Below are 72089 nucleotides of genomic sequence, written 5' to 3' on the forward strand. Positions count from 1 at the left end.
TTACCAGAGTGTGAGGAGTGGCCTAATACATAGAACCTTTTGCTCCCCCTGGTGGCCGGAGTGTGAAGTGTAGTGTGTGACTGGTCAGGTGAACTCTTTTAGTGCCATCAGACGTACCATCACTCCCCTTTGTGGCAGAGCGACAATACTGCAACGACCAGGACTCTGGGGCGCTGCACTGGCGTAAGCAATTACCCTCTCTTTGCCTTTCTGGACCTGGGACAATACGGCTCCCAGTCCCATGTAGCTGGCATCCGTATACAGCACAAACGGTTGGTCATATTCAGGGTAGGCCAGTACCTCTTCTCCCATCAGCGCCAACTTCAAACAAGTGAAGGATCCCTCCAGTCCGTCGTTCCTATCAAATGGGGTATTCTTACCCTTGGTTTTCTTGGATTGGCCCACTAACAGGTCTTGCAATGGGGCGGCTTTCTTGGTGAAGTCCTTGATGAATCTTCTGTAGTAGCCTACCAACCCAAGGAACTGTCGGACTTCATGGAGGTTGCTGGGCTTCGGCCAGTCTCTGATCATAGTGACCTTGTCAGGGTCTGGGGCCACTCATTCAGCACTCACCACATGGCCCAGGTATTGCACTTTGGGCTTTAATAGATGACATTTGGACGGTTTTACCTTTAGGCCAAAGTTGGACAGAGCTTCGAACACCTCTGCCAGGTGCTTCAGGTGGTCCTCATAGGTTTTGGAGAAGACGATGACATCATCCAAGTACAGCAGGATGGTTTCGAAATTCTTGTGTCCAAGACAGCACTCCATCATCCTCTGGAACGTTCCTGGGGCGTTGCACAGTCCGAATGGCATGTAGTTGAATTCACAGAGACCCATCAGTGTGGTGAAGGCCGTCTTTTCCTTGTCCGCCTCTGCTACGGGAACCTGCCAGTACCCACTGGTGAGATCCAAGGTAGAGAAGTAGTTAGCAGATTTTAAAGCAGCCAAGGACTCTTCTATTCTGGGCAGTGGGTATGCATCTTTATGTGTAATGCGGTTTATCTGCCTATAATCAACACACATCCTCATCGTGCCATCCTTCTTCCTGACGAGGACTAATGGAGCTGCCCAGGGGCTACAACTGTCTCTAACTACTGCAGCCTCCTTCATCTCTCGCAACATGTCTTTGGCACACTGATAATGAGCTGGGGGTACAGGACGGTATCTCTCTTTAATGGGTGGATGATTTCCCGTGGGGATATGATGTTGAATCCCTTTTACCTGTCCAAAATCTAGGGGGTGCTTGCTGAATACCTACTCATGAACCACCCTGTAAGCCCCTTGTTTTTGGTGCGTTGGGGTAGAGTCAGTGCCCACGTGTAATTTCTGACACCAATCTTCCGTTTGTCCTGCAGAGCCATTGTCCTCCGCCTGGTTGGACAGGACAAAGGGTTCTGTTGCCTGTATCACATTATTATCAACAGCAAACAATTTGGCAAGTGTGGCATATTTGGTTAGGTGGACCTCTTCCTCTCCACAGTTAAGGACACGTACTGGCACCCTCCCTTTGCGGACTTCAACCACCCCTTTGGCTGTTAGGAGGGTGGGCCTACTATCTGAATACACAGGTTCTACAAGGGCTTGATAGTCTTTACATCTGAGGCCTATTGCTGCCCGACACCATATTAACATTTCGCTCCTGGGGGGTATTGCAATGGGGATTGAATCACTCACAGTGACACAGCCAATTTCTCCACCAGTCAGTTCTACCTGCTGTCTCTGCATCAGAGCTCGGATTTCTTTCTGCAGGGCACATTGTTCACTGTAACCAGCTGTTTCTGCCACCTGCTGTAACAAGACAATAACCTCTGCAAGACAATTTTCTATGACATTAGTACCAATGGTCATCATGGGGTTACATTCACATCGGTCAATATCAACAATCACAATTCCTTGGGTCTTCAATTCTACACGCCCCACTTTAATGGTGACCTCTTTGTACCCTACTTGTGGCAATGGCTGACCTTTACTGGCTACCATGGTGAAATCATCTTCAGGGCCATGAGTAATGTCGGTGTCCTCCCAATAACGTTTCTAAAGGATGTAAGGCATAGTTGTCACCTGAGAACCGGTGTCCAACAAAGCGTTCATGGGGATACCGTTGATCACAATGGGGAGAACAGGTCGTCCTCCAATGTACTTGGCTCTCCAGTTTTGCGGGCCTGGTCGTCCTACTCCTGGGGGTTGGCCCTCTGCCCCAGGGGTTGCTCGTTTAAATGACAGTACCTTGCAATGTGGCCTGCCTGGTTGCAGCGGCGGCAGATGGGTCGTACGTCCTGATGAAAGCGATCGTCGTCTCTGCCTCTGGTCAGCGGGATCCTCCTCTGTCGTCGCCAGGGAACATCCTCCGGCCTGGATCTTCTCCTTGGGGGCCGCCTGTAGGCACTGCACGGTCCGAGATAAGGCAGCAACGCTCTTGGTCAGCTCCTGCATCTGGAGGCGTAGTCCTGCAGGGGAATCGTCTTCCAGGATCTGGGCATCGGCCTCGGCAGAAACTTGAGGATCTGGCGCCACCTCCTGGTGGTACGTGAGGGCTTGACGCCTAGGAAGTACTGCACGGGTTGGCTGTCACTCCTGTAGCACTTGGATGGCCTTGTCTTTAAATTGCGCAAAGGTCAGGTCAGGATTCTGCATGGCCAGGAGGTGCAGTTGGGCCCTTTGGTGATTGCACAAGAGCCCCTCGATGAACCGCTCCTTTAAGAGTTTATCCTCATCTTGCATGCTGTTTGGATCATCCTGCTTGATTGCCCGCAGTGCCTCCTGGAGATTAAGGGCATAGTCCCGTAAGCTATCCTGCGGCCTCTGCTTGCACCCATAGAACGTCAATTTAATTTCTGTAGCGGTGCGGGTGTCAAAGGTGGTTTTAAGCTTTGCAAAGACCTGCTGCACAGTTCTTTTATCCGCAGTGGGCCAGGACTTCACTTCTCTCAGAGCCGCTCCAAACATTTGGCCCGTTACCATGTAAACTTTCTGAGGCTCTGTCAGGGGATAAAACTCAAGCAGGCTGCAGATCCCTTCTTTAAAGTCAGTTAATGTAGGCAATTCTCCAGAGTATCGCGGGAGCCAGGCTGCTCCAGGTATGTATGGCATGGAGAAGGGCATTATGGCCGCTGTAGTCGTGGTAGTGTCCGGCTGGCTGATGGAAGCGGCAAGCTCTGTGGGACCCGGCGGCGGTACAAGGCCTGCGGCTGCACCTATTGCGGGGCCTGGAGGCGCTTCTAAGTCTGCGGCTGTGACCGCTGCTACCTCCCTTCCCGGATCGGACATGGCCGCTCCTCCCCTCTGCTAACCTGGTGGAAGTCGGGGCTCCTCTCCGGAATCGGCACTTTGCAGCGTCTCTTCTGGCGGCTCTGTTGCACGGCGTCTCTACTTCCGGCTTTCCAGGCAGCAGCACAGCACCCGTCTTCTTGCTTCGCGCTCTTTTCGGCTGGCTCTGCCCACGAAGGTATGGCTCCTCCCCTCGCGCTCCACACGGCGCGGCAATGGCAGATTTTGGCAGCAAATCGCAACACACAGTCTTTAAGCAAATCACAAATACAGTTCTGGCACAGTTCTTAGGTGCACATGACCCGATTTTCAGGCTTAAGTAGATCCTGTTCGTGACGCCAAAATGGATCGCCCCCAGAGTAGGGAAATTGGGTACTCGGCACCGGGTCCTGCGGTTCAGGGGATTGTTGTGAAATTGGATTTTGGGCTCCCCCGGTGGCCACTGGTGGAATTGAACTTGTGTGCATCATCCCCTCTGTTCACCTGTTCCCATCAGGATGTGGGAGTCGCTATTTAACCTTGCTCCTCTGTCACTTCCATGCCGGTCAACATTGTAATCAGAAGCCTTTCTGTGCATGTTCCTGCTACCAGACAACTTCCAGCTAAGTCGGACTTTTGTCCTTGTTTGTTTTTTGCATTTTGTTCCAGTTCACAGCTGCAGTTTCGTTTCTGTGTCTGGAAAGCTCTTGTGATCTGAAATTGCCACTCTGATGTTATGAGTTAATACTAGAGTCTTAAAGTAATTTCAGGATGGTGTATTGATAGGGTTTTCAGCTGACCATGAAAGTACCCTTTCTGTCTTCCTGCTATCTAGTAAGCGGACCTCGATTTTGCTAAACCTATTTTCATACTACGTTTGTCATTTTCATCTTAAATCACCGCCAATATATGTGGGGGCCTCTGTCTGCCTTTCGGGGAAATTTCTCTAGAGGTGAGCCAGGACTATATTTTCCTCTGCCAGGATTAGTTAGTCCTCCGGCCGGCGCTGGGCGTCTAGGGATAAAACGCAGGCTACGCTACCCGGCTACTGTTAGTTGTGCGGCAGGTTTAGTTCATGGTCAGTTTAAGTTTCCATCCTTCCAAGAGCTAGTTCCTATGTATGCTGGGCTATGTTCTCTTGCCATTGAGAACCATAACAGTTTGACCGGCCCACAAAGGGTTAAATTAATTGGCAGAGAAAGGAGAGAAAAAAGAAGTCTGCTGAAAATTTTTTTTTTTTTTTTTCCTTCAGTTCTGAGTGTGCTTTCAATTGAATCACTTGCAAGTCTGCCTATATTGCAGCCTTCCTCTCTCTCTCTCCTTCTAATCCTGGAATGGCTCTGTGTTCACCTGTTTAAAATGGATATTCAGAGTTTAGCTGCAGGTTTGAATAATCTCACCACGAAAGTTCAAAATTTACAAGATTTTGTTGTTCATGTTCCTATATCTGAACCTAGAATTCCTTTGCCTGAATTTTTCTCGGGGAATAGATCTTGCTTTCAAAATTTCAAAAATAATTGCAAGTTGTTTTTGTCCCTGAAATCTCGCTCTGCTGGAGATCCTGCTCAGCAGGTCAGGATTGTGATTTCCTTGCTCCGGGGCGACCCTCAAGATTGGGCTTTTGCATTGGCTCCAGGGGATCCTGCGTTGCTCAATGTGGATGCGTTTTTTCTGGCCTTGGGGTTGCTTTATGAGGAACCTCATTTAGAGCTTCAGGCGGAAAAAGCCTTGATGTACCTATCTCAGGGGCAAGATGAAGTTGAAATATACTGCCAAAAATTCCGTAAATGGTCTGTGCTTACTCAGTGGAATGAGTGCGCCCTGGCGGCGAATTTCAGAGAGGGTCTCTCTGATGCCGTTAAGGATGTTATGGTGGGGTTCCCTGTGCCTGCGGGTCTGAATGAGTCCATGACAATGGCTATCCAGATCGATAGACGTCTGCGGGAGCACAAACCTGTGCACCATTTGGCGGTGTCTACTGAGAAGACGCCAGAGAATATGCAATGTGATAGAATTCTGTCCAGAAGCGAACGGCAGAATTTTAGACGAAAAAATGGGTTGTGCTTTTATTGTGGTGATTCAACTCATGTTATATCAGCATGCTCTAAGCGTACTAAGAAGCTTGATAAGTCAGTTTCAATTGGCACTTTTCAGTCTAAGTTTATTCTATCTGTGACCCTGATTTGTTCTTTATCATCTATTACCGCGGATGCCTATGTCGACTCTGGCGCCGCTTTGAGTCTTATGGATTGGTCCTTTGCCAAACGCTGTGGGTATGATTTAGAGCCTCTTGAAACTCCTATACCTCTGAAGGGGATTGACTCCACCCCATTGGCTAGTAATAAACCACAATACTGGACACAAGTAACTATGCGAATTAATCCGGATCATCAGGAGATTATTCGCTTTCTTGTGCTGTATAATCTACATGATGTGTTGGTGCTTGGATTGCCATGGCTGCAATCTCATAACCCAGTCCTCGACTGGAACGCTATGTCTGTGTTAAGCTGGGGATGTAAGGGGATGCATGGGGACGTACCTTTGGTTTCCATTTCGTCATCTATTCCCTCTGAGATTCCTGAATTCTTGTCTGACTATCGTGACGTTTTTGAAGAACCTAAGCTTGGTTCATTACCTCCGCACCGGGAGTGCGATTGTGCCATAGATTTGATTCCGGGTAGTAAATACCCTAAGGGTCGTTTGTTTAATCTGTCTGTGCCTGAACATGCTGCTATGCGAGAATATATAAAGGAGTCCTTGGAAAAGGGACATATTCGTCCTTCGTCATCTCCCTTAGGAGCCGGTTTTTTCTTTGTGTCTAAGAAAGATGGCTCTTTGAGGCCGTGTATTGATTATCGGCTTTTGAATAAAATCACGGTTAAATATCAATATCCGTTGCCACTGCTGACTGATTTGTTTGCTCGCATAAAGGGGGCCAAGTGGTTCTCTAAGATAGATCTCCGTGGGGCGTATAATTTGGTGCGAATTAAGCAGGGGGATGAGTGGAAAACCGCATTTAATACGCCCGAGGGCCACTTTGAGTGTTTGGTGATGCCTTTTGGCCTTTCAAATGCCCCTTCAGTCTTTCAGTCCTTTATGCATGACATTTTCCGTGATTATTTGGATAAATTTATGATCGTGTATCTGGATGATATTCTGATTTTTTCGGATGACTGGGACTCTCATGTCCAGCAGGTCAGGAGGGTTTTTCAGGTTTTGCGGTCTAATTCCTTGTGTGTAAAGGGTTCTAAGTGCGTTTTTGGGGTTCAAAATATTTCCTTCTTGGGATACATTTTTTCCCCCTCTTCCATCGAGATGGATCCTGTCAAGGTTCGGGCTATTTGTGATTGGACGCAACCCTCTTATCTTAAGAGTCTTCAGAAATTTTTGGGCTTTGCTAACTTTTATCGTCGATTTATTGCTGGTTTTTCTGATGTTGTTAAACCATTGACTGATTTGAATAAGAAGGGTGCTGATGTTGCTGATTGGTCCCCTGCTGCTGTGGAGGCCTTTCGGGAGCTTAAGCGCCGCTTTTCTTCCGCCCCTGTGTTGCGTCAGCCTGATGTTGCTCTTCCTTTTCAGGTTGAGGTCGACGCTTCTGAAATCGGAGCTGGGGCGGTTTTGTCGCAAAGAAGTTCCGACTGCTCCGTGATGAAACCTTGTGCTTTTTTTTCTCGTAAATTTTCGCCCGCCGAGCGGAATTATGATATTGGGAATCGGGAGCTTTTGGCCATGAAGTGGGCTTTTGAGGAGTGGCGTCATTGGCTTGAGGGGGCTAGACATCAGGTGGTGGTATTGACCGACCACAAAAATTTAATTTATCTTGAGTCCGCCAGACGCCTGAATCCTAGACAGGCGCGCTGGTCGTTGTTTTTCTCTCGGTTTAATTTTGTGGTGTCATACCTACCGGGTTCTAAGAATGTTAAGGCGGATGCCCTTTCTAGGAGTTTTGAGCCTGACTCCCCTGGTAATTCTGAACCTACAGGTATCCTTAAGGATGGAGTGATATTGTCTGCCGTTTCTCCAGACCTGCGGCGGGCCTTGCAGGATTTTCAGGCGGATAGACCTGATCGTTGCCCACCTGGTAGACTGTTTGTTCCTGATGATTGGACCAGTAAAGTCATTTCTGAGGTTCATTCTTCTGCGTTGGCAGGTCATCCTGGAATCTTTGGTACCAGGGATTTGGTGGCAAGGTCCTTCTGGTGGCCTTCCCTGTCACGAGATGTACGAGGCTTTGTGCAGTCTTGTGACGTTTGTGCTCGGGCCAAGCCTTGTTGTTCTCGGGCTAGTGGATTGTTGTTGCCCTTGCCTATCCCGAAGAGGCCTTGGACATCCCGAAGAGGCCTTGGACGCACATCTCGATGGATTTTATTTCGGATCTTCCTGTTTCTCAGAAGATGTCTGTCATCTGGGTGGTGTGTGACCGTTTCTCTAAGATGGTCCATTTGGTTCCCCTGCCTAAGTTGCCTTCTTCTTCCGAGTTGGTTCCTCTGTTTTTTCAAAATGTGGTTCGTTTGCATGGTATTCCGGAGAATATCGTTTCTGACAGAGGAACCCAATTCGTGTCTAGATTTTGGCGGGCATTCTGTGCTAGGATGGGCATAGATTTGTCTTTCTCGTCTGCTTTCCATCCTCAGACTAATGGCCAGACCGAGCGGACGAATCAGACTTTGGAGACATATTTGAGGTGTTTTGTGTCTGCAGATCAGGATGATTGGGTTGCTTTTTTGCCTTTAGCGGAGTTTGCCCTCAATAATCGGGCCAGCTCTGCCACCTTGGTGTCTCCTTTTTTCTGTAATTCGGGGTTTCATCCTCGATTTTCCTCCGGTCAGGTGGAATCTTCGGATTGTCCTGGAGTGGATGCTGTGGTGGAGAGGTTGCATCAGATTTGGGGGCAGGTGGTGGACAATTTGAAGTTGTCCCAGGAGAAGACTCAGCTTTTTGCCAACCGCCGGCGTCGGGTTGGTCCTCGGCTTTGTGTCGGGGACTTGGTGTGGTTGTCTTCTCGTTTTGTCCCTATGAGGGTTTCTTCTCCTAAGTTTAAGCCTCGGTTCATCGGCCCGTACAAGATATTGGAGATTCTTAACCCTGTGTCCTTCCGTTTGGACCTCCCTGCATCTTTTTCTATTCATAATGTTTTTCATCGGTCATTGTTGCGCAGGTATGAGGTACCGGTTGTGCCTTCCGTTGAGCCTCCTGCTCCGGTGTTGGTTGAGGGCGAGTTGGAGTACGTTGTGGAAAAAATCTTGGAATCCCGTGTTTCCAGACGGAAACTCCAGTATCTGGTCAAATGGAAGGGATACGGTCAGGAGGATAATTCTTGGGTGACTGCCTCTGATGTTCATGCCTCCGATCTGGTCCGTGCCTTTCATAGGGCTCATCCTGATCGCCCTGGTGGTTCTGGTGAGGGTTCGGTGCCCCCTCCTTGAGGGGGGGGTACTGTTGTGAAATTGGATTTTGGGCTCCCCCGGTGGCCACTGGTGGAATTGAACTTGTGTGCATCATCCCCTCTGTTCACCTGTTCCCATCAGGATGTGGGAGTCGCTATTTAACCTTGCTCCTCTGTCACTTCCATGCCGGTCAACATTGTAATCAGAAGCCTTTCTGTGCATGTTCCTGCTACCAGACAACTTCCAGCTAAGTCGGACTTTTGTCCTTGTTTGTTTTTTGCATTTTGTTCCAGTTCACAGCTGCAGTTTCGTTTCTGTGTCTGGAAAGCTCTTGTGATCTGAAATTGCCACTCTGATGTTATGAGTTAATACTAGAGTCTTAAAGTAATTTCAGGATGGTGTATTGATAGGGTTTTCAGCTGACCATGAAAGTACCCTTTCTGTCTTCCTGCTATCTAGTAAGCGGACCTCGATTTTGCTAAACCTATTTTCATACTACATTTGTCATTTTCATCTTAAATCACCGCCAATATATGTGGGGGCCTCTGTCTGCCTTTCGGGGAAATTTCTCTAGAGGTGAGCCAGGACTATATTTTCCTCTGCCAGGATTAGTTAGTCCTCCGGCCGGCGCTGGGCGTCTAGGGATAAAACGCAGGCTACGCTACCCGGCTACTGTTAGTTGTGCGGCAGGTTTAGTTCATGGTCAGTTTAAGTTTCCATCCTTCCAAGAGCTAGTTCCTATGTATGCTGGGCTATGTTCTCTTGCCATTGAGAACCATAACAGGGGATGTTACGGTGGCTGACCCGGTCCGTGGTCCTCAGGGGTGTCCAGTAAAAGAGTTTATATATGGGCAAGGTGCAGTAAAGAACGAGGAGACAGGTTTGCAGTCTTTTACCTTGTTTTCTGAAGACTTCAGATGGTATCCTCAGCCCGGAGCGCCAGATGACAGGGCAGGCAGAGTCCGGTCGGTCTGAAGGCAATTCCAGAGTCCCCTTATCCAGGTGGAAATCAGTAGCCTTCCTTCTAGCGCCTGTGTGTTGTAGTGCCTCCCTGCTGAGCTTCCCGGTAAGGTCTTCACAACTCTTGTAGATGTTCTGGATGTTATTTCTTCCTCTCTGTCCCCCAGATGGTACGGATAGGACAAACCCGTATGACTGATGGCCTGAGGCTTGTTTATAGGGACCCTAGAGACGCCCCGACCCCCACAAGTTGCCACCGTGTCTTCTTAGGCATTAAGGTCAGGCAGCCAACTTGGAATTGACTGTCCTGCCGGTCTCTGGAGCAAGGCTTAGAGACAGTTGCTCCCTCGGTGTTCCTGGCTACCGGCTTCTGCGCGTCAGAAAGGAGCAGCTTGTTCCTGGCTGATCTCCTTCTGGTAATTCTCTCCTGTGCTCTGCTTTCCTGCACACTCTCTGCAGTATGTTCACCTTTTAGTGTCTTTTCTGTTGTGAATTCTGCTCTTGGGTTCCCTCCGGTGGTTGTTGGTGGTAATACAGTTATCCCTGGGTTGCAATCCTGAGCAGGTGTCCCTGCTGATTCCAGCTCTCTCTGGGTAGTTAGGTTTGCAGGATCTATTAGCCCTTGCCAGTTGTCCATTGTTCTTGGAGGTTTTACATCTCTGTCTGGTTCCTCCTGCCCTGCTGCCAAATCAGCCAAGATAAGTCTCTGGGTTTTGTTTCTGCAACACACATGCTGTGTGCTTTACTATTCAGTACTATTCATTGTTTTTTCTTGTCCAGCTTAGACTGTGTTTGGATTTTTTCAGTCAAGTTGGATTCTCAGGAGATGCAGATATACATTCCATGTCTTTAGTTAGATGGTGGAATTTTTGTATTATCTGCTGTGGATATTTTTAGGGTTTTAATACTGACCGCTTAGTATTCTATCCTATCCTTTTCTATTTAGCTAGAGTGGCCTCTTTTGCTAAATCCTTTCTGCCTGCGTGTGTCTTTCCTCTAAAACTCACAGTCAATATTTGTCGGGGGCTACCTATCCTTTGGGGTTCTGCTCTGAGGCAAGATAGAATTCCCATTTCCATCTATAGGGGTATTTAGTTCTCTGGCTGTGTCGAGGTGTCTAGGATGTGTTAGGTACACCCCACGGCTACTTCTAGTTGCGGTGTCAGTTTAGGGTTTGCGGTCAGTACAGGTTCCACCTACTCCAGAGAAAGTCTCTTGCGGCTCCAAGGTCACCGGATCATAACAGTACAACTGGCCAATAATGAGTTAAATGCATCTCAGAAGAAGGGAAGAAAGGTGTTGAGCCATTTTTTTGTTCTGTAGTCTGTTTTGTCTTTCCTTCCCTCTTTTTTTCTGGGTGGCTGAGGAGTCTTGTGCTAGCATGGATGTTCAGGGATTAGCTTCTCGTGTAGACCAGCTTGCTGCTAGGGTACAGGATATTTCTGATTATATTGTTCAGACTCCAGTTTTAGAGCCTAAGATTCCTACTCCTGATTTGTTTTTTGGGGACAGGTCCAAATTTTTGTGTTTTAAAAACAACTGTAAACTGTTTTTTGCTCTAAAACCTCGATCCTCTGGTGATTCCATTCAGCAGGTTAAAATTGTCATCTCCCTGCTGCATGGCGATCCTCAGGATTGGGCATTTTCCCTGGAATCTGGGAATCCGGCCTTGCTTAATGTAGACGCCTTTTTTCAGGCTTTAGGATTATTATGTGATGAACCAAATTCTGTGGATCAAGCGGAGAAGACCTTGTTGGCCCTGTTTCAGGGTCAAGAAGCGGCAGAATTGTATTGTCAGAAATTGAGAAAATGGTCTGTTGTTGTGAAATTGGATTTTGGGCTCCCCCGGTGGCCACTGGTGGAATTGAACTGGTGTGCATCATCCCCTCTGTTCACCTGTTTCCATCAGGATGTGGGAGTCGCTATTTAACCTTGCACCTCTGTCACTTCCATGCCGGTCAACATTGTAATCAGAAGCCTTTCTGTGCATGTTCCTGCTGCTAGACAACTCCCAGCTAAGTTGGACTTTAGTCCTCGTTTGTTTTTGCATTTTGTTCCAGTTCACAGCTGTAGTTTCGTTTCTGTGTCTGGAAAGCTCTTGTGATCTGAAATTGCCACTCTGATGTTATGAGTTAATACTAGAGTCTTAAAGTAATTTCAGGATGGTATTTTGATAGGGTTTTCAGCTGACCATGAAAGTGCCCTTTCTGTCTTCCTGCTATCTAGTAAGCGGACCTCAATTTTGCTAAACCTATTTTCATACTACGTTTGTCATTTCATCTAAAATCACCGCCAATATATGTGGGGGCCTCTGTCTGCCTATCGGGGAAATTTCTCTAGAGGTGAGCCAGGACTATATTTTCCTCTGCCAGGATTAGTTAGTCCTCCGGCCGGCGCTGGGCGTCTAGGGATAAAAAACGTAGGCAACGCTACCCGGCTACTGTTAGTTGTGCGGCAGGTTTAGTTCATGGTCAGTTTAGTTTCCATCCTTCCAAGAGCTAGTACTTATGTTTGCTGGGCTATGTTCTCTTGCCATTGAGAACCATAACAGTTTGACCGGCCCAAAAAGGGTTAAATTAATTGACAGAGAAAGGAGAGAAAAGAGAAGTCTGCTGAAGATTTTTTTTTTTTTTTCCCTTCCCTTCAGTTCTGAGTGTGCTTGTAATTGAATCTCTTGCAAGTCTGCCTATATTGCAGCCTTTCTCTCTCTCTCCTTCTAATCCTGGAATGGCTCTGTGTTCACCTGTTTAAAATGGATATTCAGAGTTTAGCTGCAGGTTTGAATAATCTCACCACGAAAGTTCAAAATTTACAAGATTTTGTTGTTCATGTTCCTATATCTGAACCTAGAATTCCTTTGCCTGAATTTTTCTCGGGGAATAGATCTTGCTTTCAAAATTTCAAAAATAATTGCAAGTTGTTTTTGTCCCTGAAATCTCGCTCTGCTGGAGATCCTGCTCAGCAGGTCAGGATTGTGATTTCCTTGCTCCGGGGCGACCCTCAGGATTGGGCTTTTGCATTGGCTCCAGGGGATCCTGCGTTGCTCAATGTGGATGCGTTTTTTCTGGCCTTGGGGTTGCTTTATGAGGAACCTCAGTTAGAGCTTCAGGCGGAAAAGGCCTTGATGTCCCTATCTCAGGGGCAAGACGAAGCTGAAATATACTGCCAGAAATTCCGTAAATGGGCTGTGCTTACTCAGTGGAATGAGTGCGCCCTGGCGGCGAATTTCAGAGAGGGTCTCTCTGATGCCATTAAGGATGTTATGGTGGGGTTCCCTGTGCCTGCGGGTCTGAATGAGTCCATGACAATGGCTATCCAGATCGATAGGCGTCTGCGGGAGCGCAAACCTGTGCACCATTTGGCGGTGTCTTCTGAGAAGACGCCAGAGAATATGCAATGTGATAGAATTCTGTCCAGAAGTGAACGGCAGAATTTAAGACGAAAAAATGGGTTGTGCTTCTATTGCGGTGATTCAACTCATGTTATATCAGCATGCTCTAAGCGTACTAAGAAGCTTGATAGGTCTGTTTCAATTGGCACTTTACAGTCTAAGTTTATTCTATCTGTAACCCTGATTTGTTCTTTATCATCTATTACCGCGGATGCCTATGTCGACTCTGGCGCCGCTTTGAGTCTTATGGATTGGTCCTTTGCCAAACGCTGTGGGTATGATTTGGAGCTTCTTGAAACTCCTATACCCCTGAAGGGGATTGACTCCACCCCATTGGCTAGTAATAAACCACAATACTGGACACAAGTAACTATGCGGATAAATCCGGATCATCAGGAAATTATTCGCTTTCTTGTGCTGTATAACCTACATGATGTGTTGGTGCTTGGATTGCCATGGCTGCAATCTCATAACCCAGTCCTTGACTGGAAAGCTATGTCTGTGTTAAGCTGGGGTTGTAAGGGGACGCATGGGGACGTACCTGTGGTTTCCATTTCATCATCTATTCCCTCTGAGATTCCTGAATTATTGACTGAATATCGTGACGTTTTTGAAGAACCTAAGCTTGGTTCATTACCTCCGCACCGGGAGTGCGATTGTGCCATAGATTTGATTCCGGGTAGTAAATACCCTAAGGGTCGTTTATTTAATCTGTCTGTGCCTGAACATGCTGCTATGCGAGAATATATAAAGGAGTCCTTGGAAAAGGGACATATTCGTCCTTCGTCATCTCCCTTAGGAGCCGGTTTTTTCTTTGTGGCTAAGAAAGATGGCTCTTTGAGACCGTGTATTGATTATCGGCTTTTGAATAAAATCACGGTTAAATATCAATATCCGTTGCCACTGCTGACTGATTTGTTTGCTCGCATAGAAGGGGCCAAGTGGTTCTCTAAGATAGATCTCCGTGGGGCGTATAATTTGGTGCGAATTAAGCAGGGGGATGAGTGGAAGACCGCATTTAATACGCCCGAGGGCCACTTTGAGTATTTGGTGATGCCTTTTGGTCTTTCAAATGCCCCTTCAGTCTTTCAGTCCTTTATGCATTACATTTTCCGTGATTATTTGGATAAATTTTTGATTGTGTATCTGGATGATATTTTGATTTTTTCGGATGACTGGGACTCTCATGTCCAGCAGGTCAGGAGGGTTTTTCAGGTTTTGCGGTCTAATTCCTTGTGTGTGAAGGGTTCTAAGTGCGTTTTTGGGGTTCAAAAGATTTCCTTTTTGGGATATATTTTTTCCCCCTCTTCCATCGAGATGGATCCTGTCAAGGTTCAGGCTATTTGTGATTGGACGCAACCCTCTTCTCTTAAGAGTCTTCAGAAATTTTTGGGCTTTGCTAACTTTTATCGTCGATTTATTGCTGGTTTTTCTGATGTTGTTAAACCATTGACTGATCTGACTAAGAAGGGTGCTGATGTTGCTGATTGGTCCCCTGCTGCTGTGGAGGCCTTTCGGGAGCTTAAGCGCCGCTTTTCTTCCGCCCCTGTGTTGCGTCAGCCTGATGTTGCTCTTCCTTTTCAGGTTGAGGTCGACGCTTCTGAAATCGGAGCTGGGGCAGTTTTGTCGCAGAGAAGTTCCGATTGTTCCGTGATGAGACCTTGTGCCTTTTTCTCGCGTAAATTTTCGCCCGCCGAGCGGAATTATGATGTTGGGAATCGGGAGCTTTTGGCCATGAAGTGGGCTTTTGAGGAGTGGCGTCATTGGCTTGAGGGGGCTAGACATCAGGTGGTGGTATTGACCGACCACAAAAATCTAATTTATCTTGAGTCCGCCAGACGCCTGAATCCTAGACAGGCGCGCTGGTCGTTGTTTTTCTCTCGGTTTAATTTTGTGGTGTCCTACCTGCCGGGTTCTAAGAATGTTAAGGCGGATGCCCTTTCTAGGAGTTTTGAGCCTGACTCCCCTGGTAACTCTGAACCTACAGGTATCCTTAAGGATGGAGTGATATTGTCTGCCGTTTCTCCAGACCTGCGGCGGGCCTTGCAGGAGTTTCAGGCGGATAGACCTGATCGTTGCCCACCTGGTAGACTGTTTGTTCCTGATGATTGGACCAGTAAAGTCATTTCTGAGGTTCATTCTTCTGCGTTGACAGGTCATCCTGGAATCTTTGGTACCAGGGATTTGGTGGCAAGGTCCTTCTGGTGGCCTTCCCTGTCTCGAGATGTGCGAGGCTTTGTGCAGTCTTGTGACGTTTGTGCTCGGGCCAAGCCTTGTTGTTCTCGGGCTAGTGGATTGTTGTTGCCCTTGCCTATCCCGAAGAGGCCCTGGACGCACATCTCGATGGATTTTATTTCGGATCTTCCTGTTTCTCAGAAGATGTCTGTCATCTGGGTGGTGTGTGACCGTTTCTCTAAGATGGTCCATTTGGTTCCCCTGCCTAAGTTGCCTTCTTCTTCCGAGTTGGTTCCTCTGTTTTTTCAAAATGTGGTCCGTTTGCATGGTATTCCGGAGAATATCGTTTCTGACAGAGGAACCCAATTCGTGTCTAGATTTTGGCGAGCATTCTGTGCTAGGATGGGCATAGATTTGTCTTTCTCATCTGCTTTCCATCCTCAGACTAATGGCCAGACCGAGCGGATGAATCAGACCTTGGAGACATATTTGAGGTGTTTTGTGTCTGCAGATCAGGATGATTGGGTTGCTTTTTTGCCTTTAGCGGAGTTTGCCCTCAATAATCGGGCCAGCTCTGCCACCTTGGTGTCTCCTTTTTTCAGTAATTCGGGGTTTCATCCTCGATTTTCTTCTGGTCAGGTGGAATCTTCGGATTGTCCTGGAGTGGATGCTGTGGTGGAGAGGTTGCATCAGATTTGGGGGCAGGTAGTGGACAATTTGAAGTTGTCCCAGGAGAAGACTCAGCTTTTTGCCAACCGCCGGCGTCGGGTTGGTCCTCGGCTTTGTGTTGGGGACTTGGTGTGGTTGTCTTCTCGTTTTGTCCCTATGAGGGTTTCTTCTCCTAAGTTTAAGCCTCGGTTCATCGGCCCGTACAAGATATTGGAGATTCTTAACCCTGTGTCCTTCCGTTTGGACCTCCCTGCATCTTTTTCTATTCATAATGTTTTTCATCGGTCATTGTTGCGCAGGTATGAGGTACCGGTTGTGCCTTCCGTTGAGCCTCCTGCTCCGGTGTTGGTTGAGGGCGAGTTGGAGTACGTTGTGGAAAAAATCTTGGACTCCCGTGTTTCCAGACGGAAACTCCAGTATCTGGTCAAATGGAAGGGATACGGTCAGGAGGATAATTCTTGGGTGACTGCCTCTGATGTTCATGCCTCCGATCTGGTCCGTGCCTTTCATAGGGCTCATCCTGATCGCCCTGGTGGTTCTGGTGAGGGTTCGGTGCCCCCTCCTTGAGGGGGGGGTACTGTTGTGAAATTGGATTTTGGGCTCCCCCGGTGGCCACTGGTGGAATTGAACTGGTGTGCATCATCCCCTCTGTTCACCTGTTTCCATCAGGATGTGGGAGTCGCTATTTAACCTTGCTCCTCTGTCACTTCCATGCCGGTCAACATTGTAATCAGAAGCCTTTCTGTGCATGTTCCTGCTGCTAGACAACTCCCAGCTAAGTTGGACTTTAGTCCTCGTTTGTTTTTGCATTTTGTTCCAGTTCACAGCTGTAGTTTCGTTTCTGTGTCTGGAAAGCTCTTGTGATCTGAAATTGCCACTCTGATGTTATGAGTTAATACTAGAGTCTTAAAGTAATTTCAGGATGGTATTTTGATAGGGTTTTCAGCTGACCATGAAAGTGCCCTTTCTGTCTTCCTGCTATCTAGTAAGCGGACCTCAATTTTGCTAAACCTATTTTCATACTACGTTTGTCATTTCATCTAAAATCACCGCCAATATATGTGGGGGCCTCTGTCTGCCTATCGGGGAAATTTCTCTAGAGGTGAGCCAGGACTATATTTTCCTCTGCCAGGATTAGTTAGTCCTCCGGCCGGCGCTGGGCGTCTAGGGATAAAAAACGTAGGCAACGCTACCCGGCTACTGTTAGTTGTGCGGCAGGTTTAGTTCATGGTCAGTTTAGTTTCCATCCTTCCAAGAGCTAGTACTTACGTTTGCTGGGCTATGTTCTCTTGCCATTGAGAACCATAACAGTCTGTGTTGACTAAATGGAATGATGATGCTTTGGCGGCAATTTTCAGAAAGGGTCTTTCTGAATCCGTTAAAGATGTTATGGTGGGGTTTCCCACGCCTTTCGGTCTGAGTGATTCTATGTCTATGGCCATTCAGGTTGATCGGCGCTTGCGGGAGCGCAGAACTGTGCGCGCTGTGGCGTTGTCCTCAGAGCAGATGCCTGAGTCAATGCAGTGTGATAGGATTCTGCCTAGAACAGAACAACAAGGATTCAGACATCAGAATAGGTTGTGTTTTTATTGTGGCGATGCTTCTCATGTCATTTCAGTCTGCCCTAAGCGTACAAAGAGGATCGCTAGTTCATTTACCATCAGTACTGTACAACCTAAATTTCTGTTATCTGTGACCTTGATTTGCTCATTGTTATCATTTTCTGTCATGGCGTTTGTGGATTCAGGCGCCGCCTTGAACTTAATGGACTTTGAGTTTGCCAGGCGTTGTGGTTTCCCCTTGCAGTCTTTGCAGAACCCTATTCCTTTAAGGGGCATTGATGCTACACCTTTGGCTAAAAATAAGCCCCAGTTTTGGACACAGGTGACCATGTGCATGGCGCCAGCCCATCAGGAAGATTGTCATTTTCTGGTGTTGCATAATTTGCATGATGCTATTGTGCTGGGTTTTCCGTGGTTGCAGGTACATAATCCTGTGTTGGATTGGAAGTCTATGTCTGTGACTAGCTGGGGTTGTCAGGGGGTTCATAATGACGTTCCTTTGATGTCAATCTCCTCTTCCTCCTCTTCTGAAGTTCCAGAGTTTTTGTCTGATTTTCAGGATGTATTCGATGAGCCCAAGTCCAGTTCCCTTCCACCGCATAGGGACTGTGATTGTGCGATTGACTTGATTCCAGACTGTAAGTTTCCTAAGGGCCGACTTTTCAACCTGTCTGTGCCTGAACATACCGCCATGCGGAATTATGTTAAGGAGTCTTTGGAGAAAGGGCATATTCGGCCATCTTCTTCACCGTTGGGAGCGGGATTTTTTTTTGTTGCTAAGAAGGATGACTCCTTGAGACCCTGTATTGATTATCGCCTCTTGAATAAGATCACGATCAAGTTTCAATACCCTTTACCTCTGCTTTCCGATTTGTTTGCTAGGATTAAGGGGGCTAGTTGTTTTACGAAGATTGACCTTCGGGGGGCATATAATCTTGTTCGTATTAAGCAGGGTGATGAATGGAAAACTGCGTTTAATACGCCCGAAGGCCATTTTGAATACCTTGTGATGCCATTCGGGCTCTCTAATGCTCCATCTGTTTTTCAGTCCTTCATGCACGATATCTTCCGGACTTATCTTGATAAATTCATGATTGTATATTTAGATGACATTTTAATTTTTTCCGATGATTGGGAGTCTCATGTGGAACAGGTCAGGATGGTATTTCAGATCCTTCGTGATAATGCTTTGTTTGTGAAGGGGTCTAAGTGTCTCTTTGGAGTGCAGAAGGTTTCTTTTTTGGGCTTCATTTTTTCTCCCTCATCTATGGAGATGGATCCGGTTAAGGTTCAGGCCATTCATGATTGGATTCAACCCACATCCGTGAAGAGCCTTCAGAAATTTTTGGGCTTTGCTAATTTTTATCGCCGTTTCATTGCTAACTTCTCCAGTGTGGTTAAACCCTTGACCGATTTGACGAAGAAAGGCGCTGATGTGACGAATTGGTCCTCTGCGGCTGTCTCTGCCTTTCAGGAGCTTAAACGCCGATTTACTTCTGCCCCGGTGTTGCGTCAACTGGATGTTTCTCTTCCGTTTCAGGTTGAGGTTGACGCTTCTGAGATTGGGGCAGGGGCCGTTTTGTCTCAGAGGGATCCTGTTGGTTCCTTGATGAAACCGTGTGCCTTCTTTTCTCGTAAGTTTTCGCCTCCTGAACGCAATTATGATGTCGGCAATTGGGAGTTGTTGAGTATGAAGTGGGCGTTTGAGGAGTGGCGACATTGGCTTGAGGGAGCTAAGCACCATATTGTGGTCTTGACCGATCATAAAAATCTGATTTACCTCGAGTCTGCCAGACGGCTGAATCCTAGACAGGCTCGATGGTCCTTGTTTTTTTCCCGTTTTGATTTTGTGGTCTCGTATCTTCCGGGTTCTAAGAATATTAAGGCTGATGCCCTCTCTAGGAGTTTTTTGCCTGATTCTCCTGAGGTCCTTGAACCGGTCAGCATTCTGAAAGAAGGGGTGGTCCTTTCTGCCATTTCCCCTGATTTACGACGGGTTCTTCAGGAATTTCAGGCTGACAAACCTGACCGCTGTCCAGTGGGGAAACTGTTTGTTCCTGATAGATGGACTAGTAGAGTGATTTCTGAGGTTCATTGTTCTGTGTTGGCTGGCCATCCTGGTATTTTTGGTACCAGAGATTTGGTTGGTAGGTCCTTTTGGTGGCCTTCTTTGTCACGTGATGTGCATTCTTTTGTGCAGTCCTGTGGGACTTGCGCGCTGGCCAAGCCTTGTTGTTCCCGTGCTAGTGGGTTGCTTTTGCCTTTGCCGGTCCCTGAGAGGCCCTGGACGCATATTTCTATGGAATTTATTTCTGATCTTCCGGTTTCCCAGAGGATGTTGGTTATCTGGGTTGTTTGTGACCGGTTCTCTAAGATGGTTCATTTGGTGCCTTTGCCTAAATTGCCTTCCTCTTCTGATTTGGTTCCGTTGTTTTTTCAGCATGTGGTTCGTTTGCATGGTATTCCGGAGAATATTGTGTCCGACAGAGGTTCCCAGTTTGTTTCTAGGTTTTGGCGGGCCTTCTGTGCTAGGCTGGGCATTGATTTGTCTTTTTCTTCTGCATTTCATCCTCAGACAAATGGCCAGACCGAGCGAACTAATCAGACTTTGGAAACTTATTTGAGATGCTTTGTGTCTGCTGATCAGGATGATTGGGTGGCTTTCTTGCCATTGGCCGAGTTTGCCCTTAATAATCGGGCTAGTTCGGCTACCTTGGTTTCGCCCTTCTTTTCTAATTTTGGTTTTCATCCTCGTTTTTCTTCGGGGCAGGTTGAGCCTTCTGACTGTCCTGGTGTGGATTCTGTGGTTGACAGGTTGCAGCAGATTTGGGCTCATGTGGTGGACAATTCGGTGTTGTCTCAGGAGGAGGCTCAACGTTTTGCTAACCGTCGTCGGTGTGTTGGTTCCCGGCTTTGGGTTGGGGATCTGGTCTGGTTGTCTTCCCGTCATGTTCCTATGAAGGTTTCTTCCCCTAAGTTTAAGCCTCGGTTTATTGGTCCTTATAGGATTTCTGAGATTATTTGTTATGATCCTTAGTGGATGAGGATCACAAAATACTCCAGCTAAGTAACAAAACATAGGACAAGCTCTAGGGAGGTGGTAAACTGGACTGACCGCAAATCTGAACCTATCCAACACACTAGAGGTAGCCGGTGAACGTGACTAAAATCCTAGACGTCTCGAGCCAGCCTGAGGAACTAACTACCCCTAGAGAGAAAGAAAGACCTCACTTGCCTCCAGAGAAATAATCCCCAAAGATATAGAAGCCCCCAACAAATAATAACGGTGAGGTAAGAGGAAGGCACATACACAGGGGTGAAAGCAGATTCAGCAAATGAGGCCCACTAATACTAGATAGCAGAAAATAGAAAAGGGGTCTGTGCGGTCAGTAAAAAACCCTTACAAAATATCCACACTGAGATTTAAAGAACCCCCGCACCAACTAACGGTGTGGGGGGAGAAACTCAGTCCCCTAGAGCAACCAGCAAGCGAGGAAATCACATTTTAGCAAGCTGGACAAGAAACATGATAAATGCTGATAATCAAAAAATAAACAAACAAAAACTTAGCTTGTCTTGGAGAGACTGGGAGCAAGGTAGTCACAAGGAATCTGAAGAGCACTGAATACATTGAGAGCAGGCAAGGAACTGAGTATCCAGGTGAGCTAAATAGGAAACCAACCAAGGATAACGAACCAGCTGATGCTGCCAACCTGCAGAAAGACAACACTACACAGTACCGCTTGTGACCACTAGAGGGAGGCCAAAAATATAGTTCACAACAGTACCCCCCCCTTGAGGAGGGGTCACCGAACCCTCATCAAGACCCCCAGGGCGATCAGGATGAGCCGCGTGGAAGGCACGAACCAAATCGGCCGCATGAACATCAGAGGCGACAACCCAGGAATTATCCTCCTGACCATAGCCCTTCCACTTAACCAAATACTGAAGCCTCCGTCTAGAGATACGAGAATCCAAAATCTTCTCCACCACGTACTCCAATTTGCCCTCGACAAGCACCGGAGCAGGAGGCTCAACAGAAGGAACGACAGGTACCACATACCTCCGCAACAAAGACCTATGGAACACATTATGAATGGCAAACGATGCTGGGAGATCCAAACGAAAAGACACCGGGTTAAGGATTTCCAACATCTTATAAGGACCGATGAAGCGAGGCTTGAATTTAGGAGAGGAGACCTTCATAGGAACATACTGAGAAGACAGCCACACCAAATCCCCAACACGAAGTCGGGGACCCACACCGCGGCGGCGGTTGGCAAAGCGCTGAGCCTTCTCCTGTGACAACCTCAAATTGTCCACCACATGGTTCCAAATCTGCTGCAACCTATCCACCACAGAATCCACCCCAGGACAGTCAGAAGGCTCAACCTGACCCGAGGAAAAACGAGGATGGAAACCAGAATTGCAGAAAAAAGGCGAAACCAAAGTAACAGAACTAGCCCGATTATTAAGGGCAAACTCGGCCAATGGCAAAAAAGTCACCCAATCATCCTGATCAGCAGAAACAAAACATCTCAACGTTTCCAACGTCTGATTAGTTCGCTCGGTTTGGCCATTAGTCTGAGGATGGAAGGCCGACGAAAAAGACAAATCAATGCCCATCTTAGCACAAAAAGTCCGCCAAAACCTGGACACAAACTGGGATCCTCTATCAGACACAATATTTTCAGGAATGCCGTGCAAGCGAACCACATTCTGAAAAAACAGAGGAACCAAATCGGAGGAAGAAGGCAACTTAGGCAAGGGCACCAAATGGACCATCTTGGAAAAACGATCACACACCACCCAGATGACAGACATTTTCTGAGATACTGGAAGATCCGAAATAAAATCCATGGAAATGTGTGTCCAAGGCCTTTTCGGAATAGGCAAAGGCAAAAGCAAACCGCTGGCACGAGAACAGCAAGGCTTAGCCCGAGCACAAATCCCACAAGACTGCACAAAGGAACGCACATCCCGTGACAAGGAAGGCCACCAGAAGGACCTAGCCACCAAATCTCTGGTACCAAAAATCCCAGGATGACCCGCCAACACCGAAGAATGAACCTCGGAAATAACTCTGCTGGTCCATCTATCCGGGACAAACAGTCTCTCTGGTGGACAACGGTCAGGTCTATCCGCCTGAAATTTCTGCAGCACTCGTCGCAAATCTGGGGAAATGGTAGACAAAATCACTCCCTCTCTGAGAATACCAGCCAGCCGGCTCAGAAACTCCCGGAGAGTCAGGCACAAAACTCCTAGAAAGTGCATCAGCTTTCACGTTCTTCGAACCAGGCAGGTATGAGACCACGAAGTTGAAACGGGAGAAAAACAACGACCAACGAGCCTGTCTAGGATTCAGGAGCTTGGCAGATTCAAGGTAAATCAGATTTTTGTGATCAGTCAAGACCACTACACGATGTTTAGCTCCTTCGAGCCAATGTCGCCACTCCTCAAATGCCCACTTCATAGCCAACAACTCCCGATTACCAACATCATAATTCCGCTCGGCAGGCGAAAACTTTCTTGAAAAGAAAGCACATGGCTTCATCACAGAGCCATCAGAGCTTCTCTGCGACAAAACAGCCCCTGCTCCAATCTCAGAAGCATCAACCTCGACCTGGAAGGGGAGAGAGACATCTGACTGACATAAGACTGGAGCTGAAGAAAACCGGTGCTTCAGCTCCCGAAAGGCCTCCACGGCCGCAGGAGACCAATTAGTCAAATCAGAACCCTTCTTGGTCAAATCCGTCAAAGGTTTAACCACGCTAGAAAAATTAGCGATGAAACGACGGTAAAAATTAGCAAAACCCAAGAACTTCTGAAGACTCTTAACAGACGTGGGCTGAGTCCAGTCATGAATAGCCTGGACCTTGACTGGGTCCATCTCCACAGTAGAAGGAGAAAAAATAAAACCCAAAAAGGAGACCTTCTGTACTCCGAAGAGGCATTTTGAGCCCTTCACAAATAAAGCATTAGCACGCAGGACTTGAAACACCATCCTGACCTGCTTCACATGGGACTCCCAATCATCAGAAAAGACCAAAATGTCATCCAGATAAACAATCATAAATTTATCCAGATATTCTCGGAAGATGTCATGCATGAAGGACTGAAACACAGAAGGAGCATTAGAGAGTCCAAAAGGCATCACCAAGTACTCAAAATGGCCTTCAGGCGTATTAAATGCTGTTTTCCATTCATCTCCCTGCTTAATGCGCACAAGGTTATACGCACCACGGAGATCAATCTTGGTGAACCAACTGGCACCCTTAATCCGAGCAAACAAATCAGACAATAGTGGTAAAGGATACTGAAATTTGACTGTGATTTTATTCAGAAGACGATAATCTATACAAGGTCTCAAAGAACCGTCCTTCTTGGCCACAAAAAAAAATCCTGCACCAAGAGGGGAAGAGGATGGGCGAATATGTCCCTTCTCCAAAGACTCCTTTATATAACTCCGCATCGCGGCATGCTCTGGTATAGACAGATTAAAAAGTCGTCCCTTAGGGAATTTACTACCAGGAATTAAATTTATAGCACAGTCACAATCCCTATGAGGGGGCAGGGCACTGGACCTGGGCTCATCAAATACATCCTGGTAGTCAGACAAAAACTCAGGGACCTCAGAAGGAGTGGAAGAAGCAATAGACACCAACGGAGCATCGCCATGAATTCCCTGACAACCCCAACTTGACACAGACATAGCTTTCCAATCTAAAACTGGATTATGAGCCTGCAGCCATGGCAGACCCAAAACGACAACATCATGCAAATTATGCAGAACAAGAAAGCGAATCACCTCCTGATGTACGTGAGTCATGCACATGGTCATTTGCGTCCAATACTGAGGCTTATTCTCAGCCAATGGCGTAGCATCAATTCCCCTCAGAGGAATAGGAAATTCCAAAGGCTCCAGGACAAAACCACAGCGCCTGGCAAACGACAAATCCATCAGATTCAGGGCAGCACCCGAATCCACAAAAGCCATAACCGGGTAGGACGACAAAGAACAAATCAAAGTAACAGACAAAATAAATTTAGGCTGCATAGTACCAATGGTGACAGGTTTAGCGATTTTTTTTAAGCGTTTAAAGCATGCTGAGATAACATGAGTAGAATCACCACAGTAAAAGCACAACCCATTTTGACGTCTATGACTTTGTCGCTCAATTCTGGTCAGAGCTCGGTCACATTGCATAGACTCAGGTCTCTGTTCAGAAAATACCGCCAAAGGATGAGCAGATTTGCGCTCCCGCAAACGCTGATCAACCTGAATGGCTAAAGCCATAGAATCACTCAGACTTGTAGGGGTGGGAAACCCCACCATAACATTCTTAACGGCCTCAGAAAGACCTTCTCTGAAATTTGCAGCCAGGGCACACTCATTCCATTGAGTAAGCACCGACCATTTCCGAAATTTTTGACAATACACCTCTGCTTCATGCTGACCTTGAGAGATAGCCAGCAACGCTTTTTCTGCCTGATTCTCAAGATTAGGCTCCTCATAAAGCAGTCCAAGAGCCAGAAAAAATGCATCTACATTAAGCAATGCAGGATCTCCTGGCGCCAGAGAGAAAGCCCAATCTTGAGGGTCGCCACGCAACAAGGAGATAACAATTTTAACTTGCTGAGCGGAATCACCAGAGGAACGAGGTCTCAGAGATAGAAATAACTTACAATTATTCTTAAAATTTAGAAACCTAGATCTATCTCCAGACAACTCAGGAATGGGTATCTTTGGTTCTGACATAGGGCTATGAATAACAAACTCCTGAATACTTTGCACCCGTGCAGCAAGATGATCCACACTAGAAGCCAGAGGCTGAACATTCATGTCTGCAGCTGAGCTCAAAACCACCCAGAGTTCAAGGGGATGAAAGAAGCTAAACAGACTGCAGCAAAGGAAAAGTGGGAGGAAAAAAAAAAAAAATGTACTCAGGTCTTCTTTTTATCCCACTTCTGCGATCCATTAAACACTTTTTGGCCTGCTCTACTGTTATGATCCTTAGTGGATGAGGATCACAAAATACTCCAGCTAAGTAACAAAACATAGGACAAGCTCTAGGGAGGTGGTAAACTGGACTGACCGCAAATCTGAACCAATTCAACACACTAGAGGTAGCCGGTGAACGTGACTAAAATCCTAGACGTCTCGAGCCAGCCTGAGGAACTAACTACCCCTAGAGAGAAAGAAAGACCTCACTTGCCTCCAGAGAAATAATCCCCAAAGATATAGAAGCCCCCAACAAATAATAACGGTGAGGTAAGAGGAAGGCACATACACAGGGGTGAAAGCAGATTCAGCAAATGAGGCCCACTAATACTAGATAGCAGAAAATAGAAAAGGGGTCTGTGCGGTCAGTAAAAAACCCTTACAAAATATCCACACTGAGATTTCAAGAACCCCCGCACCAACTAACGGTGTGGGGGGAGAAACTCAGTCCCCTAGAGCAACCAGCAAGCAAGGAAATCACATTTTTGCAAGCTGGACAAGAAACATGATAAATGCTGATAATCAAAAAATAAACAAACAAAAACTTAGCTTGTCTTGGAGAGACTGGGAGCAAGGTAGTCACAAGGAATCTGAAGAGCACTGAATACATTGAGAGCAGGCAAGGAACTGAGTATCCAGGTGAGCTAAATAGGAAACCAACCAAGGATAACGAACCAGCTGATGCTGCCAACCTGCAGAAAGACAACACTACACAGTACCGCTTGTGACCACTAGAGGGAGCCCAAAAATAGAGTTCACAACAATTATTAATCCGGTGTCTTTTCGATTGGCCCTTCCGGCCTCTTTTGCTATCCATAATGTCTTCCATAGATCTTTATTGCGGAAATATGTGGTGCCCGTGGTTCCCTCTGTTGATCCTCCGGCCCCTTTGTTGGTTGATGGGGAGTTGGAGTATGTGGTTGAGAAGATTTTGGATTCTCGCTTTTCGAGGCGGAAGCTTCAGTACCTTGTCAAATGGAAGGGTTATGGCCAGGAGGATAATTCTTGGGTTTTTGCCTCTGATGTCCATGCTGCTGATCTGGTCCGTGCCTTTCATCTGGCTCGTCCTGATCGGCCTGGGGGCTCTGGTGAGGGTTCGGTGACCCCTCCTCAAGGGGGGGGTACTGTTGTGAATTCTGCTCTTGGGTTCCCTCCGGTGGTTGTTGGTGGTAATACAGTTGTCCCTGGGTTGCAATCCTGAGCAGGTGTCCCTGCTGATTGCAGCTCTCTCTGGGTAGTTAGGTTTGCAGGATCCATTAGCTCTTGCCAGTTGTCCATTGTTCTTGGAGGTTTTACATCTCTGTCTGGTTCCTCCTGCCCTGCTGCCAAATCAGCCAAGATAAGTCTCTGGGTTTTGTTTCTGCAACACACATGCTGTGTGCTTTACTATTCAGCACTATTCATTGTTTTTTCTTGTCCAGCTTAGACTGTGTTTGGATTTTTTCAGTCAAGTTGGATTCTAAGGAGATGCAGATATACATTTCATGTCTTTAGTTAGATGGTGGAATTTTTGTATTATCTGCTGTGGATATTTTTAGGGTTTTAATACTGACCGCTTAGTATTCTATCCTATCCTTTTCTATTTAGCTAGAGTGGCCTCTTTTGCTAAATCCTGTTTTCTGCCTGCGTGTGTCTTTCCTCTAATACTCACAGTCAATATTTGTCGGGGGCTACCTATCCTTTGGGGTTCTGCTCTGAGGCAAGATAGAATTCCCATTTCCATCTATAGGGGTATTTAGTTCTCCGGCTGTGTCGAGGTGTCTAGGATGTGTTAGGTACACCCCACGGCTACTTCTAGTTGCGGTGTCAGTTTAGGGTTTGCAGTCAGTACAGGTTCCACCTACTCCAGAGAAAGTCTCATGCGGCTCCAAGGTCACCGGATCATAACACTTTTCCCAGGAGCTGCAGCACTTCATGCCTCCTCTCCTTCTGTCTGCCTGACAGGAACTGAACTCCTTTTTCCTCCAGATCAGGATGTTAAATAGGGGAGTTCACCCTAAACAGGCTTAGAGCTCCCCCTTCTGGTCTGGATTGTGAACATGTTGCATGTGTGTGATACCTGAATGTGGTTGTCTTTCATTGCCTTCAGACATGACATCACTTCTCCCTTGAAAGGATAATGACATCACTGCGACGACCAGGACACTGGGGCGCCGCACTAGCATGGCAGTGGCTAAGCGATGACTACAGTGGAGCATTACAGTGGCTCGTAATGCCTACAGTGAAGCATGGCAGTGGCTTGGTGATGACTACAGTGAGGCATGGTGGGGGTTCGGTGATGCATACACTGAAGCATGGCAGATGGAAGTGGATCGGGGATGACTACAGTGAAGCATGGTGGGGGCTCAGTGATGACTACAGTGAAGCATGGTGGTGTCTTGGTGATAACAACAGTGAAGCATGATGATGGCTCAGTGATGCCTACAATAAAGCATAGCAAGAGTTCAGTGATGCCTGCAGGGAAGTATGATGGAAGTTTGATGATACCTACAGTGAAATATGGAAGTGACTCAGTGATGTCTACTGAGAAGCATGATGGCGGCTCAGTGATGCTCTGGGGCAGCTTTTCTTCCTCTGGTGCTAGAAATCAGCATCATGTGGAGGGCAAGATGGATTCAAAATGGTATTAGTTAATTTTAGAAGAAAATGTGATTTTTTTTTGTGATGAGCTGATGTCACGGGTGTGTCAGATGCTACAGACAGTCGCTCTGCATCTGGCTGCAGAAGCTCTCAGCATTTGGCATTGCAAACGCCTTCTTAATCCTTCTGTCTTTTAGACCTAGTGGCAACCTCCCTCCGGCTCTAATTGACACTTTTGGACCTCTGTGTTTATAGACTCCCACTCTGCTTCTGAGTCAGGGAGAGTTTGGGCTTCCTTTCCCTCTTCCCCTTATGTTGCACTTAGTTTTCCCACAGTGTGCGTGACATCTGAAGCCCGGGTGTCCCTGGACCTTCCAATAGGACAACGATCTCCAGCATCGTAGAGTCCACCAATGATTCAGAAGTCTTGGATGACTCTGGACTGCTCATCACAGTCACTTGACCTAATCTCAATAGAAAATCTTTTCTGCCATGTGAAAAAGGTGGTTGCAGCATCAAATCCAAGGATTTTAGTGACCAGGAGGCCATTTCTCAAGAAAACTGGGCTGATATTCCTCAGGAAGCTGGTGTCTAATGATGCGTCACATCTGCAGCAGGTTATAACAGCCAGATAGGCTCTAAGTACTAAGGACGCGGCGCTGGTCATGAAGGGGTGAACCATTCTGAGACCGGAGACGTTGCTCTTCTCTTTATTGCAGAACGCACTGGTAGTAGAGATCTCACCCAGCCATTACAGATCTGCACCTTGTCATGACCCTGACTCCGGATAGTCATCGGCGCCATTTTATCTGATGCTTGTGAGCTTGAGATACGGATTGGAGAATAGGAGCTGAAGCCGTTCTATCTGCTTCGAGGAAAATATGCTTGAAATAGGCCCTCGTTGGAGAATAGGTGTACTTAAAACTCACTTCTGTAGATGCACCAAAAATGATAAATCACCGTTCAAAGGGTATCATCCGCCCGGAATACTAACGTGGCCTCATACATTACCATTGTGGAGCGCGTCTCTCCAGCCAGCCCGGCTATGTGACCATTTTATTAAGCTGCGAGGAATGCAAACCTGATAATATACACTGAATCCAGACCATGAAAGCCCAGATCAAAACGTAAAACCCTATAAATGCCAGAGCTGTGAGACGGCACAGAGCTGCGGACAACCAGAAGTACTACAAAGCCTGGCGCTCAGCACCGGGAGCCGGAGAAGGGTCACCGCTGCAATTATCGAAGGTCAAAAGACCTTACAAGGTGATTATACTGCTCCCACGTACCCAGGATTATTTTTATTTACTCATTCCTCTTTTATTGCATTGCTCTGGCCGGTGCTACACGACAGCTCTTAGGATTGCGGGCATGCTGGGAGTTGTAGTTAAGTTATGCAATAGCTAACCACCTCCAGGGTAGGGGAAATTGCAATAATCCATGCATTACATTACCAAGCTCATACATGACGTGCATTGCAAAAAAGGGCTATATAGCTAAGCGATAGGGAAACCCCTGACAAAATGAGTCCTCTTCAACCCAGATCATGAAAGCTCAGGTTAAAATGTCTCCACCCTTGGGCTCTCCAGCTTTGACCACAATACAAGTTCATGTATATTTGGAGATGCTGGAAGTTGTAGTGTTCAAACAGGGTGATTTGTATTAGCCATTTTTACGACTTTTTGCTCTATCTCTTAATTTGCAATCCACTTTGAGCTGGCTCCCAAGCAGGGCCGGCGTTTGGCACAAGCAGACCAGGCAGACGCCTGGGGCCCCCACCTACAAAGGGGGCCCCCTGCATCTGCAGCCCTTGTATGAAGTGCCCAGAGGGTGTTCAGCAGTGAATAATGCTGTGCATTGCTCTGTAGTCCCAGAGCGTCTCTACCAAACACCCCTTGAGACCCCCTCAGTGCAGTGATTTACTCACTGTGGTCCAGGAGCTCTGTGCTGATTGCTGTAGGATCAGGTTTCACAGTCACATACAGCAGCCATCAGCATAGGCTCTGACCACAGTCAGTAAATCGCTGCTTTTAATCTGACAGGGCGACCTCCTGTCACTACTGTCTGGATGACACAAGACAGGAATATTGTCTATTGAATCAGGGTATTTATTATAAATAAATAAATGAATTCCCACATGAAATAATAAGGGTAAACCATGCACATATATAGTACAGGTGAGCGTAGGAATCAGCGTTTTTGGTGCATTGTTTTTGCAGCCAAACCTGCTCTCTTGGCGGTAAAAACACTGCTTTCACAACACCCATTTTTTAGGGTATGTGCAGAGGATTCGGAAATGGCAGCCCTTTAGATGCAGCGGACATGTGCTGCATCCAAAGTGCTGCCATCTTTTGTACACAGTTGATTCCCATGTGCTCATTGATCTGTGCGGAATCCTTGCATCCTATACATTGCACACGTGAGATTTCTCTTGTGGAGACTCGCATCTACGCCAGATAAATTGGCATGCTGGGGTCTGGAGAGAGGCGCCGCATGTCCGTCTCCACAGGTGAGGTGCGGGTGTCAGTGCACGCATAGTAGAGATGGAAATTTCTTGAAGTCCCATCCACTATACTGTAACATCTGGCCGTTGCAGGTTGGACGCTGGACAAGTACACAGCAGCCGACCTGCAGCGTTTACTGATTGTGGGCACATACCCTTAGAGCTTTTGCTGTTTGTTTGTTTTTTACAGTTTGCATTTTCTCTACAGTACATTTTTAATAAAGTTAGTTTTATTCACCAAAAACGCAGTGAAAAACAATGTTGCAACATTTGCAGCATTTTTTAAACTTTTTCATTGCTTTCTACGGGTGAAAAAAATTGGGGAAAGCGACACGCTGCACATTTAAAAAAGGCTGCAGTTGTGAAATTCAGTCAGCAGAAAATAAAAGGGTGTGCAGGAGATTTCTGAAAATCTAGGTTTTTGCTTGTGCTGTAAAATACTGTAAACTCCTTATTTGCAGAAGAAAAAGCTGCAAAAATTCTGCATATGAACATGGCGAAAAGCTGCTTTCAAAGTGCCAGCAAAACATAGGAGATTTCCGAAATCTCCTGCAGATGCTTGTTTGTTTTCTGACTGGATTTCAGAACTGTAGCGCTTTTTAAGGGTATGTGCACACGTAGAATGATCCTCTGCGGATTTTTCCACAGCGGATTTGATAAATCCGCAGGGCAAAAACTGCGCGTTTTTCCTGCGGATTTATTGCGGATTTACTGTGGTTTTTGTGCGGATTCCACTGCGGTTTTACACCTGCGGTTTTCTATTATGGAGCAGGTGTAAAACTGCTGTGGATTCCGCACAAAGAACTGACATGCTGCGGAATCTAAACCGCTGCGTTTCCGTGCGTTTTTTTCCGCAGCATGTGCACTGCTGATTGCATTTCCCATAGGTTTACATTGTACTGTAAACGCATGGGAAACCGCTGCGGACCCGCAGCTGCAGATCCGCTGCGGATCCGCAGCAAAATCCGCAGCGTGTGAACATAGCTTAAATCTGTAGCGTGTCACTTCTTTCAGTGTGTTTTCACCTGTAGAAAGCAATGAAAGAATAACAAAGCTTCAGATATTGCAACGGCATTTTTCACTGCAATTTTTTAAGTGGTTTTGGTGAATTAAACTATCAGGTCTCGTTCACATGTTCAGTCCTGCGTTTTACCTGCAGATTTACGGCGGAATTACTGCGTTTTTGGGCGGTTTTTACACCTGCGGATTCCTATTATGGAGCTGGTGTAAAACACTACGGAATCTGCACAAAGAATTGACATGCTGCAGAAAATACAACGCAGCGTTTCTGCGCGGTATTTTCCGCAGCATGTGTATGGCGGATTTTGTTTTCCATACGTTTACATGGTGCTGTACAACGCATGGAAAACTGCTGCAGATCCACAGCAAAATCTGCAGCGTGTGCACATACCCTGAGAAGCACATCACCACTTCTGTATTTATCACCCTCCTGGCTTTGGCTTACACATACTGATGTGAAATACTGATCAAATACTGATCGTATGAATGTGGTCTTAAACATACTGTAGACAAAGCAAACATCCTCACTCCAAAAAAAATCTGAAAAAAGTGTGAAGAACACCACAAAACAAGCTGAAAAGATAGGTGTTTTGAATGCAACATTTTTACTGCTAGTAGAAAAGGTTTTGCCTACTGAAAAAAATGCTGCATGTGAATGTAGTCTTACTCTAAAACGCTATGTCTATCTGTGGTGTTACATAGGACTGCAGGTGACATCTACTAAATTATCTGTACTCAGAGAGTTATCACTGTATTATCTGTGGTGTTAAAAAAAAAATTAAGATGGGGCTTGGGCCCCCAATCTTTTCTGACCCTAGCAACGCCCCTGCATACAGCTAATAGTGTGTAATAATTATAGGGGATAACTCAGGAGACTCTTTGAGTGGAACAAGACAACTACAGGACACAGTTTTAAAAGTGGTAAAGTCTATATTATCACACGGTGATTCAAACAGGTGCAGAGAGAAACTCAAGTCCACAACACTTGGTGCAAATAATAAATGCAGCTTAGCAGTCTATAGGAAACTTCAGAGAAAAATGCAATCAGGCAGAAAGTCTATGAAGCACAGTTATTCTTGAGGATACTTGACACGAATAAATCCTTGTCTTAGTCCAGGCACAGATAGATATGCTTATTAGGCTGTTCAAATCATATCTTAGCTCAATCAGGGAGGCCTGGTTAATAGTCTCAGGTTATTGCAAAGCAGCCACAGCTTACATGTCCAGCAAATGCAGATGGAAGTAGACACGAGCAGCAGATGAAGGAGGATTACTGGAAACTTGAGTATGCAGCAGGAACTCAGAGCAGAGTAGCAGGATCACCACACAGGTTCACAGGAGCAGGTGTATAGCCAGGGAGTAATCAGAGGTCAGGAGCTGCAAGCAAGGCAGAATACTCTAGCACAGACTGAAGGCTGGGGTGGAGTTTTATAGCATGAAGACACAGTGCGCATGAGACCAAAGATGCCATCTTGGAAAAGGGCAGTAATGCACAAAGGTAAAAAATGTTCAGAGTCCTGACATTACTCCCTCCTTAGAAGCGGCCTCAGGACGATCCTGGACCTGGTTTCTCAGGGAATCTCTGATGAAAACGAGAAATCTTCTGTTGGGCATTGATGTTTTCCACAGGTTCCCAAGAGTCTTCCTGAGGGAGAAATCCCTGCCATCTTATCAGATATTGGAGCCGATTCATTCCTGCGAATCATTGCACAGAGCTCACAATACCGTTGATCTTGAAAGGGCCAATGAATTTCTGTCCAAGTTTTTGTGAAGGAACGTTTAACTTCAGATTCTTAGTTGCTAACCACACGGAATCTCCTACCTTGAACATGGGTGCAGGTTTATGGAATCTATCAGCCGATCTCTTATAACGTTTTTAAGCTGTGGTCAGGGATTCCTTTAGAACCTCCAGATTCTGTCTCATCGCAGTCAGCCTTTCCTCCACTGCCGGAACCGGAGAATTAATTGGAGACCTAGGTAAAATACACGGATGATAACCCAGATTGGCAAAGAAAGGTGTAAATTTAGTGGAGGCGCTCTGAGAATTAAAGATTATATGAAAATTCGGCTAACGGCAACAACTCCAACCAATCATCCTGGAGATGGCTGACATAACATCTTAGATATTGTTCCAGCGTCTGGTTGGTACGCTCAGTCTGACCATTTGTCTGGGGATGGTAAGCAGAAGAGAGACAGACATTAATATTGAGTGCAGAGCAAAACCCCTTCCAGAATCTTGAAGTGAACTGTACTCCACAGTCAGAGATGATCTCATCCGGAACCCCGTGCAACCGAAATACATTCTGTATAACCAAGTTCACTGTATCTTTAGCTGAGGGGAGGCCGGTGCACGGAACAAAATGAGCAGCTTTAGTCAGGCGATCAACTACCACCATGATTGTATTCATGCCCCCCGATGTAGGCAGCTCCACAATAAAGTCTATTGATATAGACCCCCAAGGGTGGGACGGAACAGGTAATGGTTGTAGAAGACCCATAGGTGCCACATGAGGAGTCTTGTAAAGGTCACATACCTCACAAGAGAGAACATAGTCCTTGGTATCCTTCAGGCAAGTTGGCCACCAGAAGAATCGGCTCAGGAACTCTTGTGTCTTCTGTACCCCCCTGTGACCAGCCAACTTGGAGTCATGTACCAACTTGAGGATCTGCAGACGGACGACCTCTGGGATGTAGATACGTCAATCTCTGAACCACATGCCACCCTTAAAGACAAGATTAATATCCGGTGGGTTGGCCAGAAATACATCACCTTCATAGGCCTCCCTGCACTCCTTCCACAAGTCCTGATCGTGGATAACTCCGATGAAATTGGCATCAGATAGAATGGTCTTGGACGGGGCTCCAGGTACGGAATCCGCAGCATGGATTCGGGATAAAGCATCAGCCTTCCCATTACAAGAACCTGGACAGTACGAGATAACAAAGTTAAATTGATTTAAAAATAAGTTCCAACGAGCCTGACGAGGAGAAAGACATCTAGCGGATCTAAGGAACTCTAAATTGCGATGTCAGTTAGCACTATGATCTGTTGTGCAGCTCCTTGCAGATGATGTCTCCATTCTTTGAAAGCCGCAATAATAGCCAGCATTTCCTTGTCTCCCATGTCGTAATTCTTCTCTGCTGAGGTTAGTCTACGGGAAAAGAAAGCACAAGGATGTAGCAGACCCTTCTCTCCAGTTCTTTGGGAGTGAATAGCCCCCAAAGCATTATCAGAAGCGTCCACCTCCACAATGAAAGGAAGTGTTGGTTCTGGGTGTATCAACAGCGGTGCTGATGTGAAACAGACTTTAAGCAGATCAAAAGCTTCTTGAGCCTGTGATGACCACTTAAAGGGCTTTTCCTTCTTTGTCAAGGAAGTAATGGGATGGACAATATCAGAAAAATTTCAAATGAAGCGTCTGTAGAAATTTGCAAAACCAACAAAACTTTGGACCTCCTTAACGTTCTTGGGTACCGGCCAGTCAAGGATAGCCTGAATCTTACCAGATTCCATGTCCAGCCCCTGGGGAGAGATGATATAACCTAAGAACTGTATCTCAGAACGATGGAACTCGCATTTCTCCGGCTTAATATACAGATGGTCCTCTTTCAGACGTCTTAAAACAGTTTTGACATGTTCTTCATGTTCCTGTAGAGAGTCAGAAAAGATTAGTATATCGTCCAAATAGATCACTACAAACTGGTCCAACAAATCTCTGAAAATGTCATTAGCAAGGTGTTGAAACGTTGCAGGGGCGTTACAAAGCGCGAAGGGCATCACAAGAGATTCAAAGTGTCCATACCGGCATCTGAATGCTGTCTTCCACTCATCCCCTGGATGAATACGCACCAAATTATAAGCCCCATGAAGATCCAGTTTAGAGAACACCTTAGCATGGCGGACTCTTTCCAGTAATTCGGGAATCAGAGGCAAAGGGTAACGGTTTCGTACGGTTACCTTATTAAGTTCTCGATAGTCAACACAGGGTCTCAGGGTCCCATCCTTCTTCTTTACAAAAAAGTTGCTCCTGATGATTAGGCTCTAACAAAATTTCAAGGGGTACGGTCTCCTGATCCACAGGCCCAGAGATTAAAGGTGACCCATCCACTGTTTCCATGGTAATTGGAGAGGCTCTTTGCTGAATTTTAATACCATGTTCCTTGGCAAATGCGATATCCATGAAATTGCCACCTGCACCAGAGTCAATCATAGCTGAACTGGAAATCCACTGTCCTGAACACAGGATCTTAATAGGGAGAGAACAGTGAGAGTTCTTTTCCTTCAGCTCCTTGGGGGGTGAAGTCATAGAAAGTGAATGGAATACAGCGTTTAAAGGCAGGCTACATTCAGAGATGTCAGATTCATCATCACAGTTGTCATACTCCCCTATTGCTGCTAGTACCTTGTTAGGCCGTCTAGGACACTTAGGACAATTGATCAAGAAGTGGTCAGACTGGCCGCAGTAGAAACATACACTTTCACGAAGGCGATGCTCCCGGCGCTCATTGATCTCGCGCCTCTGAACGGAATCAATTTGCATGGGCACTTCCTCCACCTCCCAAGAGGTTTTACCTGCACGCTCTTTAGAAGGAAGGGAAAAGTTAGAAACACGGTTATATGCAGCAAATTTCTCCTGCCTACGCTTAGTAAGGCGAATGTCTATGCACAAACAATGCTGTATAAATGTCTCTAGCTCTTGTGGTGACTCAGAGCGGGCTAGTTCATCTTTTACAATACTAGACAGACCCCTTTTAAAAATAAGCAATTGTGCATAACTGTCCCAATTGGTATCTGCAGCGCCCCAGAGTCCTGGTCGTTGCAGTAATGTCGCTCTGCCGCTAAGGGGAGTGATGTTACGTCTGACTGCACTAAAGGAGTTCACCTGATCAGGTAACACTCACACTACACTTCACACTCCGGCCACCAGGGGGAGTGGTTCTATCTAGTAGGCCACTCCTCACACTCTGGTAAAACTGGGGGTTGGACAGGAAGACAGAGAGAAGTAACTGGGAAGAGCTAGTGAGAGGACCTGTCAGGGATGGGATCCTGGCAGACTCCTAAGAATAGCACAAACCAGTGAGCAACGGGGATACAGCAAAGAAGTGATAGAACCAGAAGGAGTCGTGCTGTAAGATCGAGGCAACATCCTTCTGAGGGGCAACAGTCAGTGGCCGGAACGCCGAGCAAGTAAGAGACTACAAGCATTACTTCAAACCACGGCCGGACAGCCAATTATAGGTTGGCTGTCTCACTAAAACACCTAAGCAGACAACGGATGCAGCTGTGGGAGAGGGGCGACTCTAGAGTCCCGGAAGAACTCCAGGCCTACCCCGTCATACGGGTGCATCCTAGCCATATCATCTGGGGGACGGAGAGAACGAGCATCAGAGACAGACAGAAGCAGTTGTGAGGACTATCCCGGGGTGCTCAGCAGGGAAGGACTACAACACACAGGCGCTAGAAGGTAGACGCTGATTCCCACCTGTGAAGGGGACTCCTGATGTGCCTTCGGACCGGCCGGTCTCAGACAGCCCGGTTAACAGTGCCCTGGATTGGACACCTGAAGCCTTCAGTAAAGAGGTAAAGAGACTGCAACCTGGTGTCCTCGTTATTAACTGCGACCGGCACTACACCACCACCATCCACATCTATCATTGTGCGCCCCTCAGCAGGGTCACGGACCGGGTCTAGCCACCGTGACAACCCCAGAGCAGAGACTCAGAGGCCCGGTACCGGGTACCCCTCGGCCCTGCGGCAGTGGGGGCGCTACAACTTGGCGTCACGAACAGGATCTACTTAAGCCTGAAGAATCAGGTCATGTGTGCCTTGGAACTGTGACTTATTGCAAGGACTGTGTATTGTCATTTACCGCCAAAATTCGCCATTGCCGCGCACGGAAGGAGGGGCCTTAGCTTCGTGGGCGGAACCGGCCAAAAGAAGCGCGGAACGGAAAAGCGCGGTAAGGCGCCAATCCCGGAAGAGGAACTCCGACCTCCAGCAGGTTAATGGGAGGAAGGGACAGCCATGTCCGAGTCGGGAGGAGAGGAGGTGGCGGCCGCAGCCGTGGACGCAGGGGCACCTCCGGTCCCCGCAGCGGGCGAAGCCGCAGCCCTAATACCACCACTGGCAGCCCCGGAGCCCGCTGCCCCCATCAGCCAGTCGGACACCGCCGCTACCACAAAGGCTATAATGCCCTTCTCTATGCCATACCTGCCCGGGGCGGCCTGGCTCCCACGATACTCCGGGGATTCACATACATTCACTGACTTTAAAGAAGGGATCTGCAGCCTGCTCGAGTTCTATCCCCTGACAGAGCCTCAGAAGGTTCATCTGATAACAAACCAACTCTTTGGGGCGGCTCTGAGAGAAATGAAATCCTGGCCCGCCGCGGATAAGGGAACTGCACAGCAGGTTTTTGCAAAGCTTAAAGCCACCTTTGATACCCGCACTGCTACCGAAATTAAACTGACTTTCTATGGGTGCAAGCAGAGGCCGCAGGATAGCTTACGGGATTATGCCCTTAATCTTCAGGAGGCGATGCGGGCCATTAAGCAGAGTGACCCTGACAGCATGTAGGATGAGGATAAACTCCTGAAGGAGCGGTTCATTGAGGGGCTCCTGTGCAGCCACCAAAGGGGTCAACTGCACTTCCTGGCCATGCAAAATCCAGACTTGACTTTTGCGCAATTCAAGGATAAAGCTATCCAGGCATGGCAGGAGCGACAGCCTAGCCGTGCAGCACCTCCCAGGCATCCCACTCTCACATACCACCAGGAGGTGGCGTCGGATGTTCCAGTCGCCGCCGAGGCCGATGCCCAGAGCCTAGAAGACGACTCCCCTGCAGGACTCTGCCTTCAGATGCAGGAGCTGACCAAGAGCGTTGCTGCCCTGGCCCGGACGGTGCGGTCCCTACAGGAGGCCCCCAAGGAGAAGATCCAGCTGGCCTCCAGACCGGAGGATGTTCCTTGGATGTGACAGAGGAGGACCCCGCCGACCAGAGGCTGGTCCGACGATCGCTTCCATGAGGATGGACGACCCATCTGCCGCCTCTGTCATCAGGTGGGCCACCTTGCAAGGTACTGTTCTTTAAACGAGCAACCCCTGGGGCAAAGGGCCAACCCCCAGGAATAGGACGGTCAGGCCCACAGCATTGGAGAGCCAAATACATTGGAGGGCGACCAGTTCTTCCTGTAGTGGTTGACGGCATCCCCCTGAATGCTTTGCTGGACACCGGTTCTCAGGTGACGACTATGCCTTATGTACTCTATAAATGGTATTGGGAGGACACCGATATTACTCGTGGCCCCGATGACGATTTCACCATAATAGCCAGTAATGGTCAGCCATTGCCACAAGTGGGGTATAAAGAGGCCACTATCAAAGTGGGGCGGGTGGAATTGAAAGCCTAGGGGGATTGTGATTGTTGATATTGACCGCCGAGAATGTAATCCCATGATGACTATCGGTACCAATGTTATAGAAAATTGTCTTGCAGAAGTTATTGTTTTGTTGCAACAGGTAGCCGAAACCGCTGGCCACAGCGAACAACGTGCCCTGCAAAAAGAAATCAGAGCTCTGATGCAGAGACAGCAGGTAGAGCTGACTGGTGGTGAGATTGGCTGTGTCACTGTGAGTGATTCAAACCCCATTGCGATACCCCCCAGGAGTGAAATGTTAATATGGTGTCGGGCAGCCATAGGCCTCAGGGGAAAGGACTACCAGGCCTTGGTAGAACCCGTGTATTCAGACAATAGGCCTACTATTCTGACAGCCTGGGGGGTGGTCGACGTGCGCCAGGGGAGGGTGCCCGTACGTGTCCTCAATTGTGGGGAGGAAGAGGTTCATCTCACCAATTATGCCACGCTCGCCAAACTGTTCACTGTCAACAATAGTGTGATACGGACACCTGAACCCTTGGTCCCGTCAGACGTGACGGAGGACAATGGTTCTGCAGGGCACACGAAAGATTGGTGTCGGGAATTGCATGTGGGCACTGACTCCACCCCATCCCATCAGAAACAGGGGGCCTACAGGGTGGTTCACGAGTACAAGCGGGTATTTAGCAAACACCCCTTAGATTTTGGACAAGTGAAGGGGATCCAACATCACATCCCCACGGGAGATCATCGGCCCATAAAAGAAAGGTATCGCCCTGTACCCCCAGCTCATTACCAATGTGGCAAGGACATGTTGCGAGAAATGAAGGAGGCTGGGGTGGTGAGAGACAGTTGTAGCCCCTGGGCAGCTCCATTAGTCCTTGTTAAAAAAAAAGATGGCACCATGAGGATGTGCGTTGATTACAGGCAGTTGAATCGCATTACACATAAGGATGCATACCCACTGCCCAGGATAGAGGAGTCTCTGGCTGCTCTAAAATCCGCTAACTACTTCTCTACCTTAGATCTCACCAGTGGGTACTGGCAGGTTCCCGTGGCAGAGGCGGACAAAGAAAAGACGGCCTTCACGACGCCGATGGGGCTCTGCGAGTTCAACTACATGCCTTTCGGATTGTGTAATGCCCCGGGGACGTTCCAGAGGATGATGGAATGCTGTCTGGGGCACAAGAACTTTGAGACCGTACTGCTGTATTTGGATGATGTCATTGTCTTCTCTAAGACCTACGAAGACCATCTGAAGCACCTGGCTGAGGTGTTTGAAGCCCTGTCCAACTTTGGCTTAAAGGTGAAACCGTCCAAATGTCATCTGCTGAAACCCAAAGTGCAGTACCTGGGCCATGTGGTGAGCGCCGAAGGAGTGGCCCCAGACCCCGACAAGGTCACGGTGATCCAGGACTGGCCGAAGCCCAGCAACCTCCACGAAGTCCGGCAGTTCCTCGGACTGGTAGGCTACTACCGAAGGTTCATCAAGGACTTCACCAAGAAGGCCGCACCCTTGCAAGACCTACTGTATTGGTGGGCCAATCAAAGAAGGCCAAGGGGAAGAACGCCCCATTTGACTGGAACGAGGGGCTGGAAGGATCCTTCACGTGTTTGAAGTCGGCACTGACGGGAGAAGAGGTACTGGCCTATCCTGAATACGACCAACCGTTTGTGCTGTACACAGATGCCAGCAATGTGGGATTGGGAGCCGTGCTGTCCCAGGTCCAGAAAGGCAAGGAGAGGGTGATCGCTTACGCCAGCAGGAAGCTTCGTCCCACGGAAAGGAACCCTGACAACTATAGTTCCTTTAAACTGGAGTTCCTTGCCATCGTCTGGGCAGTGACAGAGAGGTTCAAACACTACCTGGCCTCAGCGAAATTTACCGTCTTCACGGATAACAATCCGCTAACGCATCTGGATACAGCCAAGCTCGGGGCCTTGGAGCAGCGGTGGATGGCCCGGCTGTCCAACTACAACTTCACCATCAAGTACTGGGCAGGACACAAGAATGCGAATGCCGATGCCTTGTCTCGGATGCCCAATTTGCCAGAAGCAGAGGAAGACCCGGAGGCACTTGAAGAGGTGGAGCTGCCCGCATTCCATCGCCCTAAAGCCACTCAGAATTCCCATCATGTGAGGAACAGGCATAAGAACCAACCGGATGCTACGCTGAACCCCCTGCCCCATCACGGGTGGGCGGAAACCCAGGATGGTGACCCCGCGGTCCGTTGGGTGAAAGAGCTCTTGACGCAGGCAGGGTTACGTCCCGGCCCAGATGACCCACAGGAAACCCAACAGCTGTGGAAGGGGAGAAGCAAACTGTTTATCCATGATGGCAAGCTGTGCAGGAGAAGCATCGATCCACGTACTCATGAATTGGTGTGGCAGATAGTGGTGCCAAGGCGAGATGCGCCCATGGTTTTGGGAGCCTACCACGATGAAGCCGGACACTTCGGATGGAGGAAGCTAGAGAAGCTACTCCGAGGGAGGTTCTATTGGATTGGCATGAAGAGAGCCATTGAAAAGCGGTGTCGGGAGTGCGGTCCATGTAGCCTACGCAGGAAGGACCGTGGCAGCCAACGAGCTCCCCTGCGGCCTATCATCACCAGACGGCCGCTCGAACTGGTCGCGCTGGATCATGTGAAGCTGACACCTAGCCGGTCAGGCTATATCTACGCTCTTACCATCATAGACCACTACTCCAGATTTTTGGTGGTTGTACCTGTCAAGGATCTAACGGCCAGGACTGCCGCCAAGGCCTTCCAGCAGTACTTTTGTAGGCCCCATGGCTACCCGGAGAAGGTACTGACCGATCAGGGACCAGCATTCGAAGCAGAAGTGTTCCAAGAATTTTGTCAACTGTACGGGTGTAAGAAGATCAGAACCACACCGTACCATCCTCAAGCCAATGGGATGTGCGAAAAGATGAACCAAGTGGTGATCGACTTATTGAAGACCTTGCCCGTGGAGGAACGGAACCTGTAGCCGACAAAGTTGCCTGACTTGGTGGATATATACAACCACATCCCAGTAAATTCCACCAATTGCACTCCAGCATACCTGATGCGAGGAAGGCCTAGCCAGTTACCTGTTGATCTAGACATGGGGGTCCTAGTCCCCGAAGATACCTCACAGGATGCAGAATGGGATACAGAAAGGCAGCGAAGGTACCGTCAAGTACAGGAGTGCGTGGAGAGAAGTCTCGCCCAGGCTAGGCAAAAACAAGAAAGGGACTACAACCAGCACGCTCCTGCGATTCCCCTGTCACCTGGTGAACAGGTACTCAAACGAAAGAGGAGACTACACAAGCTCGATGACCAATGGGAAGCGGAACCGTATACCATCCTGCCATCTGATTTCGACAACACAAAGGTCTGTCTCATCAGCAAGGACGGAGGGGAGACCTCGACAGCGATATCCAGGGATCACCTTAAGATCTGCCCTGATAAATTGAGAGAGAGGGAACCGGCTCCAGGAATCTCCCCACCTGTGGGAGAGGAGAAGATGATCCATACTGTCCTTGGTGACTTTCCTCAGTCCTGGACTCAGATAAATCACGCCATCGTGGTGCCTGTTCTAATGTTCCAACAGCCGGACCCACCAGAAACAATGGTAGTACCAGACCATCTGGTCCCGCAACCTCAACAAGCCCTACCTGAAGATGCTGTGCCGACCGCTGATCTGGCAAATCCTCCCTCTGCTATCGGTGAGCCTGCCATACCCACTGTTGCTAGTAGCAGCCCTGAGAGCTCTAGCTTGCCAGTGCTACCCAGACTCACTAGAAGTGTAGCCAGAAGACAGTGCACTACACCAGTGGTAGCAAGCATAGCGGGTCCTGTTAGGTCAATAGCGACCCCTGCGCTGCGAAGGTCCACACGCAGCACTCAGAATCAAACTCCCCTCCGTTACAAAACTTGGAGGTATTAATGAGGGCTGCTATTTAGTTGAAAATGTTTGTGTGCATATCTTCTGTTACAGGTTTTAAAAATGGACAACGGAGTAATGGACAGTGAATTGCTCCAAAAACTTCTAAAAGGGAACCCCTTTGTTTACCCGGGGTCCCCGCTGTTTCAATCACTGAACTGAGAGTCATAAACTGTGCATGACCTAACTTTCGCAACGTTCAAGAAGTCCTCACCTCCCATAAAGGGAAGCACTGTTATGTTTAATTGTTTATGATATTTCAAATTGTTGTGTGTTTCCTGTTAACATGTATTGTTGTTCTTGTTTTCCCAGTCCGGGAGTACTGGATTTAACCGGGGGGGGGGTGCAGAGCCCCAGAGTCCTGGTCGTTGCAGTAATGTCGCTCTGCCGCTAAGGGGAGTGATGTTACATCTGACTGCACTAAAGGAGTTCACCTGATCAGGTAACACTCACACTACACTTCACACTCCGGCCACCAGGGGGAGTGGTTCTATCTAGTAGGCCACTCCCCACACTCTGGTAAAACTGGGGGTTGGACAGGAAGACAGAGAGAAGTAACTTGGAAGAGCTAGTGAGAGGACCTGTCAGGGATGGGATCCTGGCAGATTCCTAAGAATAGCACAAACCAGTGAGCAACGGGGATACAGCAAAGAAGTGATAGAACCAGAAGGAGTCGTGCTGTAAGATCGAGGCAACATCCTTCTGAGGGGCAACAGTCGGTGGCCGGAACGCCGAGCAAGTAAGAGACTACAAGCATTACTTCAAACCACGGCCGGACAGCCAATTATAGGTTGGCTGTCTCACTAAAACACCTAAGCAGACAACGGAGGCAGCTGTGGGAGAGGGGCGACTCTAGAGTCCCGGAAGAACTCCAGGCCTACCCCGTCATACGGGTGCGTCCTAGCCATATCATCTGGGGGACGGAGAGAACGAGCATCAGAGACAGACAGAAGCAGTTGTGAGGACTATCCCGGGGTGCTCAGAAGGGAAGGACTACAACACACAGGCGCTAGAAGGTAGACGCTGATTCCCACCTGTGAAGGGGACCCCTGATGTGCCTTCGGACCGGCCGGTCTCAGACAGCCCGGTTAACAGTGCCCTGGATTGGACACCTGAAGCCTTCAGTAAAGAGGTAAAGAGACTGCAACCTGGTGTCCTCGTTATTAACTGCGACCGGCACTACACCACCACCATCCACATCTATCATTGTGCGCCCCTCAGCAGGGTCACGGACCGGGTCTAGCCACCGTGACAACCCCAGAGCAGAGACTCAGAGGCCCGGTACCGGGTACCACTCGGCCCTGCGGCAGTGGGGGCGCTACATATCTACCACCAATCTCCTGAATTCAGTGGCATACTCAATAACAGAACATTTAGCCTGGCGTAAAGACAACAAAGCAGATTCAGCGGTTGCACGGCGATTAGGGTCATCAAACATTAATGCCATAGCGGCCAAGAAATCATCCAAGTCATTTAACCGTGGGTCACGAGACTCAATCATCGGATTCGCCCAGGCGAGCGCTCGTAAGGTCAGTAGCATTATTACACACAATACTTTGGATCTATCAGTAGGAAAATGGTCAGCATGCACATCAAAATATAGCATACATTGATTCACAAAGCCATGAAATTTGTCGCGATCACCATTAAATCTGAATGGGGGCAACTTAGGTGGGCCAGCTGGTGGTGGTTGCCCAGAGGATAAAGTCACTTGTGCTTTCTGCAGTCATTGTTCCAGCAGTCTCCTTTTTTTTAGGCTAGAGTATCCTGTAATAATTATAGGGGATAACTCAGGAGACTCTTTGCGTGGAACAAGACAACTACAGGATACAGTTTTATAAGTGGTAATGTCTATATTATCACACGGTGATTCAAACAGGTGCAGAGAGAAACTCAAGTCTACAACATTTGGTGCAAATAATAAATGCAGCTTAGCAGTCTATAGGAAACTTCAGAGGAAAATGCAATCAAGCAGAAAGTCTATGAAGCACAGTTATCCTTGAGGATACTTGACAAGAATAAATCCTTGTCTTAGTCCAGGCACAGATAGATATGCTTATTAGGCAGTTCAAATCATATCTTAGCTCAACCAGGGAGGCCTGGTTAATAGTCTCAGGTTATTGCAAAGCAGCCACAACTTACATGTCCAGCAAATGCAGATGGAAGTAGACACGAGTAGCAGATGAAGGAGGATTACTGGAAACTTGAGTATGCAGCAGGAACTCAGAGCAGAGTAGCAGGATCACCACACAGGTTCACAGGAGCAGGTGTATAGCCAGGGAGTAATCAGAGGTCAGGAGCTGCAAGCAAGGCAGAATACTCTAGCACAGACTGAAGGCTGGGGTGGAGTTTTATAGCAGGAAGACACAGTGCACATGAGACCAAAGACGCCATCTTGGAAAAGGGCAGTAATGCACAAAGGTAAAAAATGTTCAGAGTCCTGACATAGTGGCAGACCTGTTGGCCGATAAAAGGCCCCTAAATATGGGGGCCACAGTGTGAGCACTGGCTCCAGGCCCCTCCACCAACTGTATCCGCATCCTACTCATGTAATGTAACCTAAATGTTTGTGTGATTTTGCAATGTTAGCATTTGGGGCCCCACTTTAAATTTTTGCCTAGGGCCCCACTTTGTCTAAAACCGGCCCTGCTCCCAAGCATAACACAGAGACATTAGAGATTTGGGCTCTTAATTCACTTTGTTGCACACAGAGACAAGTAGCAGCAGCCTGGAAGACATTATGCTACAGTGCTCAACAGCCTGTATGTGAATCAGCTCTGCAGAGAGGTAAAAGACTTGTTAGAAAGCTCAGCACAAGCTTTCTCTGCGTGTTTCCTCTCCATGCTCCTCACACCTACTCCATCTTCTCTTTCCATATATAATTCACTGTGTCACACATCCCCACAGTGAGCTTGCAGTCTGTCTTGGATGAATATGAGCTGTTGATGGCAAGTTTAGGAGGTAGGGGAGAGGAAAGGGGCTCATAAGTGAGGAAGGAAACTGATTTCTCTGGTAAGATATATTACAAAGTTTCTTATATTCATCTGTACTAATAATTTATGAAAAGTTTCAAAATGGGTAATCAATGTCAGATCATTGGGGGGTCCAACACCCAGTCAGCTCCGTACATTGCGTACCTGCCGTTCCCGGGTACTGCAGCTCAGATAGGAGCTGAACTGCAGTAAATGAGAATGTCCACTACATGAAATACGGAGCTCTGCTGTCCCAACTCTGCACATCCAGCCACAAATAGAGCAGCAGATAGCTTATTTAAGGGTTGGGCATACATCGGACCCTCACCCATCTGACATTGATGACCCATTTTAAGGATAGGTCTTATACAACCCCTTTAAAATAGTTGCCTTTATGATGTTTAGTAGTATTTGCTCACTTACAAATGACATCCCTCTTTGTAGGATGGCACGCTGCGATTTATGTCATCAACAGGATTTCTACGGGAGAATAACAGGATTTCATCACTCCCCCTTCCCCAGGGTATTACAAAGACCTTTCCTCTTACAGCATTGTGCAATGCGATTACTTATCAACTGTGCCGCCATATTGCTGGATGGTGGACGAGGAAGAGGACGGTGTGCACAATTCTATCATTTAGACTATAGCATACATCCGCCTGATACCTGATGGGATTTTCTCTTCTTTAGCACCATGCAGCTTCCTTCTTTCCATACATGTGGCCTGATGGTTCCATTAATGCCGCCATCTCGTGTGATTTCAATTGACCATTTCCATGGGTCTTTTTTTGCAAATGTTATGCGATAGAATCGAAAGAAGAAACAGATTTGTCAACTATTGCATTGAAAAAGTAGCATAAAGTAGAGGACTGACAGATGTAGAAGGGTTGGGGGGCAGAGTAGCGGTGTAACAAGTCATTGCAAAAGCTGCAAAGGGAACCGCACGTCGTTGTGCACTTTACATACATTATTACGTGAAAACTATATAGCATTTATAGATATTTCAAGATATTGTTTAGACATTGTAAAACTGTATTACATATGGGTGCTATGTTAGCACTGTATGACACTAGTATACATGGCAGTATTATACAGGTACTTAATGCACTTTTGAATAGGCACTTTATGGTAGTATTATGTGAGCACTGTATGGCAGTACTGTATGGACAGAACAGCAATATTGATTAGACATTGTATGTCTATTATATATGGGCGCAATGTCAGCACTGTATGACACTAGTACACATGGCAGTATTATACAGGCACTGTATGGCAGTATTATGTGAGCACTGTATGGCAGTATTGTATGGACATAATAGCAATATTGTTTAGACATTATATGGCTATTATATATGGGCACAATGTTAGCACTGTATGACACTAGTATACGTGGCAGTATTATACAGGCACTGTACGGTAGTATTATATGTGCACTGTATGGCAGCATTATTTGACCATTTTACAATGGAGTTTTTTAGACTATGTGTAACTGTGGTTTTTGGAATGTGTCAGTATGATCCAATTTTACCCACAGGATAAGACATAGATGCCCCCAACCTTGGGACCCTCACCTATCTTAAGAACAGGAGGGGTCCTGTTCCTCTTCCACCTCCAGAAATTGAGGGGTGATCCCAAATAGATGGCCCTCTTCATTCTCCATATTTTGACGCTCCCATAGGCTGTTTTAGCAATATAAAAGCAATTACTAGTGGGGACGTAGGAGGTGAAGAGGTGATCGGGGCTTGGGGGTACCACACCGTGCCGGTCAGTGCTCGCACAGCAGCCTTGTATAGGGGTGATGTCTATACATCTCTCACAGCCGGATGGGCTGACGTGCTGCCATAACACACAGATGGATTGTGAGAAACATTTTGCTTTTTTTTTTCTTAAGCTGATGCTCAGGAAAAACTGTGAAGCGATGATGTACGGCTGCACATTTCTATTCAAGGAGAGAGGAGCGAGTGATGATTTAGTATCTGATCCACTGATGGAAAACTTTTATTAAAGAACTGGCAGAATGGAGTAAGGAGCGGCCATCAGATGGGGACCGCCGCCACCAGAACTGTCCACTGATAGACGAGTGTGAGTCTGACTTATGGGGTCACTGGGACCCTACTGACAGAGCACAGGGTCTGGGCGAAGGTTGGGCAGGACAGGCTTCTGCCTAAGGAGTAACTGCCTCACACACTCAGGGTGCACTACATCACCCAGCAATAACGGCCACTGACACATCGGAGGGTGAGTACTGACATGACCGATGTATAGAGGAGGGAACACTTTATAGATTTGTCTCAAGGGTTTCCCTAACCACTACCTTATCTACATTCCTCCAAGTAAGAAATGCCCCGAGCTGCATATCATAGGTTACTTTCTATAGAAATATAAAATCTCTGGAAACAATGTCATATTAGGCTTATAGATAACAGAGGATCTACCATTCACAATAGGTGATATCACAGCTCACCTCCTCCTCCTGTACAATGACTGATGACACCTCTATATACAGTAGATAACACAGGATCCACCATTCACAATAGGTGATGTCACAGCTCACCTCCTCCTCCTGTACAATGACTGATAACACCTCTATGTACAGTAGATAACACAGGATCCACCATTCACAATAGATGATGTAACAGCTCACCTCCTCCTCCTGTACAATGACTGATAATACCTCTATATACAGTAGATAACACAGGATCCACCATTCACAATAGGTTATGTCACAGCTCACCTCCTCCTCATGTACAATGACTGATGACACCTCTATATACAGTAGATAACACAGGATCCACCATTCACAATAGGTGATGTCACAGCTCACCTCCTCCTCCTGTACAATGACTGATAACACCTCTATATACAGTAGATAACACAGGTTCCACCATTCACAATCGGTGATGTCACAGCTCACCTCCTGCTCCTGTACAATGACTGATAACACCTCTATATACAGTAGATAACACAGGATCCACCATTCACAATAGGTGATATCACAGCTCACCTCCTCCTGTACAATGACTGATAACACCTCTATATACAGTAGATAACACAGGATCCATCATTCACAATCGATGATGTTGCAGCTCACCTCCTCCTGTACAATGACTGATAACACCTCTATATACAGCAGATAACACAGGATCCGCCATTCACAATAGGTGATGTCACAGCTCACCTCCCCCTGTACAATGACTGATAACACCTCTATATACAGTAGATAACACAGGATCCACTATTCACAATAGGTGATGTCACAGCTCACCTCCTCCTCCTGTACATTTACTGATAACACCTCTATATACAATAGATAACACAGGATCCACCATTCACAATAGGTGATGTCACATCTCACCTCCTCCTGTACAATGACTGATAACAACTCTATATACAGTAGATAACACAGGATGCACCATTCACAATAGGTGATGTCACAGCTCACGTCCTCCTCCTGTACAATGACTGATAACTAGTGTTGAGCATTCCGATACCGCAAGTATCGGGTATCGGCTGATACTTGCGGTATCGGAATTCCGATACCGGGATTCCGATACTTGCCGCGTATCGGATACCGGAATCAGAAGTTCCCAGATTCAAAATGCAGAAATTCAGCCAATGAGAATGATTTCAAGTGTGGGCACATCCTGTTCAGCATGGAGGGCATGAAACTACTGGCATGGCTGTGATTGGCTGCTGAAATGATGTCATGATGCAGTTTAAAAGTCGCTGGCGCCATTTTGCGATCACTCTGCTGTGAATTCAGTTAGTGACAGGACGCTGTTTGCTGACTGAGGGCCAGTTTAGAGATAGCGATTTGCTTCTTTGTGCTTTCCAAAGGCTAATTTAGCAACCGCTGTGTTCACCTACTATTCACCTTGCTTTTGCCTTGTAGCGCTGTTTTCACAGCGATCTGCAAGGTCTGTGTGTGTGTGTGTGTGTGAGTGCAGCCCACTCTCTAGTCTGAGTGCAGCCACATAGGCCATCCATAGCTGGTTGTATTCAGTTCAGGGAGGGTGGTTCATTGCCTCATACTGTCCTTTTTTTTTTTTTTTTCCAAGTAGTGTAGTCTGCTGCTAATTTATTCAAAAAAATCCTATTAGTGTCTTTCCACCCGTCTCCAGCTAATTTGTGGAAAAACACTAGATAGGATAACGTAGAGGAGGGTTTTTGGGCCTTGCAGCGCCGTTTACGGCTGTCTGCACGGTCTCCGTGTGACTGCAGCTCGCCCTGTAGTCTGTGAGCAGCCATAGCCTGGTTGTCTCCAGCTCAGGGTTGTTCACTGCGTCATACCGCCAAATCAATTTTCATTTTGTTTTAAGTAGTGCAGGCTGCTGCACATTTTTTCAAAAAATTTCTATTAGTGTCTTTCCACCCGTCTCCAGCTAATTTGTGGAAAAACACTAGATAGGATAACGTAGAGGAGGGTTTTTGGGCCTTGCAGCGCCGTTTACGGCTGTCTGCACGGTCTCCGTGTGACTGCAGCTCGCCCTGTAGTCTGTGAGCAGCCATAGCCTGGTTGTCTCCAGCTCAGGGTTGTTCACTGCGTCATACCGCCAAATCAATTTTCATTTTGTTTTAAGTAGTGCAGGCTGCTGCACATTTTTTCAAAAAATTCCTATTAGTGTCTTTCCACCCGTCTCCAGCTAATTTGTGGAAAAACACTAGATAGGATAACGTAGAGGAGGGTTTTTGGGCCTTGCAGCGCCGTTTACGGCTGTCTGCACGGTCTCCGTGTGACTGCAGCTCGCCCTGTAGTCTGTGAGCAGCCATAGCCTGGTTGTCTCCAGCTCAGGGTTGTTCACTGCGTCATACCGCCAAATCAATTTTCATTTTGTTTTAAGTAGTGCAGGCTGCTGCACATTTTTTCAAAAAATTCCTATTAGTGTCTTTCCACCCGTCTCCAGCTAATTTGTGGAAAAACACTAGATAGGATAACGTAGAGGAGGGTTTTTGGGCCTTGCAGCGCCGTTTACGGCTGTCTGCACGGTCTCCGTGTGACTGCAGCTCTATCCGTTGTCAGTTCAGCCCCAAAAAAATAAATAAATAATAAAGTTCACCAAACACACCAGTTACACCACTTTACATTTGTGTAGGCCACATTAGCTCATATTAAAGTCTAGTCCACACTTTAGAAAATTAGTGTTTCTTATACCTGTTAGGAGGAGTTGTTCAGGAATAAGCACACAAAGCCGTTAGTACTTTTCTGCTTATCTTTATCAGTCAACCAAGATGAAGAAGGCAGTGAGTAAGGCACGTGGGCGTAGGCGCGGAGCAGGGAGGGGACGTGGGGATTCTGTGCCTGCTGCGGGCACCGGTGACTCATCAGCACCCACTTTCACCAGGCAACAGTCGTTCATGCGCAGCTTTGTGTCAGAGCGCCGTACACCGCTGCTGCGTGAAGAACAAATTGAAGCCGTTGTCGGATGGATGGCAGCTAATGCATCAACTTCAATTAGTGCCACATCCTCTCAGACACAGAGCACTGGAGAGCAGCCATCTGTCTCTTCACCACCTGCCAAATTGCCCAGGCAGACAGAGAGCACAGGGCAGGAGCCGTCTCTACTTCTGTTCTCTGAATCTCTTGGCTTGGAAACAGGGGGCCAGCCAAGCAGCATTGGAGGCAGGGTGCAGTGATGCCCAACAGCTTTTTCTCTCTTCCTCTGAAGAGGCGGGTGGGCCAGTGGCTCCGGTCACCCCATCGCAGGCCGCATCAGCTGATGATGACACTCAGGTGCCACTTACTGGTGCGTGCTCTGCTGCTGAGACTACCCAGGAGGAGCAGTTGGGGGCAGAGGGTAGTGTAGATGATGAGGTCCTTGACCCATCTTGGCGTGAGGGACAGGAAGGTGGTGGGAGCAGCTCTGAGGAAGAGATTTGTTGTGAAATTGCATTCTGGGCTCCCCCGGTGGCCACTTGTGGAATTGAACTTGTGTGCATCATCCCCTCTGTTCACCTGCTCCTATCAGGATGTGGGAGTCGCTATATAACCTTGCTCCTCTGTCAGTTTCTTGCCGGTCATCAATGTAATCAGAAGCCTTCTGTGCTTGTTCCTGCTACTAGACAACTCCCAGCTAAGTTGGACTTTTGTCCTTGTGTGTTTTTGCATTTTGTTCCTGTTCACAGCTGCTGTTTCGTTACTGTGTCTGGAAAGCTCTTGTGATCAGAAATTGCCACTCTGGTGTTATGAGTTAATGCTAGAGTCTTAAAGGAATTTCTGGATGGTGTTTTGATAGGGTTTTCTGCTGACCATGAAAGTGTCCTTTCTGTCTTCCTGCTATCTAGAAAGCGGACCTCGATTTTGCTAAACCTATTTTCATACTACGTTTGTCATTTCATCTAAAATCACCGCCAATATATGTGGGGGCCTCTGTCTGCCTTTGGGGAAAATTTCTCTAGAGGTGAGCCAGGACTGTCTTTTCCTCTGCTAGGATTAGGTAGTTCTCCGGCTGGCGCTGGGCATCTAGGGTTAAAAAACGTAGGCATGCTACCCGGCCACTTCTAGTTGTGCGGCAGGTTTAGTTCATGGTCAGTATAGTTTCCATCTTCCAAGAGCTAGTTCTCATATATGCTGGGCTATGTTCTCTCGCCATTGAGAATCATGACAGTTTGACCGGCCCAAAAAAGGGTTAAATTACTGGCTGAGAAAGGAGAGAAAAAAGAAGTCTGCTACAATTTTTTTTTTTTTTTTTTTTTTCCTCTAGTTCTGAGTGTGCTCTTAATTGAATCACTTGCTAGTCTGCCTATACTGCAGCCTTCCTCTCTTTCTCTCCTTCTAATCCTTGAATGGCTCTGTGTTCACCTGTTTCAAATGGATCTTCAGAGTGTAGCTACAGGTTTGAATAATCTCGCCACAAAGGTACAAAATTTGCAAGATTTTGTTGTTCATGCACCTATGTCTGAGCCTAGAATTCCTTTGCCTGAATTCTTCTCGGGGAATAGATCTCACTTTCAAAATTTTAAAAATAATTGCAAATTGTTTTTGTCCCTGAAGTCTCGCTCTGCCGGAGACCCTGCACAGCAGGTCAGGATTGTAATTTCCTTGCTCCGGGGCGACCCTCAAGACTGGGCTTTTGCATTGGCACCAGGGGATCCTGCGTTGCTCAATGTGGATGCGTTTTTTCTGGCCTTGGGGTTGCTTTATGAGGAACCTCATTTAGAGCTTCAGGCGGAAAAGGCCTTGATGTCCTTGTCTCAGGGGCAAGATGAAGCTGAAATATACTACCAAAAATTCCGCAAATGGTCTGTGCTTACTCAGTGGAATGAGTGCGCCCTGGCGGCGATTTTCAGAGAAGGTCTCTCTGATGCCATTAAGGATGTTATGGTGGGGTTCCCTGTGCCTGCGAGTCTGAATGAGTCCATGACGATGGCTATTCAGATCGATAGGCGTCTGCGGGAGCGCAAACCTGTGCACCATTTGGCGGTGTCTACTGAGAGAACGCCAGAAAATATGCAATGTGATAGAATTCTGTCCAGAAGCGAGCGGCAGAATTTTAGACGAAAAAATGGGTTGTGCTTCTATTGTGGTGATTCAACTCATGTTATATCAGCATGCTTTAAGCGTACTAAGAAGCCTGACAAGTCTGTTTCAATTAGCACTTTACAGTCTAAGTTTATTCTATCTGTGACCCTGATTTGTTCTTTGTCATCTATTACCGCGGACGCCTATGTCGACTCTGGCGCTGCTTTGAGTCTTATGGATTGGTCCTTTGCCAAACGCTGTGGGTATGATTTGGAGCCACTGGAGGCTCCGATACCTCTGAAAGGGATTGACTCCACCCCATTGGCTAGTAATAAACCACAATACTGGACACAAGTGACTATGCGTGTTAATCCGGATCACCAGGAGGTTATTCGCTTTCTGGTGCTGTATAATCTACATGATGTTTTGGTGCTGGGATTGCCATGGCTGCAATCTCATAACCCAGTCCTCGACTGGAGAGCTATGTCTGTGTTAAGCTGGGGATGTAAAGGAACTCATGGGGACGTACCTTTGGTTTCCATTTCATCATCTATTCCCTCTGAGATTCCTGAATTCTTGTCTGACTTTCGTGACGTTTTTGAAGAACCCAAGGTTGGTTCACTACCTCCGCACCGGGAGTGCGATTGTGCCATAGACTTGATTCCGGGTAGTAAATACCCTAAGGGTCGTTTATTTAATCTGTCTGTGCCTGAACACGCTGCTATGCGAGAATATATAAAGGAGTCCTTGGAAAAGGGACATATTCGTCCTTCGTCATCTCCCTTAGGAGCCGGTTTTTTCTTTGTGTCTAAGAAAGACGGCTCTTTGAGGCCGTGTATTGATTATCGACTTTTGAATAAAATCACGGTTAAATATCAATATCCGTTACCACTGCTTACTGATTTGTTTGCTCGTATAAAGGGGGCCAAGTGGTTCTCTAAGATTGATCTCCGTGGGGCGTATAATTTGGTGCGAATCAAGCAGGGGGATGAGTGGAAAACCGCATTTAATACGCCCGAAGGCCATTTTGAGTATTTGGTGATGCCTTTTGGTCTTTCAAATGCCCCTTCAGTCTTCCAGTCCTTTATGCATGACATTTTCCGCGATTATTTGGATAAATTTATGATTGTGTATCTGGATGATATTCTGATTTTTTCGGATGACTGGGACTCTCATGTCCAGCAGGTCAGGAGGGTTTTTCAGGTTTTGCGGTCTAATTCCTTGTGTGTGAAGGGTTCTAAGTGTGTTTTTGGGGTTCAAAAGATTTCTTTCTTGGGATACATTTTTTCCCCCTCTTCCATCGAGATGGATCCTGTCAAGGTTCAGGCTATTGGTGATTGGACGCAGCCCTCTTCTCTTATGAGTCTTCAGAAATTTTTGGGCTTTGCTAACTTTTATCGTCGATTTATTGCTGGTTTTTCTGATGTTGTAAAACCATTGACTGATTTGACTAAGAAGGGTGCTGATGTTGCTGATTGGTCCCCTGATGCTGTGGAGGCCTTTCGGGAGCTCAAGCGCCGCTTTTCTTCCGCCCCAGTGTTGCGTCAGCCTGATGTTGCTCTTCCTTTTCAGGTTGAGGTCGACGCTTCTGAAATCGGAGCTGGGGCGGTGTTGTCGCAGAGAAGTTCCGACTGCTCCGTGATGAGACCTTGTGCTTTTTTTTCCCGTAAATTTTCGCCCGCCGAGCGGAATTATGATATTGGGAATCGGGAGCTTTTGGCCATGAAGTGGGCTTTTGAGGAGTGGCGTCACTGGCTTGAGGGGGCCAGACATCAGGTGGTGGTATTGACTGACCACAAAAATTTAATTTACCTTGAGTCTGCCAGGCGCCTGAATCCTAGACAGGCGCGCTGGTCGTTGTTTTTCTCTCGGTTTAATTTTGTGGTGTCGTACCTACCGGGTTCTAAGAATGTTAAGGCGGATGCCCTTTCTAGGAGTTTTGAGCCTGACTCCCCTGGTAATTCTGAGCCCACAGGTATCCTTAAAGATGGAGTGATATTGTCTGCCGTTTCGCCAGACCTGCGGCGGGCCTTGCAGGAGTTTCAGGCGGATAGACCTGATCGTTGCCCACCTGGTAGACTGTTTGTTCCTGATGATTGGACCAGTAGAGTCATCTCTGAGGTTCATTCTTCTGCGTTGGCAGGTCATCCTGGAATCTTTGGTACCAGGGATTTGGTGGCAAGGTCCTTCTGGTGGCCTTCCCTGTCACGAGATGTGCGAGGCTTTGTGCAGTCTTGTGACGTTTGTGCTCGGGCCAAGCCTTGTTGTTCTCGGGCTAGTGGATTGTTGTTGCCCTTGCCTATCCCGAAGAGGCCTTGGACGCACATCTCGATGGATTTTATTTTGGATCTGCCTGTTTCTCAGAAGATGTCTGTCATCTGGGTGGTGTGTGACCGTTTCTCTAAGATGGTCCATCTGGTTCCCTTGCCTAAGTTGCCTTCTTCTTCCGAGTTGGTTCCTCTGTTTTTTCAAAATGTTGTTCGTTTGCATGGTATTCCTGAGAATATCGTTTCTGACAGAGGGACCCAATTCGTGTCTAGATTTTGGCGGGCATTCTGTGCTAGGATGGGCATAGATTTGTCTTTTTCGTCTGCTTTCCATCCTCAGACTAATGGCCAGACCGAGCGGACTAATCAGACCTTGGAGACATATTTGAGGTGTTTTGTGTCTGCGGATCAGGATGATTGGGTTGCTTTTTTGCCTTTGGCGGAGTTCGCCCTCAATAATCGGGCCAGCTCTGCCACCTTGGTGTCCCCGTTTTTCTGTAATTTGGGGTTTCATCCTCGATTTTCCTCCGGTCAAGTGGAATCTTCGGATTGTCCTGGAGTGGATGCTGTGGTGGAGAGGTTGCATCAGATTTGGGGGCAGGTGGTGGACAATTTGAAGTTGTCCCAGGAGAAGACTCAGCTTTTTGCCAACCGCCGTCGTCGTGTTGGTCCTCGGCTTTGTGTTGGGGACTTGGTGTGGTTGTCTTCTCGTTTTGTCCCTATGAGGGTTTCTTCTCCTAAGTTTAAGCCTCGGTTCATCGGCCCGTACAAGATATTGGAGATTCTTAACCCTGTGTCCTTCCGTTTGGACCTCCCTGCATCCTTTTCGATTCATAATGTTTTTCATCGGTCATTGTTGCGCAGGTATGAGGTACCGGTTGTGCCTTCCGTTGAGCCTCCTGCTCCGGTGTTGGTTGAGGGTGAGTTGGAGTACGTTGTGGAAAAGATCTTAGACTCTCGTGTTTCCAGACGGAGACTCCAGTATCTGGTCAAATGGAAGGGATACGGTCAGGAGGATAATTCTTGGGTCACTGCCTCTGATGTTCATGCCTCCGATCTTGTCTGTGCCTTTCATAGGGCTCATCCTGATCGCCCTGGTGGTTCTGGTGAGGGTTCGGTGCCCCCTCCTTGAGGGGGGGGTACTGTTGTGAAATTGCATTCTGGGCTCCCCCGGTGGCCACTTGTGGAATTGAACTTGTGTGCATCATCCCCTCTGTTCACCTGCTCCTATCAGGATGTGGGAGTCGCTATATAACCTTGCTCCTCTGTCAGTTTCTTGCCGGTCATCAATGTAATCAGAAGCCTTCTGTGCTTGTTCCTGCTACTAGACAACTCCCAGCTAAGTTGGACTTTTGTCCTTGTGTGTTTTTGCATTTTGTTCCTGTTCACAGCTGCTGTTTCGTTACTGTGTCTGGAAAGCTCTTGTGATCAGAAATTGCCACTCTGGTGTTATGAGTTAATGCTAGAGTCTTAAAGGAATTTCTGGATGGTGTTTTGATAGGGTTTTCTGCTGACCATGAAAGTGTCCTTTCTGTCTTCCTGCTATCTAGAAAGCGGACCTCGATTTTGCTAAACCTATTTTCATACTACATTTGTCATTTCATCTAAAATCACCGCCAATATATGTGGGGGCCTCTGTCTGCCTTTGGGGAAAATTTCTCTAGAGGTGAGCCAGGACTGTCTTTTCCTCTGCTAGGATTAGGTAGTTCTCCGGCTGGCGCTGGGCATCTAGGGTTAAAAAACGTAGGCATGCTACCCGGCCACTTCTAGTTGTGCGGCAGGTTTAGTTCATGGTCAGTATAGTTTCCATCTTCCAAGAGCTAGTTCTCATATATGCTGGGCTATGTTCTCTCGCCATTGAGAATCATGACAGAGATTCCCCGTACGGCCCAAAGAGGGAGAGGGAGGGGGAAGACTGCGGATCCTGCAGCCTCCGCTTTGGCACCCGTTAGGAGCATGTCTCTTCCAAAAGCCAAAAAGGGCGCTCCCAAGACTTGCAGTGCCTGGTCCTTTTTTGACACAGTTGCAGATGACATTTGCTATGTCAGATGCAAGGTGTGTCATCAAAAAGTTAAAAGAGGTCGAAATGTCAGCAACCTCAATACCTCCAACATGTGGAAACATGTGCGCACCAGGCACCCGGCGGAGTTAGAAAAACACACTGAAGAGCTAGGCCAACCAACAGCGGCAGCTACCACCTCTTCAGCTCGTGTTGCCTCTTCCTCCAGCTCACACGCAGCTGGTTCGGCTTCCTCCCAGGATCGCCGTGGAAGAACCTCTGGCCCTGTTGTCCAGAGACCCGCTGTAATTCCACCCGCAGCACCACTTTCCCAGTCATCCACACACTCCCAGCCCAGTCTACAGCCATCGGTAGTACAGGCATGGGAGAAAAGGCGGCCTTTCTCGTCAAACCACCCACGAGCACAGGCTCTGACTGCAGGCATTGCCAAACTTCTGTCACTGGAAATGCTGTCATTCAGGCTGGTGGAGACTGACAGCTTCCGTGACTTGATGTCATTGGCAGTCCCACAGTACAATGTGCCCAGCCGCTTTTACTTCAGCAGGCAAGCCGTCCCTGCCCTGCACAAGCATGTGGAGGGACACATAAAACACGTGCTTCTGAACGCCGTCAGTAGCAAGGTCCACCTCACCACCGATGCGTGGACCAGTCAACATGGACAGGGGCGATACCTTTCCCTCACTGCCCATTGGGTTAATGTCGTTGAGCCGAGTACAGACCGTGCGAGTGGCGCAGGACGTGTCCTGCCCACTCCAAGGATTGCAGGAATCCATTCTGTATGCATTGACTCCTCCTCTTACACCAGTTCCTCAGAATCATCGCTGCAGGAGCCGTCACAGTCCACCTCCACATGGACCCGTGATGAACGTGTACCTGTTACGACCGACATGAGCACAGCCGTGGCCAAACGTCAACAGGCCGTCTTGAAATTAATTTTTTTGGGGAATCGTAGCCACACAGCGCAGGAGCTCTGGAATGCCATCAAGCAGGAGAGCGATGTGTGGTTTGTGCCAGCGAATCTCCAGCCAGGCATGGTAGTGTGTGATAATGGCCGAAATCTGGTGGCAGCTCTGGGCCTCGGCAACCTCACTCACATCCCATGTCTGGCACATGTGCTCAATTTGGTCGTGCAGAGCTTTTTGAGGGACTATCCGGATCTTGATGCACTGCTGCACAAGGTCCGCCTAGAGTGTGCTCACTTGCGGCGTTCCAGCACGGCAAAAGCGCGCATTGCGGCTCTGCAGCGCCGACACCGCCTGCCGGAACATCGCATCATATGTGACCTACCTACCAGGTGGAATTCCACGTTACATATGTTGGAGCGGTTGTGTGAGCAGCAGCAAGCTGTAATGGAGTACCAGCTGCTTCAGGCGCAAAGAAGTCGCAGTCAGCGCCGTACAGACTTCACAACCACAGAGTGGGCCACTATGAATGACGTCTGCCAGGTTTTGCGTCCCTTTGATTATTCCACGCGGATGGCGAGTGCAGATGATGCACTAGTCAGCATGACTGTCCCCCTTATCTGCCTGCTTGAAAAATCACTGCAAGCGCTAAGGGATGATGTTGTGGAAGAGGTGGAGGATGAGGATTCACCATTTCCATCATCTTCTGGACAGTCAGCGCCACGTGGTTCCTCACAAACGCGTAGGCAGGGGACAGTTTGTGAGGAGGATGAGGAGGAGTCAATGGAGGAGGAAGACATCCGTCCAGAGGAGGGAGTTACACAATTGTCCAGTGCTCAGTGTGTACAGCGAGGGTGGGGTGATGACGAGCGGGCAGAGATCACGCCTCCAGCAGGGGACAGCGTTTCTTGGGCAGTTGGCAGTCTGCAGCACATGGTGGATTACATGCTGCAGTGCCTGATAAACGACCGCCGCATCGCCCACATTCTCAACATGTCTGATTATTGGGTGTTCACCCTCCTCGATCCTCGCTACCGGGACAACGTAGAAAGCCTCATCACACCGTTGAACCGGGAGCGAAAAATGCGGGAGTACCAAGACACACTGGTCAATTCCATCATCTTCTCCATTCCAACTGAGAGAAGTGCTGCTAGTGCATTCCAAAGCAGCTCAGTGCGTCCAGGCAGTGGTGGAGGCTCTGCACAAAGAGGGAGCAGAAGCAGTGCCTCTGCCCAAGGCAAGACCAGTATGGCCCAACTGTGGCACAGATTTCTGTGCCCGCCACAAAAGTCTACACCATCACAGACGGCTCCAGTCAGCAGGAGGCAACGGTTCCGTCAGATGGTGACAGACTACATGTCTTGCCCTCTTGCTGTACTCCCAGACGGCTCTTCCCCTTTCAAGTTTTGGGTCTCAAAGCTGGATACATGGCCAGAGCTAAGCCAGTATGCATTGGAGGTGCTGTCTTGCCCTGCGGCCAGTGTATTATCGGAACGTGTCTTTAGTGCTGCATGTGGTGTACTAACTGACCGTCGCATGCGACTATCCTCCGATAACGTTGACCGGCTTACTTTCCTGAAAATGAACAAGGCCTGGATCTCGCAGGAATTTGCCACTCCTCTTCCTGATTAAATAATTAGGTGACTGTCTACAGTATCCAGGTCTCCTGTTGTGTTCATCTTTCTACCACCTGAACTGTAATTCCTGGGCTCCAACACCGCCAGTTGAGGCTCAGAAGTGTCGTCTGCACAGTCAAAACATACGACCCAGTGTTATTGGGTTTCAGTAACGTCAGCTGATCCCCAGCTGTGTAGCCGGCAATGTGTCCTGCGACCGCCACGCTGACACAACAACTGAAATGTAAGGGAATCTGTCCCCCCCCCCCCAAGGCGTTTGTTACTGAAAGAGCCACCTTGTGCAGCAGTAATGCTGCACAAGGAAAAGGTAGCTATTTTTGTTTAGCTCCTTGCACACGCAGAACTTAACACTTATAAAATGTGTCCACTGATACCGTAAAACCGTCCCGGAGGTGGGACTTTCCTTCGTAATATGACGCAGCACAGCCGTCATTCCTACCCCCTTGGCGCCGTGCCCCGGCTCCTCAGCGTTGTTTGATTCCGTCCCGGAGCCTGCGCTGTTATGTTATCCCGTGACCAGGCACACTTAGCGCTGCCCGTCTTCTGGCATCATTTGGTGTCAGGATGGCTGCGCCTGTGCGGCCGTGCTGGCCGAGAGCCCGCCTCGCAGTGTCTTCTGATTTAATCCCACTGGGGGCCTGGGATCCATGGACATGCGCAGTGCATATCTGAACCTCCACCTCTCACTCATCTCCCTATGGCTTCTTCAGACTGTTCGGTGTCAGCTGGTCCCTAATAGCATGCCACGGCCGTGACACCGCACAGTCTTAAGAAGCCGTAGGGAGGGGAGTGAGAGGCGAGGATATGCACTGCGCATGGCCATGGATCCCAGGCCCCCAGTGGGATTAAATCAGAAGACACTGCGAGGCGGGCTCTCGGCCAGCGCGGCCGCACAGGCGCAGACAGCCTGACACCAAATGATGTCAGAAGATGGGCAGCGCTAAGTGTGCCTGGCCACGGGATAACATAACAGCGCAGGCTCCGGGACGGAATCAAACAACGCTGAGGAGCCGGGGCACGGCGCCGGGGGGGTAGGAATGACGGCTGTGCTGCGTCATATTACGAAGGAAAGTCCCACCTCCGGGACGGTTTCACGGTTTCAGGGGACACATTTTATAAGTGTTTAGTTCTGTGTTTGCAAGGAGCATGATGAAAAGAGCCACCTTTTCCTTTTGCATCTTTTGTGCTGCACAAGCTGGCTCTTTCAGCTACAAACGCCTTGGGGGGGGTTAAAGGTTCCCTTTCGACTTTCTCAGGCTTCGGCCTACATTGTGTTCCTCTGCTTTTCCACCTGTCCCTGGGCTCCAACACCGCCAGTTGCCGTCCAGAAGTGCTGTACGCACAGTCAACAGTCCCTCCTCTGTTATTGGGGTTCAGTAACGTCAGCTGTTCCCCTGCTGTGTGTGTGGCAATCCCTCCTACCTCCTCCTACCTCCTCCTCCTCCACCTGTCCCTGGGCTCCAACACCGCCAGTTGCCGTCCAGAAGTGCTGTACGCACAGTCAACAGTCCCTCCTCTGTTATTGGGGTTCAGTAACGTCAGCTGTTCCCCTGCTGTGTGTGTGACAATCCCTCCTACCTCCTCCTACCTCCTCCTCCTCCACCTGTCCCTGGGCTCCAACACCGCCAGTTGCCGTCCAGAAGTGCTGTACGCACAGTCAACAGTCCCTCCTCTGTTATTGGGGTTCAGTAACGTCAGCTGTTCCCCTGCTGTGTGTGTGGCAATCCCTCCTACCTCCTTCTACCTCCTCCTCCTCCACCTGTCCCTGGGCTCCAACACCGCCAGTTGCCGTCCAGAAGTGCCGTACGCACAGTCAACAGTCCCTCCTCTGTTATTGGGGTTCAGTAACGTCAGCTGTTCCCCTGCTGTGTGTGTGGCAATCCCTCCTACCTCCTCCTACCTCCTCCTCCTCCACCTGTCCCTGGGCTCCAACACCGCCAGTTGCCGTCCAGAAGTGCTGTACGCACAGTCAACAGTCCCTCCTCTGTTATTGGGGTTCAGTAACGTCAGCTGTTCCCCTGCTGTGTGTGTGGCAATCCCTCCTACCTCCTCCTACCTCCTCCTCCTCCACCTGTCCCTGGGCTCCAACACCGCCAGTTGCCGTCCAGAAGTGCTGTACGCACAGTCAACAGTCCCTCCTCTGTTATTGGGGTTCAGTAACGTCAGCTGTTCCCCTGCTGTGTGTGTGGCAATCCCTCCTACCTCCTCCTACCTCCTCCTCCTCCACCTGTCCCTGGGCTTCAACACCGCCAGTTGCCGTCCAGAAGTGCTGTACGCACAGTCAGCAGTCCCTCCTCTGTTATTGGGGTTCAGTAACGTCAGCTGTTCCCCTGCTGTGTGTGTGGCAATCCCTCCTACCTCCTCCTACCTCCTCCTGTCCCTGGGCTCCAACACCGCCAGTTGCCGTCCAGAAGTGCTGTACGCACAGTCAACAGTCCCTCCTCTGTTATTGGGGTTCAGTAACGTCAGCTGTTCCCCTGCTGTGTGTGTGGCAATCCCTCCTACCTCCTCCTACCTCCTCCTCCTCCACCTGTCCCTGGGCTCCAACACCGCCAGTTGCCGTCCAGAAGTGCTGTACGCACAGTCAACAGTCCCTCCTCTGTTATTGGGGTTCAGTAACGTCAGCTGTTCCCCTGCTGTGTGTGTGGCAATCCCTCCTACCTCCTCCTACCTCCTCCTCCTCCACCTGTCCCTGGGCTCCAACACCGCCAGTTGCCGTCCAGAAGTGCTGTACGCACAGTCAACAGTCCTTCCTCTGTTATTGGGGTTCAGTAACGTCAGCTGTTCCCCAGCTGTGTGTGTGGCAATCCCTCCTACCTCCTCCTACCTCCTCCTCCTCCACCTGTCCCTGGGCTCCAACACCGCCAGTTGCCGTCCAGAAGTGCTGTACGCACAGAGCCAAACACCTCGCCAATGTGTTAGTGGGGTTCAGCACCGCCAGCTGTTCCCCTGCTGTGTATACGGCAACGTGTACTGCGACCGCCACGCAGGCACAACAAGTTAAATTTAAGGGAACCTGTCCCCCCCACCCCAGGCGTTTGTTACTGAAGGAGCCACCTTGTGCAGCAGTAATGATGCAAAGGGAAAAAGTGCCTCTTTTCGTGGTGCTCCTTGCACAAGCTGAACCTAACACTTATGAAATGTGTCCCCTCACAGCGTTAAACCGTCCGGTAGGTGGAACTTTCCTTTGTCGTGTGACGCAGCACAGCCATCATTTTTACCCCCTTGGCGCCGTGCGCCGCCTCCTCAGCGTTGTTTGAATCTGTCCCGGAGCCTGCGCTGTTAGGTTAGCCCTTGGCCATGCACACATTTTGCGCTGCCCGTCTTCTGACATCATTTGGTGTCAGGCTGGCTGCGCCTGTGCGGGTGCGCTGGCCGAGATCCCGCCTCGCAGTGTCGTCTAATGTAATCCCACCGCGGGCCTGGGATCCGTGGCCATGCGCAGTGCATATCCTCGCCTCTCACTCCCCTCCCTACGGCTTCTTCAGACTGTGCGGTGTCAGCTGATCCCTAATAGCATGCCACGGCCGTGACACCGCACAGTCTGAAGAAGCCGTAGGGAGGGGAGTGAGAGGCGAGGATATGCACTGCGCATGGCCATGGATCCCAGGCCCGCGGTGGGATTACATTAGACGACACTGCGAGGCGGGATCTCGGCCAGCGCACCCGCACAGGTGCAGCCAGCCTGACACCAAATGATGTCAGAAGACGGGCAGCGCAAAATGTGTGCATGGCCAAGGGCTAACCTAACAGCGCAGACTCCGGGACAGATTCAAACAACGCTGAGGAGGCGGCGCACGGCGCCAAGGGGGTAAAAATGATGGCTGTGCTGCGTCACACGACAAAGGAAAGTTCCACCTACCGGACGGTTTAACGCTGTGAGGGGACACATTTCATAAGTGTTAGGTTCAGCATGTGCAAGGACCATAATTAAAAGAGCTAAGTTTACCTTTTCCAGCATTAGTGCTGTACACAGTGGCTCTTTCAGCTACAAACGCCTGGGGGGGGGGGGGGTTAAAGGTTTCCTTTCAACTTGCTCCGGTGCAGGCTTCGGCCTACACTCCGCTCCCCCTGCTCCTCCTGCTGACCCTGGGCTCTAACACCGCCAGTTTTGGCCCAGATGTGCTAGCTGCACAGAGAAAAACACCAGCCAATGTGTCAGTGGGGTTCAGCACCGCCAGCTGTTCCCCTGCTGTGTAGCCGGCAACGTGTCCTGCGACCGCCACGCAGACACAAGAACTGAAATTGAAGGGAACCTGTCCCCCCTCCCCCAGGTGTTTCTATGTTTTACAGCCACCTTGTACAGCAGTAATGCTGCATGTGTGCAAGGTGGCTCAGAAACGTATTCTCCTTGCACTCGTGGAACTGAACACGTCTAAAATGTGTCCTCTGTGACCATTAAAACGTCCCTCAGGTGTGATTTTCCTTTGTATTGACACGCAACAAGCTCCTTGGTAACGCTGCCCGTCTTCTGGCATCATTGTTTGGCTGGGTGCGCCTCTGCGGCCGCCTTGCCCCACACAACGCCCCTCGGTGTCTTATTTATTTTGACTGCGAGGGTGTGATTGACGGGCATGAACGGTGCATTTCTTCGCCTGTCCCTCATCTCCTTCCGCCTTCTTCAGACTGTGCGGCTTCATGGCCGTGGCATGCGATAAGGGATCAGCTGACGCCGCACAGTCTGAAGCGGGTGTAAGGACCCGAGTGTGAGAGGCGAACATATGTGCTGCGCCAGGCCATGAATCCCAGCCCCGCAGTGTTTTAACAATGTTAAGACACTGCGGGGCTGGGATTCATGGTCATCGCGAACCGCACCGGCCGACATTAAATGATGTCAGAAGATGGGCAGCGCTAACAGCGCTAGGCCAGGGGATAACACGACAGTGCAGACTCCTGTACAGCAAATAACAACGCTCAGGAGGCTGCACCCAGCACCAAGGTGGGATTCTTGACATCTGTGCTGAGTCTCATTACAAAGGGAACTCGCGCCTCCAACACAGTTTGACTGTATAAAGGGCTAAATGTTATACGTGTTTCATTCAGCGTGTGCAAGGAGCAAAATTAAAAGAGCAACCTTTGACTTGTGCAGCACTACTGCTGCATAAGCTGTGGCTCTTCTACTTTGTAACCCCTGAGGGGGGGTTAAAGGTTACCTTTGAAATTGGTTCAAGTAGGCTTCGGCCTACACTCTGCTCCCCCTGCAGAGCCCGGGCTCCAACACCGCCAGTTGGGGCCCGGTACTGCTAGCTGCACAGAGCCAAACACCAGCCAATGTGTCAGTGGGGTTCAGCACCACCAGCTGTTCCCCTGCTGTGCAGCCGGCAACGTGTCCTGCAACTGCCACGCAGGCACAACAGACCCAAAGCTGCCACCAGTGCAGGCTTCGGCCTACACTCTGCTCCATCTCCTCCTCCTGCTGACCCCGGGCTCTAACACCGCCAGTTGGGGCCCGGTACTGCTAGCTGCACAGAGAAAAACACCAGCCAATGTGTCAGTGGGGTTCAGCACCGCCAGCTGTTCCCCTGCTGTGCAGCCGGCATCGTGTCCTGCAAAAGCCACGCAGACACTTGCTCTTGTACCTTCTGCTCCCCATCCTGGTTCCAGTACCGTCAGCTGGTTCCGGGCAGAGCCTTTGGCTTAGGTGCCTCCCTCTGGGTATCCGAGTTCCACCAACGTCAGGTGGTCCTTGGTAGTGCTTTCAGGCACGGGTACCTCCTGCTTAGTAACCGGGTTCCAGTAACGTCAGCTGGTCCTCGGTAGTTCCATTGGCTCTTGGACCTTCGGCTACCCATCCGGGTTCCAGCACCGTCAGCTGGTTCTCGGCAGTGTCTTTTGCTCTTGTACCTTCTGCTCCCCATCCTGGTTCCAGTACCGTCAGCTGGTTCCGGGCAGAGCCTTTGGCTTAGGTGCCTCCCTCTGGGTATCCGAGTTCCACCAACGTCAGGTGGTCCTTGGTAGTGCTTTCAGGCACGGGTACCTCCTGCTTAGTAACCGGGTTCCAGTAACGTCAGCTGGTCCTCGGTAGTTCCATTGGCTCTTGGACCTTCGGGTAGCCATCCGAGTTCCAGTTCCATCAGCTGGTTCTCGGCATTTTCTCAGCCTTCTTGTACCTTCTGCTACATTTCCAAGTTCAAGAGACTAAACACGATGACCCGGAAGACCACCCCTAAGATGACGACACCAGAGACGACAACCACCGTGATGACGACGACCCTGGAGACGATGACCCTGAAGACCACCCCGATGACGACGACCCTGAAGACCACCCCGATGACGACGACCCCGGAGACGACAACCCTGGAGACGACGACGACCTGGAAGACCGAGAAGCAGAAGAACAAGAGGCTGCAGAACAAAGAGCAGAAGAACATTAAGCATAACACTAAATATCAGAGCAAAAAATATTATCTAAATTATAAGCAGAAGACTAAGCAGTGTATGGGGGTGAGTCCGTTCCTCCTCGTGGTGCCCCTGGATAAAGCCTGATGCTGCAGGCCAAACTGAACGCGGACAAATGTAACTGTTTTGTGACAGGCAGAACGGAAGGTGTAATCTTCAAACTTTTAAAGATAACAACTACGGGAATGCCTGACACAAATAAGAATATGATGAAGAAGTAGAATATGATGAAGATAATAGTAAAATAAAAAGAATATGAACAATGTAACCCAAAAAATAATAGGTAGAAGATGAAGAAGAAGATGAATAAGGTGAAGAAGTTGATGTCAAAGAAGCTGATGATGAGGATAATGAAGAAGAAAGTGTGGGAGAAGTAAAAAAGAAGGTGAAGGGCGTGGAAGTAGTGAAACATCAATATCTGACAAAATAAAAAAAAAATTAACATAGTCAAAATCTTTCTAACGCCGAACGTCATAAAAAAAAAAAAAATCCTGCTATTCTATTAGATTGGGCTAAACCTCTGTGCCTTTAATGTCTCCGCCACGTCCCCCAATACAGCCTACATTATTCTTAGTTGTTTTCCTTCATGTAGAATTAACCTACAAGGAAAGAAAGGGTTTATTTTAATTCCGATATTTTCGTCCCATTGACTTGCATTGGGATCGGGTATCGGTATCGGATTAGATCCGATATTTTGACAGTATCGGCCGATACTTTCCGATACCGATACTTTCCGATATCGGAAGGTATCGCTCAACACTACTGATAACACTTCTATATGCAGTAGATAACACAGGATGCACTATTCACAATAGGCAATGTCACAGCTCACCTCCTCCCCTGCCTTCCCAAGACCCATGAATGCATACATTAGATGCTTCAGTGACCAATTTCAGTGGAAATTGCAAATTTCTATCTTTTTAAAGCTGATTGTAAAACAAGGGAATAATGGGGCACAAAAGTTACCCATTATGTCGATTAGTTGGGGTCTCATATTGGGACCCAAAATAGTCCAAAAATCATCACCAATCCGGTGAACATTCAGCTCGTCGGGAGTTACTGTGAGCATCTTTATAAGTCTTGATCTGTTGACATAGACAAGTATTAAGAACCTGTGCAAGACAACAGGGAACCATCATCCCATTCCCCACTGCTCGGATGATGCAGAGCATAAAGATGCCACGTTAAGTGCCCATGGCTGGAAATTAAACAAATGTCGCTACCTGGGAAATCATAGATTATGTATGAGCTGTGTGTGCAGCGCGGATGCAGCAGAGCTGAGCTCTTCAAGTGGCACAGAGGTGGTAATAATTATTCGGAGATTTGTGCACTGATGCTGATAAATGTACCCCATAAATGTAGTGCTATAAGTGGAAAAACAAAGTGATACATTAAAGTTCTAATTATCCTCCTTTTGCCATGTGATCCACAATAATATTCATTTCTCTGTTTTCAGCACTTTGGGGGTCCAAATTACGCAGAAAAGTGCTCTAATTTTGGAAAAGCAGAATACAGGACCCGCAGGAACTGAAAGGGGCGTTGGGTGAGAACAGAGCAAGAAGGGGCCTGTGCCAAAAAGGGGAAAGCAAAAGATATACTTACGGTTCTTTACACAGGAGGGTCTTATGGACTAGTAGAGGGTCTGAGCACATTATCTAATCCTCAACTTTCTGCGCTAATATTTATGGAGACACGAGGGTCAGTGGGTGCTCTCGTTCTCTTGCCCGGCTGTCTTTAGAAAGACTTGCCGGACCAGGTCTCATCCTAATGAACGCCCAAACTCCTTTCCGGTGGGCAGAACAGTACTCAGGGTTGAGTAGTGTTCAGGGTACCAAACTCCGGTACCACTTTTTTGGATCACAGTCAACACCATATAGTACATTCCCATTATAATGCCTCATTGTTTCATTGTTCAATTAGACTGCATTTTTGTCCTCCAAGTTGTGCAGACTAGTACACCCAGGAGGCAGATGCACTAGGTAATCAGCAGGCATTCAACAAATTAACATACAAGGGTCAAAGGACAGTCTCACATGAACCGTGGCTTACGTCTCCTGACATACTGAACAAACTAACAGTAAGTTTGGCATAATTAAGATTAATTCACCCCGTAACAGTTGCCAGACTGACGCGGTGTTTTCACAATATTGATAAATAGGACCTATAAAGGTTATTCTATATGTAGGAAAACAAAAAAGGCAGGTAAAATAGTTCTAATGTTTACTTTGACAAGTGATGATCAATAAAAGGCATTTTACTGCAGGTTTAACACATTTATCAGCCTGTTTGGAATTCTGTTTACACAGGAAGGAGTAAATGTAAATATAATTCAGGACAGGGCCTGTGAAATAAAGGGGGGAGTAAAGAATGGTCTGTAGGTGTCATAGAGCATGAAGGGGTGTTTAGGAAGTTCCCGAGACATTGCTATATTGAGAATTTCCTTGCCTAGAAAATGCCTTTAATGTTCAGCATTTTGTGGCAAGAGTATGAAAAAGAGTCATAACTGTTTCACCTTAGAACACAAACAAGCAAAGTTTTGGAAATCCTCAAAACTTTTGAAAAAGAGAAAAGACTGAAGTGCGCTAATAATTTGATGAATTCCTTCTCGGCTATCTCTCCCGAGTCCTCTTTGACTTCAGAGTCCATGTTTGTTAACACATTTTTCCTTTTGAAACTAAATTGAAACTGTCGACAGATAACATTCCCGGGCTCTTATTTATTTTCATTGGCTTGTCTGTAGCTCCTTTGCCGTCATCTTCCCTGTGATCAAACACGTGTGAGGCTTCTGCTGTGTGATCCACTTACAGGTCTGATAAATAACAAATCTCTCCAGGTAGTCGAGAGTCTTGTTGGCCGCGCTTCACACGAAAAATTCACATTTTACCAATTACTGCACTCACATCTGTGCAAAGAATGTATTAATGCCGGGGTGAGACAGGAGGGCGAAGCTGCTACTTAGTGTGACAAATAGGATTACACGTGTATTCCCTGGGAAAACAAAACTATCTGAAAACACGGAAACGCCTCTAAATGTGAAGGAAGCGGAGGTGTGATGCAATAATGGCTTCATGTAAAGAGATCACCTGCAACAATGTATCATGTATTCATTCACTGTACTTATATTACTCATTATTACTATTATCTATCTATCTATTATCTATCTATAATCTACTTATCATCTATTATCTATCATCTATTATCTGTATATCATCTATTATCTGTATATCATCTATCATCTATTATCTATCTATCATCTATATTATATATCTGTTATCTATCTATCATCTATTATCTATCATCTATCTTCTATCTATCATCTATCTATTATCTACCTATTATCTATTATTTCTTTACCCAAGGCACACTTCTTCGGGTTTTTTGTAAACCCTGCCTCCCTTAGAGCATCAAACAATGCTTGGACCTTTTCCAGATGACTCTCCCAGTCTGGGCTAAAGATGACGATATCATCCAGGTACACAGCAGTGTATGGCTTATGAGGTGCAAGGATTCTATCCATGGCCCTCTGGAAGGTCGCTGGAGCTCCCTGCTGGCCAAACGGCATCCGACGTACTGGAAGCATCCATCTGGTGTAGAAAATGCAGTTTTCTCCTTGGCTTCCTGTGCCATGGGGATCTGCCAAAACTCCTTCGTCAAATCCAAGGTGGTTATGTACCTGGCGGGTCCAAGTCTTTCAATTAGCTCATCAACGCGTGGCATGGGGTATGCGTCGAACATGGAGACCTTATTCAACTTCCAATAGTCGTTGCAGAACCTCGATTCACCATCAGATTTTGGGACCAGGACAATTGGGCTCGACCAACCGCTCTTGGCAATTCTCTCGAATGGCATCTCAATAATGGGCAATGGCACAAGAGGGCTCCGGAAATGAGGGGTGGTGGCAGTTAACTGACATGTAGGGCAGGACCTGAAATAGTTCACTATATCCCGGTGACACCCAGGCCAATAGAACCTCTGCAGAACCCGTTCCTGCGTTTTTTCCACCAACAGGTGTCCCCCAAGATGTGTGAATGGGCCATGTCCAACACCTTCCATCTATAGGGACCCGGCACTTTCAACTGCTCTACCAACTCCTCCCTTATTTTCCTGACCCGGTACAACAACTCCCCACTCATCATAAAATAGGGAAATCTTGTGTCCTCCCCCGGCTCCTGTGCAACCCCATTAATGACGGTGACATTGTTAAAGGCTTCCCTCAGAGTTGGGTCCCTATGTTGGACAGTCCCAAAATTCTCACCGGTCACCCCTAACTCCAGAATGTCAGATACAGGGGACACTTCCTCCTCATCCCCTACAAGAACACAAAAAGAAAACCCGTCTGCCTCTGGGTGTGGTGATACCTTATTAGGGTTCATTGGTTCCCTACTTTTGCTAGCGACCTCAGAACACTTTTCCAAAAGACCCCAAAACAAACAGAAATCCCGGCTTATAATTGTAGGGTGCAACAAGTCCCGAATGACGCCAACTTCATGGGACTCAGTGCCATAAACCGTTTCAATGTCCACTCTGGCCATAGGGTAGTCCTTTACATCACCATGTATGCATCAAATGCCAACCTTCCTCCCTGGGAGTAGGTTAAGAGGAAAAGTGGCCCTCACCAGGGTCAGTAAGCTCCCAGAGTCTAGCAGCGCCATTACAGCTCTACCGTTCACCTTCACGGGACACACTTGAGGCCCCTCATTGGGCAGAGAGTTGACACTGCAGGCTGGATTGGCATAGTATGAACTACAGCATCCCATGCTGCAGTCCATCTGTTCGGTGGTCAGGGTACAGCAGGCAGCTATATGTCCTGGCCTGTGGCACCTCCAGCAAATAATATCACCTGTAGGGACCTTGGGCACCACCTCCCCAGCCCCTTTTGACCTTGGACGCCCCACCCCTTTTTGGGACTCAGCCCCCTTCTGGGACCCCCAGTACGGCATGGGCTGCCTCTCCAAGGAGCCTTCCATCCCCTGGTATCTCTCAACCAGTCCGACCAGTTCATCGGCATTCTGGGGATCACCCTGGGCAACCCTAGTCTGTATGGTCCTTGGCAGGGAATGCACAAACCGATCCATCACCACTCGTTCTACTATCTGTGCAGGCATAGAGGACTCTGGCTGCAGCAATTTCTAGACCAGGTGCAACAGGTCGAACATTTGGGAGCGAGGCGGTTTGCCCCGGTGATAGGCCCAGCAGTGAGCTCGCTGTGCCCCGACAGTCAGTGTCACCCCTAAACGTGCGAGAATCTCAGCTTTCAGTTTGTGATACTCCTTGGCATCCTGCAAGGTCAAGTCATAGTACACCTTCTGGGGTTCCCTTGTCAGGTATGGCACCAGTACTTCTGCCCACTGCTCTGGCAGGAAGTATTCCCTCTCAGCAACCCTCTCAAACACCATCAGGAAGGCCTCAACATCATCTCCGGGGGTCATTTTCTGCAATGCACGTCTTACCACCTTCTCGTCCTGCTCTGGATGGTGGTTGCCAGAAGCTGCAACTGCTGCCGTTGCTCCTGCTGGCTCTGTTGTATCTGCTGCAACAACAGCCTGTTGATCTCTTGCTGCTGTGACTGCGACTGGACCAATTGTTTCAGCAGGTCCTCCATTTTTTCCGGCAATGCTTGCTGACTTA

The sequence above is a fragment of the Ranitomeya variabilis genome, chromosome 2 (genome assembly GCF_051348905.1).
Source record: "Ranitomeya variabilis isolate aRanVar5 chromosome 2, aRanVar5.hap1, whole genome shotgun sequence".
NCBI lineage: Eukaryota > Metazoa > Chordata > Amphibia > Anura > Dendrobatidae > Ranitomeya > Ranitomeya variabilis.